This window comes from Dermochelys coriacea, chromosome 13 (genome assembly GCF_009764565.3).
Source record: "Dermochelys coriacea isolate rDerCor1 chromosome 13, rDerCor1.pri.v4, whole genome shotgun sequence".
NCBI classification, from domain to species: Eukaryota; Metazoa; Chordata; order Testudines; family Dermochelyidae; genus Dermochelys; species Dermochelys coriacea.
The window spans coordinates 3,099,244-3,170,448 of record NC_050080.1 but is presented as its reverse complement, the minus strand read 5'-3'; the positions used below and the strand labels follow the sequence as shown (position 1 = coordinate 3,170,448).

The 71,205-nt window shown below is 51.4% G+C and overlaps 1 protein-coding gene across 1 annotated transcript; it reads left to right on the top strand.

Moving 5' to 3' along the window:
• Positions 1-16,789: 16,789 nt before the first annotated feature.
• On the top strand, positions 16,790-60,289 carry ANGPT4 (angiopoietin 4). The gene is made up of 9 exons (XM_038370412.1): positions 16,790-17,485; positions 47,257-47,412; positions 48,285-48,406; positions 50,563-50,795; positions 53,031-53,146; positions 53,537-53,638; positions 54,479-54,645; positions 57,358-57,488; positions 59,792-60,289. The coding sequence occupies exons 1-9, from the start codon at positions 17,171-17,173 to the stop codon at positions 59,950-59,952; spliced, it is 1,503 nt and encodes a 500-aa protein (XP_038226340.1). The 5' UTR covers positions 16,790-17,170; the 3' UTR covers positions 59,953-60,289.
• Positions 60,290-71,205: the final 10,916 nt, after the last annotated feature.

Sequence of the window (71,205 nt, the reverse complement as noted above, 5' to 3'; positions counted from 1 at the left end):
CTGTCACAATTCTCCACCCAGCAAACAGGTAAGGTCCAGGGACACTCATCTTCCACTCTCCTCACCTTTCCACACTGCTAACTAGACAAAGCCATCAGCTTACAAGGCTGCCTAGGCTCCTCCAAACTTTCCTTACCTTGCCACTCCCAACAGATCCCTTGCCCTGCCTGTGTGTCCCCGCACTCAGCTGGGGTCTCAGCTCCCACTGTGCTCAGTGCTGCCCTTGCTGTCCCAGTGGGGGTAGACAGCGAGCTCGCTGCTTTCCTCACTGCATCAGAGCCAGCCTGAGCCCCCTCTCCGGTGTGCAAGAGGGCGGGGAGCATCTCTCTGTCCCACCCAGCCCCAGGGGTCTGGTTACAGGGCAGGTAGCCTGAGCCTAGCAGCTCCTCCCTGCTACCAGCCAGGTCATCTGCATTTTCACTCCACCCCCACGAACATGATACAGTTCTGTGGTGACCTAGAATCCTATTTTTGACGTCTCCGACTCAAGGAATATTTCCAACACACCTCTAACCAACGTATTAACCCACAGGGACCTTCCTACCAATACTACAAAAAGAAGGATTCTGGGTGGACTCCTCCTGAAGGTCGAAATAACAGACTGGACTTCTACATAGAGTGCTTCCGCCAACGTGCACGGGCTGAAATTGTGGAAAAGCAGCATCACTTGCCCCATAACCTCAGCCATGCAGAACACAATGCCATCCACTGCCTCAGAAACAACTCTGACATCATAATAAAAAAGGCTGACAAAGGAGGGGCTGTCATCATCATGAATAGGTCGGAATATGAACAAGAGGCTACTAGGCAGCTCTCCAACACCACTTTCTACAAGCCATTACCCTCTGATCCCACTGAGGGTTACCAAAAGAAACTACAGCATTTGCTCAAGAAACTCCTTGAAAAAGCACAAGAACAAATCCACACAGACCCACCCCTGGAGCCCCGACCTGGGGTTTTCTATCTGCTACCCAAGATCCATAAACCTGGAAATCCTGGACGCCCCATCATCTCAGGCATTGGCACCCTGACAGCAGGATTGACTGGCTATGTAGACTCCCTCCGCAGGCCCTACGCTACCAGCACTCCCAGCTATCTTTGAGACACCACTGATTTCCTGAGGAAACTACAATCCATCGGTGATCTTCCTAAAAACACCATCCTGGCCACTATGGATGTAGAAGCCTCTACACCAACATTCCACACAAAGATGGACTCCAAGCCGTCAGGAACAGTATCCCTGATACTGTCACGGCTAACCTGGTGGCTGAACTTTGTGACTTTGTCCTCACCCATAACTATTTCACATTTGGGGACAATATATAAGTTTAAATCAGCAGCACTGCGATGGGTACCCGCATGGCCCCACAGTAAGCCAACATTTTTATGGCTGACTTAGAACAACGCTTCCTCGGCTCTCGTCCCCTAATGCCCCTACTCTACTTGTGCTACATTGATGACATCTTCATCATGTGGACCCATGGAAAAGAAGCCCTTGAGGAATTCCACTCTGATTTCAACAATTTCCATCCCACCATCAACCTCAACCTGGACCAATCCGCACAAGAGATCCACTTCCTGGACACAATGGTGCTAATAAGCGATGGTCACATAAACACCATCCTATATCAGAAACCTACTGACTGCTATTCCTACCTACATGCCTCTAGCTTTCATCCAGATCACACCACACGATCCATTATCTACAGCCAAGCTCTACGATATAACCGCAGTTGCTCCAACCCCTCAGACAGAGACAAACACCTACAAGATCTCTATCATGCATTCTTCCAACTACAATACCCACCTGCTGAAGTGAAGAAACAGATTGACAGAGCCAGAAGAGTACCCAGAAGTCACCTACTACAGGACAGGCCCAACAAAGAAAATAACAGAACGCCACTAGCCATCACCTTCAGCCCCTAACTAAAACCTCTCCAACGCATCATCAAGGATCTACAACCTATCCTGAAGGACGACCCATCACTCTCACAGATCTTGGGAGACAGGCCAATCCTTGCTTACAGACAGACCCCCAACCTGAAGCAAATACTCACCAGCAACTACACAACAGAACCACTAACCCAGGAACCTATCCTTGCAACAAAGCCTATTGCCAACTCTGTCCACATATCTATTCAGGGGACACCATCATAGGGCCTAATCACATCAGCCACACTATCAGAGGCTCGTTCACCTGCGCATCTACCAATGTGATATATGCCATCATGTGCCAGCAATGCCCCTCTGCCATGTACATTGGTCAAACTGGACAGTCTCTACGTAAAAGAATAAATGGACACAAATCAGACGTCAAGAATTATAACATTCAAAAACCAGTCAGAGAACACTTCAATCTCTCCGGTCACACGATTACAGACCTGAGAGTGGCTATCCTTCAACAAAAAAGCTTCAAAAACAGACTCCAACGAGAGACTGCTGAATTGGAATTAATTTGCAAACTGGATACAATTAACTTAGGCTTGAATAGAGACTGGGAGTGGATGAGTCATTACATAAAGTAAAACTATTTCCCCATGTTATTTCTCCCCCCACTCCACCCCCCACTCTTCCTCAGACGTTCTTGTTAACTGCTGGAAATGACCCACCTTGATTATCACCACAAAAGGTTTTCCTCCTTCCCCCCCTCCTTCCTGCTGGTAATAGCTCATCTTAAGTGATCACTCTCCTTACAGTGTGTATGATAAATTGTTTCATATTTTCTGTGTGCATATATAAATCTCCCTACTGTATTTTCCACCGAATGCATCTGATGAAGTGAGCTATAGCTCACGAAAGCTTATGCTCAAATTTTAGTCTCTAAGGTGCCACAAGTACTCCTTTTCTTTTTTGCGAATACAGACTAACGCGGCTGCTACTCTGAAACCTGCATTTTCACTGACATTTCCCTCTCCGCCGATTGGTTCCCTGGATTCAAATTCAAACCCTTGGCCGTTACAGGAGCAGGGCCTGGATCCTGTCCCAAAGAGACACAGTCACTCCCCAACAGGGTCTCGCAGCTGAAATCCTGGAGAACCCCAACGACCAGCCAGCCCCACCCCTCCTGGGTCTGCACAGGGATCTGGGCCATAGGCAGGGCCAGGGGCTTCATCACTGGGACCCTCACCCAGCTCACCCAGCCCCTTAGCATCTGAGGCTGCACCACCAGGGGCCTGACAACAGTTCTCTCTGTCCCAGGATCTCACCACCCCAGGAATGTCTCCCCATTGACCCTCACCTTCTGCTCCCACTGGAGGTCCAAGGGGCTTGGCCCCAGGAAACTCCACACAGACATATAGGTTGGGACCAGGAGTGGGAACCTGTCCACCTCCCCACCCATCTGGCTGACGGAGTCTATGGCCTTGGGACCCAGCAAGGGAGCTAGACACTGTGGTTTTTCCGCAGGGTTCCCCTCGTTCAAATCACCAGCCTGCTCAAAGGCAGTGAGGGGGGCATCCACATCCCCCCCCCCTCCTTAACCGGGGCAGCAATTTAGTAACGAGGTTCCCTGCGGAACTGGCACCCCGGGGTCTATCCCCAATCACCCCTGGGAAGTCCCCTCTGCCTCTCTGCTCCACCATCGCCAGTTCATGCTACTGCTGCTTCTGCAGCTTTTTCTCGGGCTCTCGCTGTCTCTCACAGTCCTCTCGCACTCTCGGACTCAGCTCCAATCCCGTCCGTCTCCGATCCCCTGATGGGGAACCTGATCGTGAAGACCTTCGTCTGGTCGGGGACAGGAGTCTTGGGGATGCCTGGCTACTACTCCAGCTGCTCCCAGATCCTGCTATAGCCCCATTTGGGTCAGGAATCTGCTCCTTAGAGCGGTCGTCCTCCTCCAGCTGCACAATGAACTGTGCTTTGGTGAACTTTCCAATGCGCAACCCTCTCTTTCTGCACAGGGTTACAATGTCCTTCCTAAGGAGATGGTGACAGGCCCTCACTCCGCTGTTCCCAAGTTGTTGTGAACTCACAGGCCTGTGTGCTCTCAGCTCCCCACGGTTTCCAGGGAGAACCCCTAGTGTGCCAGCCCTTCTCGAGGTCACCACCTCTTTGCCAGGGTCGAGCTGCAGACTCCTCCGCCCCGGGACTGCTCACTGCAATCCCCAGGGGAACCCTGTTACTGCAAAAGTCCTTCTCTCTCCCATGGCCAAGCCGCAGGCTCCTCCGCCCCTGAGATTGCTCACCGCAGTCCCCAGGGGGACCCCATTACTGCACAGTCCTTCTCGCTGGTCACACACTCCCAGGGGTTAACTGCCCCCCAAAACCGCTCCTCTCTAAGCCTTCAGCATGCCTGGTCCTCGTCAATCCCCTTCGTTTTACTGCTCCCCAGTCACTTACTGCAGGAAGGGCCATCCGCAGAGTGCAGTACATCCCACTGCTCCCACCAGTTGTCACGGAGTCCCCGGGCGATGCTCTGGAACTGCTCCCTACGAAGCCAGGCAGGACTCTGGGGAAGTCTCCTCTCTGGGAGCAGACTGTCGGCAGGACACACAGCTCACCCGGCTACCCCCTTCCTGGGTCTGACCTCGGAGCATTCAGCATCCTCTGCCCCTCCGTGCGCTTCCCACAGCGAGTCTGCCCAGGCGGGGTCCTGGGGAAGCCAGAGGGTCCTGCACCCCAACTTCGCAGCCAGACGTGACTCTCAGCCAGCCAGTAAAATAGAAGGTTTATTAGACAACAGGAGCATGGTCTAAAACAGAGCTTGTAGGTGCAGAGAACAGTACCCCTCAGCTAGGTCCATTTTGGGGGCAGTGAGCCAGACAACCACATCTGCACTTCACTCCATGTCCCCAGCCAGCCCCAAATTGCCTCCCCCTCCAGCCCCTCCTCCTCTGGGCTTTGACCCTTTCCGGGGCCAGGAGGTCACCTGATTCCTTTGTTCTCCAACCCTTTAGCTCTCACCTTGCAGGGGGAAGGGCCCAGGCCATCAGTTGCCAGGAAACAGGGTGTCGGCCATTCTCTGTGTCCAGACCCCTGCACATATCTGCCCTCTAGGGCTCTGCAACAATCATACACCCTTATCCTACCACCTAGATACTTAAGAACTGCATACGGGAAACTGTGGCACCCCCACAATATTTAGAGGAAACATTAAGAACAGTCCCGCTTCGTCACATCAGTCCCGCAGTGTCCCATCTTGGCTGCCTCGCTGGGAGAGAGACATACCTATAATGGAATAGCTCCAGAGAAGGGCATGGAAAAGAGTAGTTTGGTGTATGAGACACACCAGACAAGAGTTGCAAAGGCCAGGGTTGCTAAGCCTGGCAAGAAGAAGAGGTAGAGGGCACTCAGGCTGATATATTTGAGCTGATGCTAGGTCTAGTGGAGTCTGCTCGGTCCTTCATTTCTACAATTCTCCAGAACACGGGAACAAGCGAGCCCTCGATGAAAGTAATGGACCAATAAAGAGAATCGTTTTTCATCCAGCGCACAGTTCACAGTTGCTGGAGGTCAGGGAAACCAATACTGTGTCTGGGTGGGTAATTTTATCAGCAATAACAACCTCTGTAGTTAAGGGGTGTGAAATCTCCTGCATCAAGGCACCAGCTGATCTCTGTGGTCCCATTGTGATCACGGATCACATTTGCCCTTCACTTAGCGACCTGAGCATGGCTAGTCACATCAGAGACCATCTTCCCTTCCTCTGCAGCATCAGGTGAAAATGGCCAGTTCTAGAGATGGAAACTGATCAGCCCTTGGCACTGAACAGCCCCTGAACGCTGGGGAAATTCAGCACCAGCCTCGCCTGACAAATTGCCGCAGCGGGTTGAAGCAACCCTCTGATCCAAACCCTTTCTCGGCCTCCCACCCCAAACTTTCCAGAAGTTCAGCTCTGGATCAGAAGAATGGTGTGGGCCGAACCTGTCTTTACTTTGGCTGGACATGACTTTTCCTCTCAAAATGTTCGTTAATTTTACACCCTCTTCCAGTCCTACTGTTCTACGATCTGCCAAAAATCATTCATAGCACCTCCTGCTGGAGGAAAGTTGTGTTAGTGGTGAGATTGCCATTCCCCTCCAGTTACGATTGTGGCTAAATCAAAAACTCTCACAGAGAGACTGCGATGCTGAGTTTACTAAGGACATTAAAGTATGATCCTTGGTTGGAAGGTGCCACACATTAACGGCCTTAATTGCTGGTATGTGTGGGAGTTGGACACCCTATTTAGCAGCCTGCGTTTGAAAACTGGGCTCTGAGGGCTAAATGTAGCTCTGGTGTTAGCGTGAGTAACTTCATCTCAGGCAATACATTGGGTGCTTTATCACCCCAGGGCTCTGATCCCGAGGGTCAGGTCCTGAGCTGGGGGGTGTTCAGCGTTGCTACATGGACTGCAGCCGTCTCACCTGCATCAGCCAATATCCTGGGCACCACAATGGGGACGGGTCTCAGGTGATCCAAGAAGGAAATAAACAGTGATAAAGGTAAGGTGCTTGTGTGAGGCTAAAGAAGACTAGCTGAAACTTCTCCAGTCAGGGGCCCTGGCTTTTGGATGGTGTCCCTGATTTAAGAATATTCTTTATGCCTAAATGTTCCTTTCTGGTCTTTCCTGCCTGAGAAGTTTCAGTGAGGGAACTGGAGACAATTCTCCCGCCTTGCTGCAAGGTGTTATCTGTTCTGCAGACTAACTTCAGCGCACAAGGAAGTACGGGGGAGGGTGCCCAGGTCTGACTAGCTACAGCCAGAGAAGTAGGAAGGTTTCACCGTCAGCATCCAAGATGAATGGTCCCCACAGAGCAGTGGGAAAGGATTATGTTTGTTTTGCTTTTATGCTTCACGGAGCCCTTCCATCTCTCCTGAGCCAGCCTGCTAATCCAGCCTCTGGGTATGAGAGCAGCGGCAGTGGTTAACCTAGAACAAGGATACACATAACTGCATTCAGTGGAACCGCTGGAAGGAATCCATGAGCTCTGGGAAAGGAGTCACCCTTCTGGGCTTTCAACTAGACCTGCTAAAAGGTGCAGGGAATTCACACCACGCGGGCCAACGTTTACACCAGCTAGGAAATTTCCAAGGCATCAAAAGGGAATGGACAACAGAAGGGTCGCTTGTGAGAGCAATCATAATGCTAATCCCCCTTGCCCTTTGTGCTTCACTCTCACCTTAGAATGGTTCAGACAGCCTTGCATTCTGGCCAGCAGGGCACTCGGCCTACACTCAGTCACACGCACGTGTGAGTGTAACCGAAACCACCATGCAGCCTGGTGTTGTTTGCTGGGATAGAGAATTCTAGACCTGTCGGGCTGTAAGGGACCTCAAAATGTCACCGAGTCCTTCCCCAAGATCAAGGCAGGACCAAGCATACCTAGACAACCCCCGACAGGAGATTGTCCAACCCCCAATGACAGGGATTCCACAGCCTCCCTTGGAGACCTATTCCAGAGCTTCACCACCCTTAGAGTAAGAGATTTTTTCCTAATATCTCCCCTACCGCTCCCGTGCTGCAGATGATGTCGATATACTGCATGCTTGTAGAGTAATATGCAAATGAGGCTTTCTCCATATTATGCCCCTTTGTTTTTTATCCCCGGTTCAGGTAGGAAAAGCCCGACAGCCAACAACCTCCGTGTGTGAGAGAGTGTTTGATGTGCAGCTTCTAAGCCAAACTGACAGTTCCTTGCGGGCCTGACCTCTGAGTGCAAATCTTTCCTCCAAATTCCCTTCTGCTACTATAACCCCGTAGATCCCTTCAGGCTGTTTTCCATGCACTTTCCTCGAGAATTTGCTGCAGAAAGCAAGAGAGTTTTCTCTTCCTACAGCTCCCAATGCAGAGCCGAGAGGAGCAGCGAACCCAAATATCCCCCGAGGCATGTGAATGAAGCTGGTGAGGATGCTCTGCTAGCCAGCTGGACTGTGCAAGGCTGACAGGATGGGGCAGGCAGTGTCTTGTGTTGACATATTTCTGGAAATATTCCTGGTAGCGTTCGAGCTTTGAACAGCCCCTGCTGCTAACAAAGGCCATGTAACAGGAAATCTTTGACTCCAGCATTTTTTTTCCCTTCTGTTGCAATCTCTGTTGACAGATTAGATGCCTAGGGCCAAGTCTGCTCCTTTTCCCACACGTCCTCGCTGGAGCCCCCAGGGGAGTTCAGGTGCAGTTGGGAGAAGAATTGAAGTCCGGGGGGGGTGATGATGCAGCATTTGGCTCAATGTGTCCAAACCGGAGCAACCGTTAAAAGCTTTTCCTGCCCTTGATCTTTCTAAGCATCACCTCCCTTTTGAAGGCAGAGAATTTCCCCGTGAGCTGAGGGAGCGACTCTGGAACAAGGACACCATTTTGAGACACATTTGCCCAGAATAACCCTGATCATTGCTGTGCTTCCTTCCACAAAATGCACCTGCCTTCACTTTTGTTGTCTCTGTCTCACCTTAGGAACAGTGGCAGCAGCCAGTGCAGGTCCCCATTCTGTTCTCCTCAAACTTGATGGGAGTTTCGCTGTTGACTGAAATGGGAGCTGGAGGCAGCCCATCAGGTGGTGTGTTTCGGGGTTCAGACCCTGTGACAGCCTGGATCTGCTGGGAGCTTTACATCTGGCATGTTTTGGATTACCACATCCATTGCTTGGCCCCCACATTGTTTAATTTGGGAATGGATGGTTTCATGCACATGTCAATTCTCTGCCTATTTTCAGCCAATAAAATCCATCGATGTCCACAGGTTTGCCAGAGCACCAGTTCTAATCACGCCAAAGGATACCATCGGTTCTGCTCTTGCCCTGCACGTGTCCCCAGCATTATGTCCATTTCCAGGACAGAACTGAGCCATCATTCCCCAGCAAATGGACCCTCACCTATTTCCTGTCCCGAGGCAGCATATATTTACTCTGCACAGCAGATGGCTTCGGTGGCATTTAAAGGATCGTCTCTCTTGCTTTGTAGCCTGGGAAGCACTAAATGGCCGCTGGGCCTGATTAATAACTGAAGTTAAACTCTGTTGTATAACTCAGGCATAGCTCATAAGCCCAGCAGGTTCCAGGATGAATAATCCAACGCATCAGATGTCACAATTACTGAGCAAGTCAACCCAGCAGAGAAGCCAAATGGAGCCAAATTGGATTTTACCTAAATGCAGCATCTTGAATTAGTAACATTTAGGGTGATCAGATGTCCCAGTTTTATAGGGACAGACCCGATAGTTGGGGCTTTGTTTTACAAAGGCACCTCTTACCACCCACCCTGTCCTGATTTTTCACACTTGCTGTCTGGTCACCCTATTAACACTGGCTATTTTGTTTCTCTGATTGAAACTAAGCTCTGAAAGACGTTTATTGACGATGTGGGAGCCTGGAGTCGCTTTGGATAATATGCTCCAGTGCTTCCCAGTGCAGATTGCAGAGACCTTCATGGTTAAGGTTAGAAGCCAAACAACAGCATCATGAGGCCATGAAAATTGGCTATCCACATGTGACAGATGGGGAAATAGGTGGGCATGGGAGAAGGGGCTAGTTTTCACATTGTCCCCAGTTTGGAAGCAGAGGCCCTGCTGCTGCCCGGTGCAGCCAGAGCTGCCAGTGGCGTGATATCCCTCAGACCTTGCGTGGCTGGGGCACCCAGAGCCTTCAATGAGCAGCCTTCCCCTCACACCTGTGTCTGCTGGGCTTGGGATGAATCCAGCAATTGTTTGCATTGCTGAACATTTCAGGGGCCTCCGGATGTTATTTACTGGTCCATTCTGGCCCTTGTGCAGCTTGCTCCAGGTTTGCTGGGGGCAGAGACAGCCCCCTGCTTACACCCCACTCTGGGAGGGACCCAGTCTCTGTTAGCTCTTCTTTTCAGCACATCATTCTGAAAACACAGGCAGGAATGAGGCAAAACCAGTCGGCTTTAAGGCAGGGTGGGCACTCTGCCCTCAGCTGCCCCCTGGAATGAGGTCGTTATAGTTTTATAAGAGGCACAGACTCTCCCAATAAATCTGTGACATGTATGCTCTGCAGCTGACTCTTGGCAGCTTGTGAAACAGTTATTAAAAGATCTGGAGCCAGATCCTGACCTCACTTACAGCAGGGTAAACAAGGCCTGACTCCCTGGAGGTGTAAAACGAGTGGATGTAAGGTCAGAACCAGACCTGCTGTCCAGCCCAACCCAAGTCGGTATGGGACTGGGGGAGAATTCCAGCCCTCCGCTGTTTTGAGGAACACCCATGAAATGGAGGACACTGTTATCCAGCGCCACCCCAAGCCGATTCCCTGGTAGGTACAAAAATGCATATGCCCCTCTGTGTCTCATTTGGGTGTGCAATTATCATGACGACCGCAGGCGCATCCTGGATTTTCATGGCCATTTACGTATCTAGTGCATTATTGCATGTGTTGCGTGCCCCTACTGCCATGCAATTGGGTGCATGAGCTTGTGAGACCTAGACACTTACTTTAGATGGGTCTTAAAGAGTGTCTGAACACAAGTAGTTCAGAGGGGCCCAAGAGGCCTACGTTTACAACAGACTCTAGGGAGAGAAAAAGGTGTTTAGGGAAGGGGTGCAGAAGTAGGCCAGGCATAAGGAGAAAGTCTGGGCTGACAAGAACCCAATCCTGCACTCCTTACTCTGGCAAAATTCCCATTTGAAGCCCCTGGTCCAAATTCATCCCATGGGAAACATCAGTGGGGATTCATCTGGCCCAATGACATCAGGGGGCGTTTTGCCTGACAAAAGGCAGATCAGGGTCTGGGTGAAATGACAGGAATCCACAGAAACAGCCAAGCACAGAGACATGAGGCTGGTTTTTAAATCGGACCTCTCCACCAGCATTGTTGACAGCATCCTGCAACCAAAGGGGAATGACAATTGGGTCGGGATACCGGGGGCCCGATGCAGGTTAGGTGCACAGCGCTGCATACACAAGCTGGGTCGCTGTGTGTGCAAATTACCCGCACTGCCCATTTACAGCGCCACGCCCTGAGATCTGTACGTAAGGGCAGAGACAGCACATGCAGACCGGGCGTGCAATCCCACAGGTTTCTGTGGGGTTAGCCTCCCCGCAAACCTGGCCTGGGGTGTCAGATGAAAAGACAGAAGGAGATTAATGCCCACCCCCCTCTCGACTGGGAGGTCTCAGTCATTTGGTCCCTGTTTAGAGCCCCGCTTGTCAGCTTGGCGCTGAAAGGGGCCTTTCTCCCCTTGGGGGATGTGGTTTAAAAATAACCTGGCGCTGACCGCAGCAGGTGTCATTAATCATACGCTGGACTCCACTGCCAGGCCTGGGGTGAGACAGGCACCAAGGCTTGGGCTATTTTAATTCCAGGGCCGATCTCAGGCGTGTTCGGGGAGCTGTGATGAGGTATTGGCTGGTAACAAAGGATGCAGAGGAGCAGGTGTGCCAAGCTAGCACCATGATTCAGTCTGCGGGCAGGCAGCCTGCTCTTAGTGTCCCTGGGGGGGTGACACCCACCCAGCTGGGCTGGCCAGCAGAGGCCGAGAGCAGAAATAAAGGGGAAGTTACAGCATAATGCACAGAGGAGGGCAGCAAACCCCACAAAACTGCAGTCTGCAAGAAGGAACCGCTGTGCTGAGCATCTTGGAGGGTGCAAGGGCCAGGGTAGAGGTGGTGCGAACCCGGGATTTCATCTCCCTCTCTTCAGGATCTGCTCGTCTGCTCAGCAGAGTAAGGCAGGGACAGGGAGGCAAGGGGTGGCTTCAGTGTGGCACCCTTTGCACAGGGATGGTGAGCTCCAAGCCCTTCGTGGGGGGCAGTGGGTAAGCCTCGGGGCTGAACCAAACCCTAGAGTTGGAAATCCTTCAGCTTGGGAGAAATTGCCACCAGGATGTGAACTTTGTGGCTAGAGTGAGCTGAACCGGACCCCTGCACCCCAGACACCCCTGAGTGAGACTTGGGGAGCTGTGATATGAACGCAGATCCACATGTCACAACTAGACCTCATCCCCACCCCTGGCTCTGCAATGAGCCAAACCAAAACCCTGGCTCTGAGCTTCCCAGGACTTTGGGGAAATTCATGTCTGGATCCAGATCCAAACTTTGCAGCTGGGGCCTGTCTCTGGGCAGCAGAGGGGAGGAAGAGATTGCTCCATATGGGTTAGTGGGTGGAAGGGGGGCAGAGGCTCTGCAGCAGAGGAGACACCCACCCCGCCCCCCACCCAGCAATGGCACTGGTGGAGGGTTACGTCCCAGTTGCAGAGCCAGTGAAGGAGGGAGGAGTCTAGCTGCTCCCAGCGCAGGGGAAGTCAAGTGTTTGCAATTCAAATATTTGTGTTTGCATTTTTGGTGGGCTTTTCTAGTGTCCCAGAGAGCTAGGGCTGGGGTCTGAGTAACGTGAAATCCCGCCCCCCCCCCACCCAGTACAGAGCAGCTGCCGGACAGTGCAATTGCTGCAAGGAGCCCAGATCTCGCCATGTGAATCCATCCGTGGCTCCCGGAGCCACAAAGGCAACAGGGAGCCGAAAACCGAGCCACGGAGGCCTAGCAGAGTCTGTAGGAGGCAGAGCCCCGTTCATAGGCTGGCGAGCGGGCTGCAACCACCTGGAATGATCCCTTGAACCTTTCAGTGCACTGGGCTTTCTGTGGCTGGAGAGCTCTGGGCAGGGATAGTGAGAGGCTGGGAACGGCGACAGGGGATGGATCACTTGATGATTCCCTGTTCTGTTCATTCCCTCTGGGGCACCTGGCACTGGCCACGGTCGGGAGACAGGACACTGGGCTAGATCGAGCTTTGGTCCGACCCAGTCTGGCCATCATGGGCGGTGCGTGAAGCACTGGCTGGGGGAGGCTAGCCTCCAGCCCCGCCACTTCCGCGCTCCCCGGAACCCAGAGTCACCCCACCGCAGCTGCCACCCTCCCCCACCCCCCGAGGCTGGCTAGTGCCCACAGCCACTGCAGTCCCGGGAAGGTGGGCAGGATGGCCCCAATCCCTGGAGCCCAGGAGCGCTGCCTGGGGGTGCAGGTGGAGTGTGGGTGGGGCCACACCTGCCTGTTTGGGGAGAGACACCCTCCCCCAGCCTCCCCTACCTGCCACCCACAATGGCCATTCTTATCTTATGATCTGAGCCGGGGGCTGGGGCGGGGGTGTGAGATTACTGCTCCCCAAGGCAGACTGGGGTCCCCACTATACAAACACCATCAGACGACAGCTCAGCTCATTCTCCTGCCGGACACAGAGAGCCTGGCCTGCTCGAAGTGCCAGTGTGAAGACATCTCCCATTAGCAGAGGTCTGGGTCAGATGGCAGCAGGGAGGGGCCAAAACCACCCTCATACGCTCAGCGAGAAAGGAGACGAGGGCTGGCCTGGTGAACAAAGGGCCTTTACGCCACTTGGGCTACTGTTTCTGCCCGCCGTGACCATCCCTGGGCAAGGGCGGCTGGGCATACGGGGCACTCTGCCAGTCACCTCAGGCCTGGGCCCTCTACGGCATGGCTCGTTAGTCTTCCACAGGGCATGGGCCAATCTCTCCCCTGGTATAAATGGGCACAAGTCCATTCACATCACTGCGCGGCTTCTTCTTACAGCCTGGCTGGCTCTGGCCCATGGTTTGTGATTGCTCTGACCCACTGCAATGTGACAGAGTTGCACCAGGGCGGGTGTATTTAATACCCAAGCAGAGCCTTGTGCCCTCCTGGCCTGAGGGCTCAGGAAATACGCCTGCTGTCGTTTGACAAGCAGGGTGGGGATGAACGCAACAGTGGTGCGGGGCAGGTGGGAGGGAGCAGCGAGCCAAGCAGCAGCATGTAACGAGGCACAGACCTGTCTCGGTGTAGCACAGAGGGGATTGTGGCAGACAGTGGCACAGACGGCTCTTGTCAGGGATCTGGGGTTGTGTCCCCCCTTCTCTGGCCTGGTGCTATAGCTAATTACTAGGGAGCATCAACGCCAGGGCCCCCCTCTCCTTCCCATCTGATAGTGCCCGTTAGGTGCCCTGGGTAATTTTCCCAGCAGTAATGCAAAAAGTGCGCTAACGAGAGGAATTTGGGCCCCCTGCCCTGCCACCCTGTTTATTTAAGGAGTGGTTTGAAAAGCCGTCGAGGGAGAAATGGACCTTGGAGAGGAGAGGAGGGGAGGGGGCGCGGGCGGGGGCGGGGGCGAGGGGAGGTATGATTGAAAGCTAGTGGGAAAGACACGTCAGGGAGCCAGGGAACTGGAGGGTGGCGTTCCTCATAGCAAGCTAGGAGGCTGCCCGTGTGGGTCTAGGTGCAAAGGAGAAGCCCTCATGACCTGGACCGAGGATGCCCTGCAGAGGGCACTACCAGCCCTGGACAGGGCGTCTCACTCTGGCTCTGTCTACACTGCAGGCAGGAGGTCTGAGCGTGGGCCGGGTAGACACAAGCTTTGATTGAGTGTGTACTCAGGGTCCCGGGCGAGTCTGGCCCCTGCCGCCACCCCTAGCGAGAGCAAAAGCCAGCTCTGAATTGCCTGAACTGCAATCACGCCTCCTGACTGCAACATAGATGGACCCTCTCTCTCTGGCAAGACCGGCTGCCCAAAAGAGCTTGCAATCTGCAAAGACATGACAAAGGAAGGGTTGCTATCCCCATTTCACAGACAGGGAATTGAGGCCCACAGAGCTTGCAGCAGGATTGCCAGGCATTTAGGAGAGTGAGCTGACGCATCCCCTGCAAATGCCCGGTATCACTACAAATGGATCTGACTATGGGCAGAACCCGCTTTAGGGGCGGGAGAACAGAGTCCTTGTTGTCAACTTCCAGGGGTGGCAAATCAAGACTGGGGAGGACGGTGCAGAAATTTCCAGACTGCCACTCGGAGGAGGGAGGGGGTGCGCCCTGGGCAGCAAACACCAGAATACTTAGGCCTAGTGCTGACAGTGGGCGTTTAGTACAAGACCAAGCACACAGGCTGGAGTGGTTGGGACAAGAATTCAGCAATATAAGAATGGCCATACTGGGTCAGACCAAAGGTCCACCTAGCCCAGTATCCTGCCTTCTGACAGTGGCCAATGCCAGGTGCCCCAGAGGGAATGAACAGAACAGGTAAATATCCAGTGATTCATCCCCTGTCGCTCATTTCCAGCTTCTGGCAACCAGAGGCTCAGGACACCATCCCTGTCCATCCTGGCTAATAGCTATTGATGGACCTAGCCTCCATGAACTTATCTAGTTCTTTTTTGAACCCTGTTATAGTCTTGGCCTTCACAACATCCTCTGGCAAGGAGTTTCACAGGTTGACTGTGTGTTATGTGAAAAAAATACTTCCTTTTGTTTGTTTTAAACCTGCTGCCAATTAATTTCATTTGGTGACCCCTAGTTCTTGTGTTATGAGAAGGAGTACATAACACTTCCTTATTTACTTTCTCCACACCAGTCATGATTTTATAGACCTCTATCATATCCCCCCATAGCCGTCTCTTTTCCAAGCTGAAAAGTCTCCGTCTTATTAATCGCTCCTCATATGGAAGCCGTTCCGTACCCCTAATCATTTTTGTTGCCTTGTTCTGAACCTTTTCCAATTCCAATACATCGTTTTTGAGATGGGGCGACCACATCTGCATGCAGTATTCAAGGTGTGGACGTACCATGGATTTATATAGCGGCAATATGATATTTTCTCTCTTATTATCAATCCCTTTCTTAATGATTCCCAACATTCTGTTCACTTTTTTGACTGCCGCTGCACATTGAGTGGATGTTTCAGAGAAACCTCCTTCCCCAGCCATCAAGCCGGCTCCTCGCTCCCAACTGAGATAAAGCAGGAATCCTTCTAAAAATCCTGGATTGCAAAGTGCCCTCAAAGTCCCCAAAGCAAAAGCAGACAAACAATACCAAACAGAGGGATCAAGCTGCAGCGTCAGTGTTGGGAAACCAGCTGGCAGAAGAACTGGGTCACTCTAGATATGGCCCTAGGAGAAGTCCTGGGCCCCCTGAATCCAAGGCCATGTGGGGGCAGGGCAAAGGCACAGTTTGCCTCGTCCCCCCCCATTTGAGAGGGCACCACACCGCGTGGTGTTGTGACCTGCTGCAGGGGGTTGCGGCACCACCCAGGTTTGGGCTGGCTGCCCCTCCATGATGGATCAAACCTGTGTGACCCTGTGCCCAAGGCCATGATACTCAGAGCAGGGACAGGACCCCCACTGCAGGTGAGTCCAGGGCGGGCTCGCTCTGTCCCCCGGGACATCCCCTCAGAGGTATTTTTTTTCTGAAAGGGGGCTCAGATCCAGGTTTTGCCCCAGGCTCCCAAAATATGCGGCCCTGCCTGAATCGCACGGCTGAACGTTCTGGGTTCTCTTGCTCATGCCAGAGGGACAAGCTGCTCCTTTCTCGCTGGTTCCTCCAGGACAGGAGTTTTGCTTCTAAAGAGGATTTGGCAGCCCCGGGGATGACCCGAACGACATCTCTAAGGGACCCTAAATCACTCCTAAAGTGCCCTCGCTGGAGTCCATGTTCCTCTAAGCTCTAGGACGAGCTTTGGCTGGGATGTATTCCCGGCGGATTTTCCTTGCAGCAGATTCAGTTAAATACAGGCCCCAGCCTCCTCAGATATTATAAATAGAAACGGGCAGGGAAATATATTTGCCTCCATGTCACTTCCCTGCACCCTGCAGGGTCACAGCTGGTGCTGATCAGGGAGGGACAGACTGGGAAATGTGGCTGTGCTGGGACCATGGGGGAGAATCCAAAGCAGGGGCAGGCAGGGGAGATTTGGGGCTGGAGCTGAGCAGAGACCTCATCCCTGCCTGCAGGATGGGAGAGTTTCTCTTCCCATTTCTTGCTGGGGTCACTCCATGGGTCCTTGGAGGAGCAGGCAGATAACCAGGGTCCAGGCAGAGGGGAAAGGGGGGGAGGCAGCCCAGGGGAGGGACAGAGGCAGGGTGTGGGTGGGTGTGTGTGTCTGTGTGTGTGTGTGAACTTTTATGATTACATGTGAAACTTGAGCTCCCTGCAGTGGGCTAGGAAAGAAAAAAGACAGAAATATTGTTTTTAAACACTTTTTTTCCCGCAAGAGGGCCAGGGCTGCTGCACAGCCAGGAGAACGATAAAAGGGCTGGGAGAGCTGGGGCTGCTTGGAGGGGCGAGGACTGAGGAAGTGCCAAAATTACATGATTTAGACTTCATTTAAAGAGCCCAATAACTTGTCCTGTGCAAACAGTGGCTTGAAAACTGCAGCCTGGAGTGCAATGTCCCCACCCCCTCTGCAGCTTTCAGCTAGGAACAGGGAGTGCGGGGTCTAGCTGGGGCGGCGTGTGGAACAGCTGGAGCAGAGGTCTCAGAGCACCATGCACGGTGTAAATCTCAAGCTGGTGGCCTTTGCCTGGGTGACGGTGGCTTTCTGGGCGGACGGCGGCCAGTGGAGGGTGACAGGCGGCGGGAGCAGGCGGCGATCCCACCGGGTCCAGCAGGGGCAGTGCAGTTATACCTTCGTCCTGCCCGAGGCCGATCCGCAGCCCTGCCCACCGACGAGGGCGACCCTCCGGGCCAACACGCTGCAGGGGGACTCGCCCGCCGCCACGCTGCAGACCCACAACTGGTCCGCACAGCGCGTGCAGCAGCTGGAGAGGGTCCTGGAGAACACCACCCAGTGGCTGCTGAAGGTAAGGGGGCGCACCTGGCTGCGGAGGTGGAGGGGCCACAGTGGGGAGAAGGTTCTCACCACCACTGCCATGCCCCTTGTCTCATTACCCTCAGGGCAGTCGCCCTGATGCTCCGGTGATGGGCATGGATTGGAACGATGAATGGAGGGATGATGGGCAGGGGGAGTTCGTACTGCACTGGACGACTCAGTGGGCACAGGTTTGGGTCCAACTTCCAAGACCTTTAATGATCTGGCTCCCAAGCACCTTCCTGAGCTTCTGCCCTTGTGAATTCTATCCCATCCCCTGAACCTCGGCAGGATAGGTCTGTCATGGCTGGGAAGGGACTTGCTCCTGTCATTGCCTGGGCACCGCCAGAGCTATGGGATGGCTCCTTGATTGACCCAGAGTTAGCTCATTTCAAGGCAGGTTGGAAACATTGGGCTGAATTCTGCACTGACTTATGCCCCCTGCCATCCTACTGGCCAGGTTCATTCTTATGCAACTTCACGGAGCGTAGTGGGCTCTCATGGGGGAGAACTCCCATCAGAATCGGGCCCCCTTGATTCCAGAAGGCTTGTTTAGTACTTTAGTACTTGTTTAATGTTTCATCTTGATGTTAACTGGTGCTGTATGTTCACATGATTTCAGTCACTTGTGACCCTGCCATGCATTCATCGTACCCTCGGCTCACCTATTGATTTCATGCAGGATCTGGCACTGACTCTCTCTGGTTTACTGTAAAACACCTGGGGAAATTCTGGCAGAACGAGGGATGGGGGCTGGGTCAGACCTCTAGAACGTCTCATTTTTTTTAAACGTAAGGTTTTGCAAAACTTTTTGGAGCTCCGTGAAGCTTTGCACATCGTTTGCTTTTTGTGGGAACAGCCATTGCAATAAATGTGTGTCTAGCCCAACAGATGCTTGTGCCAGGCAAAGAATAAAGGCTGCGATTGTCAAAGCCACCTAGTCAACGTGGACACCAAATTCCCACTAACATTCCTGGACATGAGGCAGCCATATCCCCAAAGAGGCATTGCAAATCACAGCCAAAGGGTTGTGCTTGACAGTCCCTCCTGTCCAGGAAATGACATCGACCTGTCCAGAACCCGTGTTTTGCCAGAGATGAGTGGAACTAGAACCTCCAGAGGCTGGCGCTCTTTCCAGACCTCTAGAACCCACAGGGTTTGGAGTGGGGTCAGAATCTGGTAGAACGAGATTTTTTTCCACACCCTCCAACTCTTAGCTCAGAGGAGTGATAAACCTGGTTCTGCAGTTACAGGGGATGAAGTGCTCCTGGTCTCAGGTTAGGGCTTCCCCTCCTCACACCGCTAACACTCAGCCCAGGGGAGCTCACCACTCCAATTAGTCCAGACAGCTACTGGGGGGTGAGCTGAAAGCCTGTCACAAAGTGGAAACTGGCTCGCATGGGAGCAGCGTGACCGAAGACAGGCAGGATGGGAAATGCTCCCACGCTGGCATGGACACTGCAAGCGCAGCTGTGTGTAGTGTGGGTGTATTGGGCTCTGGGGAAAGCACAAGAGAAGGCAACATGAGTAAGGATAAACTGGAGGCTTTGTCCTCTGCCTAGAGGGGCAGGATACCTCCTGTCCCCATAGCCTTGCTGCCATACTCACAAGCAGGCAGGGGAAAGAAGAGACTGAGTGCAGGTGTGTCCATGGAGACGCACGCCCGCCTCATGCTGACGGGACACTTCATGAACACTCCTCTCTGTGCCCTGGTTGCCAGCTGGGAGCACAAGCCGCACGGCAGCCACACAGCCATCCTTCTCGGCACTGTGTGTCTCTGCGTGCAGCACTCCACACCTGCTCTGTGCCGGATCAGCCCCTGGGTGTGTCACCGCACATAAGAGAAGAGGCACATGCCATGAGATCCCTCAAACCCTCCTGCATTCAGAGCAGTACAGGATCTCAAGGACGACGGACAGCAGCCTGGACACTTTAGAGGGGCCTGAACCAAAACTCCAGATCTCAGCTTCAATGGGGAGGATATTTGAAAACAGAACTGGATCCAAATGGCCCCAAAACTTTATACTGGGCCAAACCCAAACCTGAGGCCTAAAACAGCAAACTTCTGGATGTTTGAGATCTGGCTCCAGAGGAGAGCTCTGTGATGAGAGCCTCTATCGACCCGTTACTGCTTAACCCCCCAGGGTAAAGTGAAGGGGCTGAAGGCTGTACTTAGGGTATGATTCCCAAGCTCAGTGTGTGTGGCAAGATGGCTGGAATCCCAGAGCAAAAGCCAGGCCCGGAATAAGATCCTCCATGGTTAGCAAAGAAGAGCTCTGAGACACCCTCACACCAGAAAGCAGACTCTGGTTTCCCCCTCCTTCCATTCAAGTCAATCGCAAAGCTCGCGTTGATCTCCATGGGACCAGGATTAGCCCTGGCACGCAACAAAATCTGTCCCCAGGAAACCTGCTGCAGTTGCATGTTGACTCTGACCCTCAAGGTGGGAGAATCCACTCTCGGAATAGCATATGAGAATGCCGTGAAATCCACATACCTCGTCACGTGGGAATGCTGCCAGGGAAATGGGCAGAGGTTCAAGATGCTCACTTGTTTGATGCCCTTTCCCCAGCTGCCAGACAGTGACGGTTCTCTTGACTCTGTCAGGACTCGGTTTGTCTGATCAGAGCTATCAGTAGTCTCCAAAGCGGTGAACCCAGCTCTGAGTCACGGCAGCCCTTCCTTTGGCTCAGATAGGCCACAGCATAGCGCAAGGCACCAGAGCTGATCCTGGCAATTACAGAACCTAGCTCCAGCCCCAGACAAACTGTTTGAAACAATAGTAAAGAATAAAATTATCAGACTCAAAGATAAACATAGTATGTCGGGGCTGAGTTAACGTGGCTTTTGTAGAGAGAAATCACGCCTCACCAATCTATTAGAATTCTTTGGGAAGTCAACAAGCATGTGGACAAGGGCGATCCTGCAGATATAATATACGTGGACTTTCAGAAAGCCTTTGACAAGATCCATCACCAAAGGCTCTTAGTAAGCAGACATGGGATAAGAGGGAAGGTCCTCTCATGGATCAGTAACTGGTTACAAGATAGGAAACAAAGGGTAGGAATAAATATCATTTTTCACAATGGAGAGAGGTAAATAGCAGGGTCCCCCCAGCATCTGTAGTGAGACCTGTGCTGTTTAACATATTCATAAATTATCTGAAAAAAGGAGTGAACAGTAAGGTGGCAAAATTTACAGATACAAAATTACTTAAGATAGTTAAGTCCAAAGTTGACTGCAAAGAGTTACAAAGGGATCTCACTAAACTGGGGGAAAAAATGACAGATGAAATTCAGTGTTGATAAAAGTACTCCACATTGGAACACATAATCCCAATGATACATCCAAAACGATAGGGTTTAAATTAGCTGTTACCACTCAAGAAAGAGATCTTGGAGTCCTCATGGATAGTTCTCTGAAAATATCTTCTCAATGTGCAGTGGCAGTCAAAATGCTAACAGAATGTTAGGAACCATTAGGAAAGGGATAGACAAGAAAACAGAAAATATCACAATGCCATTATATAAATCCATGCTATGCTCACACCTTGAATATTGTGCATAGTTCTGGTCATCTTATCTCAAAAAAGATATATTAGAATTGGAAAAGGTGCAGAGAAGGGCAACTAAAATGATTAGGGGTATGGAACAGCTTCCATACAAGGAAAGATTAAAAACACTGGGACTGTTCCGAGAAGAGACAACTAAGGAGGGATATGACAGAAATCTATAAAATCATGACTGGTGTGAAGAAAGTGAATAGGCCAGTGATATTAATCCTTCCCATAACACAAGAGCCAGGGTCACCCGATGAAATTAATAGACAGCAAGTTTAAAACAAACCTAAGGAAGTGTTTCTTCACACAACGCACAGACAACCTGCGGACATTTTCCCAGGTGAAAGCGGGGGAATAGTCCCCCTATTGTGGGGAACTTCCTGACTTTTGCACTACCCCAGTGAAGTGGGCTAGTGAAAGATCTGAGTCCTCGCTCCCATTTCCTTTACCCAGTGGCCTCCCTGCCCTTTAGGACTCCCCTTCCCCTCTCCTGTCTGCCAGAGTCCTCGTAACCCCAACAAAGCTGGGCCCAGGATTCCTGTGGGGCTTGACCCCCAACCCTGCTGTGGTCATCTAGGACGGGGCTAGGGTGTCCCCACTCCGGGGTACTCTCACTGCACTGGGCACTTCTCTGATCCACTGACCATTACATACAAGTTAAAGCAAATGCAAGTTATTTAATCAAAAATTAATTTTAAAAAGAATAAGGAAACATGGGAAAGATTAAAGGAAACACATCACCCCGCTCTGTGCCAGGGAACATCACAAACAGTGTCTCTGGAACGTCAGGGCAGTTCACAGTCTGTTCCTTGTAGGTCCCAGGACTTCTTCTCCGGCCCTGGCTGTGCTGCAGGGATGCTGCAGGATGGACACTCGCTCTGGTGGTGGCCACACGCTCTCAGGCTCTAAGTGGTAGGACCCTTCTTCCCAGTATCGCCCCCGCCCTGTCGGGGTTACGATCCAAGCCTGGCCTGCAGAGCCTCTTGGCTGAGGCGTCTCCCTGTGCTGGGCCTGCTGCCCAGGGTCCCCCTCAGTCTCCCCAGCTGCTCACCACACCCAGCTCCGGACTGCTCCAGCCCCAGCTCCACCGCTCTGCCTCAGCACAGCTGCTGCTCTGCCTCCAGCTCCCTGGGCTGCTTTTCTGGCCCCGCTGGCTCTGGTTGCTGCAGCTCTGCTCCCAGGACACGATCTGCTCTCTCTGGATCTGGCCCAGCTCTGCTCCCCAGCTCAGCTTGAACCCTGCTTTCTCCTTAGCTCGGCCCCACTCTGTCTGACCCAGGCAATTCCAGCTCACACGGAGGACAGGACCACCCTGGCCTCCTGACTCCTTGATTAGCCTGCCCACCCTGTCATTCAGGCTGACCGGGAGCATTGGCCTCTCCCCATTGTTCCTGGGGACTATCAGTCTCAGGGTCCTGATTTCCCATAGACCCTTCCCCTTTTAGTACTGGTTTCAGAGTAGCAGCCGTGTCAGTCTGTATTCGCAAAAAGAAAAGGAGTACTTGTGGCACCTTAGAGACTAACAAATTTATTTGAGCATAAGCTTTCGTGAGCTACAGCTCACTTCATCGGATGCATTTGGTGGAAAAAAAAAAATTTCCACCAAATGCATCCGATGAAGTGAGCTGTAGCTCACGAAAGCTTATGCTCAAATAAATTTGTTAGTCTCTAAGGTGCCACAAGTACTCCTTTCCTTTTAGTACTGGGAGCTAGCCAACCAAAACACCCCCACTGAATGTTAATAAGGGGGCAACAGTCCCCTTACACAGGGGATCTAGTGAAGGCCGAAAGTATAACTGGGTTCAAAAAGAATGAGATACGTTCATGGAGGATAGATCCACCAGTGGTTATTGACAAGATGGACAGGGATGCAGCCCCATGCTCTGGGTATCCCTAAGCCTCCAACAGACAGAAGCTGGGACTGACTGACAGGGGCTGGATCACCCGATGATTGCCCTGTTGTGTTTATTCCCTCTGAAGCACCTGGCACTGGCCACTCTCAGAGACAGGCTATGGAGCTGGATGGACCATTGGTCTGACCCAGTGTGGCCATTCTGATGTCACTGATGAGATCTCAGCAGCAGGGATGAAGCCTCAGCCTCGCTAGCAGAGTGTCCCCTGCCCCCAGAGGTTCCCAGGCCCTAGGGCTATGTCTGCAGGCACTAAAACACCTGTGGCTGACCCCTGTCAGCTGACTTGAGCCTGAGAGTCATCCAGGGTCTGCCCCTAACTCCAGGCCCAGACTGGGCAGTTTCAGAAGGGACGGGTGACTACACTCCACCTGCAAAGCCCCACCCCAGCAAGGCATCAGAGCATACCCGGAAATGAGGCTTAAATGACTGTGAAAAGCAGGCCCTCTCGGAGCCCGGGTAGCAATCTGTGCCACCTCCCAAGAACAGGAGACGAGATTCCATGCAGCGCCCGGTGCAGACGAACCCGCCGTGCGCACACTCAGCTCCCACTTACCTCCTGGGCAGCATCCATGGGAACGAGGCCCACTGCAGCTGCTCTCACTCCCAAACAGTGGCAGCGTCCAGGGGAAAATCACAGACGGACGTCCTTGTCCACATGTGCTGACCTAACCCAAGCCCTCCAGAAGCAGGAAGGAATGAGCAGGAGGCAGAGGGAGAGGGCAAGGCTGATGTACCCCAGGAAACAGGCAGCTCTGCTACTCTAGATTCACATGGGTGTGTGGGAGATCGGGCCTATGGTCTCTTTTCAGTTCCCTGTCCTGTAGTGCTGCTTGCCTCTGTCATGTGGACGCAGTTTGGGTGTACTCGGCGCAGACGTGTGTGGATGGAGGGAAAGAATGAGAGGAGGAAGGTGAGATAGGAACTGCAACCCCAGAGATTAAATTACAGGCCCCCTCCCCACAGCTAGGGATGGGCCTGCACCAACCCCTCAAGATCTGGACACCCTCAGACTCTGGCTGGGGCATGAGAATCCAGCCTCGGACCCTTCCACATCTGAGTTTCAAGCCTGGTTCCTTATCATGGATCAAACCAAAATCTCTGCTCCAGGTGCCTGGGGAGGGGGTGAAATCTGTGCGTGAATCTGAATTTTGCAGCTTGGGCCCCAGAGAGACCTGAAAGTGGGTGACAGGAAAGAGCAGCCCAGCAAAGAAGAGACTTTTCCTTTCAGCGGTTTCTCCAAAGTTCCATCTGACCCCACATCTGTCAGCCGTGCAAACAGCTGCCTGCGTCAGACCCGAAAATAGCTCTGTCCCTTCTTGGCCTGGGGGCGAGGGACAGGGTCCCTAAACAGCTGTAAATATTGAGCTGCAGCAAGGGAACAGTGAACAAGGTGGGGGATCTTCTGGTGAGAAAAGGAAGAGGGGACCGAGGCCGTCTCCGCATCCCTGCTCGGAGGAGGGCTCCAGATCCTTTCTCCAGCCAAATCTGAAATGACTGGCCGGAGTGCTCCAGTCAGGTTCAATAGAAATACCTGCACATCCTCTGCACTTGCCTCTGCCAGACTGCACAGTCAGAGGGAAATTTCTGCTTACAGACAACATGCCCAGAGCTTTGATCTTCTAACACTTTAAGGCCGTTCACAAAATTCACTTGTTTTCCTCCCCGTGTCTTAAAACCAGAGTTCCCAACCTTCCCTCCCACCCCTATTCAAGTGAGCCAACTAAACAGCACACATGGCCCTTCATTCCAGAAAGTTGGAAAGTTATTAATAATTTTTCTGGGAAAAAAAAAGATTTTCCTCTGAAAGCATTGAGCCCCACGTGGTCTATGTCTTTATGTGAGTTGCTGAATTGGGGAGCATCCTTTCAAGATGTGGCACATTTATTTTCTTATTTTCCTAGAAGACATTCCCCAAGCAGTTAGCCAGCCCAGACAAAACTACCGGATGGATTCTAAGAACCCGGGGCAGAGAAAATACTCCAAAGTGTTAAACCGAAAAATAATATGTACTCTCAATGGAACAATTCCTTTGCTTCGCATTTGTTTGAGTTGCACAGTTTGGACCCGGGTCTGATGTTTCCCAGCACTAGTGGGCGCGTGGATGTAGGATTTTGATTCAGGCTTGGCACTATTAGCTGAGGGTGCATATGGTGCTACTCGCTAGGAATTTCTCCCTGGTGCAATTGATTTGGAATTCTGGAACCAGCTGATGAAGGGACTGGTGATCATTCAGCAGGGTGAGGTGCACTGCTCTCCCTGAAGCACTGTGCCTTGGACAGTTGGAGCCAGTCGGTCCAATATTAGGTGCATGTTAGGTGATCATCTCTTGGAAAAATGTAGGTGGATAACTAGGTATCAGTGCCTCAGCACTTCCAGTATTCCCTAGGTATTCTTTAGATTTAGAATCGATGTAAATGAGGGAGGCGTTAGCCCTGTTTACATGCTACTGTCATCTCGAAGGCACATGAAAAGCTCTGGAGAACCACCCTACAAGGGGAGCCATTAGGAATTCTACATTTGCTACTGTGCTGGGATCACAGTACTGGGGACCTTGTGTGCGTAGGGGACAATTTCCTGGTGCAAGTGCTAGGGGAGCCAACTAGGGGGAGCGCTTTTCTTGACCTGCTGCTCACAAACCGGGTAGAATTAGTGGGGGAAGCAAAAGTGGATGGGAATCTGGGAGGCAGTGACCATGAGTTGGTTGAGTTCAGGATCCTGACGCAGGGAAGAAAGGTAAGCAGCAGGATACGGACCCTGGACTTCAGGAAAGCAGACTTTGACTCCCTCAGGGAACAGATGGCCAGGATCCCCTGGGGGACTAACATGAAAGGGAAGGGAGTCCAGGAGAGCTGGCTGTATTTCAAGGAATCCCTGTTGAGGTTACAGGGACAAACCATCCCGATGAGTCGAAAGAATAGTAAATATGGCAGGCGACCAGCTTGGCTTAATGGTGAAATCCTAGCGGATCTTAAACATAAAAAAGAAGCTTACAAGAAGTGGAAGGTTGGACATATGACCAGGGAAGAGTATAAAAATATTGCTCGGGCATGTAGGAAAGATATCAGGAGGGCCAAATCGCACCTGGAGCTGCAGCTAGCAAGAGATGTCAAGAGTAACAAGAAGGGTTTCTTCAGGTATGTTGGCAACAAGAAGAAAGCCAAGGAAGGTGTGGGCCCCTTACTGAATGAGGGAGGCAAGCTAGTGACAGAGGATGTGGAAAAAGCTAATGTACTCAATGCTTTTTTTGCCTCTGTTTTCACTAACAAGGTCAGCTCCCAGACTGCTGTGCTGGGCAACACAAAATGGGGAAGAGATGGCCAGCCCTCTGTAGAGATAGAGGTGGTTAGGGACTATTTAGAAAAGCTGGACGTGCACAAGTCCATGGGGCCGGACGAATTGCATCCGAGAGTGCTGAAGGAATTGGCGGCTGTGATTGCAGAGCCCTTGGCCATTATCTTTGAAAACTCGTGGCGAACGGGGGAAGTCCCGGATGACTGGAAAAAGGCTAATGTAGTGCCCATCTTTAAAAAAGGGAAGAAGGAGGATCCTGGGAACTACAGGCCGGTCAGCCTCACCTCAGTCCCTGGAAAAATCATGGAGCAGGTCCTCAAAGAATCAATCCTGAAGCACTTAGAGGAGAGGAAAGTGATCAGGAACAGTCAGCAGGGATTCACCAAGGGAAGGTCATGCCTGACTAATCTAATCGCCTTTTATGATGAGATTACTGGTTCTGTGGATGAAGGGAAAGCAGTGGATGTATTGTTTCTTGACTTTAGCAAAGCTTTTGACACGGTCTCCCACAGCATTCTTGTCAGCAAGTTAAGGAAGTATGGGCTGGATGAATGCACTATAAGGTGGGTAGAAAGCTGGCTAGATTGTCGGGCTCAACGGGTAGTGATCAATGGCTCCATGTCTAGTTGGCAGCCGGTGTCAAGTGGAGTGCCCCAGGGGTCGGTCCTGGGGCCCGTTTTGTTCAATATCTTCATAAATGATCTGGAGGATGGTGTGGATTGCACTCTCAGCAAATTTGCGGATGATACTAAACTGGGAGGAGTGGTAGATACGCTGGAGGGGAGGGATAGGATACAGAAGGACCTAGACAAATTGGAGGATTGGGCCAAAAGAAATCTAATGAGGTTCAATAAGGATAAATGCAGGGTCCTGCACTTAGGATGGAAGAATCCAATGCACCGCTACAGACTAGGGACCGAATGGCTCGGCAGCAGTTCTGCGGAAAAGGACCTAGGGGTGACAGTGGACGAGAAGCTGGATATGAGTCAGCAGTGTGCCCTTGTTGCCAAGAAGGCCAATGGCATTTTGGGTTGTATAAGTAGGGGCATAGCGAGCAGATCGAGGGACGTGATCGTTCCCCTCTATTCGACACTGGTGAGGCCTCATCTGGAGTACTGTGTCCAGTTTTGGGCCCCACACTACAAGAAGGATGTGGATAAATTGGAAAGAGTACAACGAAGGGCAACAAAAATGATTAGGGGTCTAGAGCACATGACTTATGAGGAGAGGCTGAGGGAGCTGGGATTGTTTAGTCTGCAGAAGAGAAGAATGAGGGGGGATTTGATAGCTGCTTTCAACTACCTGAAAGGGGGTTTCAAAGAGGATGGCTCTAGACTGTTCTCAATGGTAGCAGATGACAGAACGAGGAGTAATGGTCTCAAGTTGCAATGGGGGAGGTTTAGATTGGATATTAGGAAAAACTTTTTCACTAAGAGGGTGGTGAAACACTGGAATGCGTTACCTAGGGAGGTGGTAGAATCTCCTTCCTTAGAGGTTTTTAAGGTCAGGCTTGACAAAGCCCTGGCTGGGATGATTTAACTGGGACTTGGTCCTGCTTTGAGCAGGGGGTTGGACTAGATGACCTTCTGGGGTCCCTTCCAACCCTGATATTCTATGATTCTATGATTCTGGTCTATGCCCAATGCAGGAAGAGACCTGGGGTGATGAGTGTTGAGATTTCAACACCTGCAGGTGCCAGGCAGAAGGGGCTTTTACTAAACCTCCTTCCAATCACCTGTGAAATTCCTTCAGGCTTCCAAAGGCAGGAGATTTTAGACAAATGAGATGTTAGAGTGGAAATATGTGGGACTATCGACATGCAGCCCCCACAGCCAGACACACCCTGTTGCAGGAGGCCTGGCCGTTGAAAAGAACTGGGGCAGTGTACACGCAAGACACAGAGTTTGGAGCTTTGAAAAATACTTGGATTCTCAGCGGGGCCGGTTCCTTGTACCATTGGGTGCAGCAGCAGGGCCGGTGAGGCTTTTCACAACAGTCAAAGCCTGCAGCTTTGCCAGCAATTCTTCCCCACGTGCTCTTGTGCAGCCCGCCGAGCTGTGGCGTTCCACCTGGCCCCAGAGGTGCCTGCATTTCAATGCCAAAAGGAATGTGAACACACACACACACACACACACACACATACACCATATGCATCCGGGTGCACATACACACTGAATGCATCCGATGAAGTGAGCTGTAGCTCACGAAATCTTATGCTCAAATAAGTTTGTTGGTCTCTAAGGTGCCACAAGTACTCCTTTTCTTTTTGTGAACACAGACTAACACAGCTGCTACTCTGAAACACACCATATGTGTATGCTTGGAAGCACTGGAGGGATCCCTGAGCAGAAAAGGCAGTAGCTGAATAGAGGTATCATCGGTTTGGCCTTTCTCCAGCTCTTTCCAGCCCTGCATTTGAAAGCCTTTTTCCTATCGCTTAACAAATCCTCCCAGCACCCCTACGCTGAAGAAGCCTGAGTCAGACAGAGGTTAAGCAACTTGCTCAGGACCATGGAGTGCAGCTGAAGTAGGGATGGAACCCAGGAGTCCTGGATCCCAGTCCCCAGCTCTGATTGCTGCACTCTAATTTGGGTGTCCTAACATGATGCCACAAGCAGGGAAATTAGGAAGCACTGTTTCTGAAAGTTGTGTTATTAAAAGGCTTTTTCAGACTTCCTTCCCCCCAGCAGGCCACCCTGCACATGGTCAGAGGCTCTTTGGGTACAGAACATCCTGGCACACTACTAGCTTGCAAGGGATCTTGGTAAGGAGCAGAGACTGGCCTCTTTCTTTCCCATTTACATCGGTGCCACATGGTGTTTACCCATGGCCAGTGAGGTGAGACAGCTGACGTTTGTTGGGAGCTGTTATTCCCACAGCCGCATCTTTGCTGCAGGCAAAGCACGTTCTAAAGTACTCCAGTGAGATCATGTCAGGTTCTTGTGGGACATGGTTCTTACCGAGATCCTGGTTTCCAGGTGCCACGTCTCCAGCTTTCTTTTGGCTAAACCTTCCCTCTCAGAGCAGGAAGTGATGCCGCGACCTATTGAGTGTGAAGTGGCACCACTGGACCTGCACAAGAAGCCCTATAGATGCCCCAGTATATTCCAGGCCGTGGCTTGTCTCTGAATTTCTGGCCTTGCCTGAAAGTTTCCCATTGATCAGAGGCAGAGGGGCCCTTAGCATGTGGGTAGCTCTGATCAAGCTGCGGCACTGAGGATGCTGACATGCCCTGCGATAGGTTATCACGCTGCTTCGATACTCAGGACACAGCTGCTTTGTGAGCATGGCCCAGCTTCTGGGCCGTCACACTGTACTTCTGTCATCACAAGCCAAGCGTCACCTCTGACCCCTGGCTCTAGGCTGGGCCAAACCAAACTCCCGGGCTTGGAGGCATCCCAGAGGTTGGGATGTGGGTCCCACAGCTGTAGTTTGAACCTGAGCTATTCTGAACTGAAGGGGTCTATGAACCGATTCTCCCCCTCCTCCACCCCGCACCTCCATCCTGCTGCAGACCTGTTCAGAGCCATCCTTGGAAGGGTACCCACTGTCCTAGCTGGGCATTGAAATCCCCTCTTCCTCTGGAGAGATGCAGGCAGGCACACGTCTCTCCCTTTGTTTCTAGTCCTACTCTTCGTGTATCCACCACAGCGGCAGCTGGCATGGCCACATCGAAAGCCTTACTGACACACACGGGTACAATGGATACATACCATTGTCCAATTATCCTTTAGGACATGTGCCACTGGATGTCCCAGCCACTCCCCTCCACCTCACGGGGGTTTCTGCATGCTGGGGTGTGTGAGATGCCTTGCAACTCCTGGTTCTCCAGTTGGAGTCACATTTCTGTGCCCGGCCTCGGGTTGCTGCTTGTTCTGCTCATGTGCCTGACCGCGCCTGAATGGATCAGTCAGGGCTCCTCCCAGCAGAGCTAAAACTAAAGAGCTAGAACCTCCTCTCCAGCCGAGGGGAGCTCAGGGCCGCTGGAGCATGGGGGCGGGGGGCAGTGCAGCTGGAATCTGGCCTGTGAGCAGGGCCAAAATATTAGCCTTGGTGAAGATTCCCGGCAGGGGGGCAGTGCGGCTGCACATCTGGGCAGCTCTTGGGCAGCAGGGAAGCACCTCATCTGGAACACCCGATGCAATAGGTGGTAGGATAAGCATGTGGGGTCTAGCCCTTGTATTTTAAGGGTGTGCTGGGGGGGGCAGCAACCCAACTTCCCCCCCTTCCTTGAGACGTTAGCTGCTGGATCAGAGGCTGCCCAGCCCCATGCAAGGAGAGAGCCGAGCTTGCAGTGAATGCGCTCTGTGCCCCAGTAGCCCATGGGCAGATAAGACGACTGTCTTTGTGAAGCCTTTGGGGCAGGGGTTCTCTCCCATTACGCGGCTGCGGGGCGTCTAGTACAGAGAGCCTCGATCTTAGCCGGGGTCTCAGGCTGCTTGTGTTATGCTAAGAACTGCTAATAATAGCGGGGGGAGGGGAGGTGCCTGCAGATCTCCTTGACCTCCCAAGTCGCTTTGCAGAAATGGCCCAGCAGCGGAGGGGAGGGTGGCAGGGCCTGAGAGAGAAGCTCCAAAGACCGGTGCCCGTATAACCTCATCCCACAGCACAGCAATTCCCGGAAAGGGATTGGATTGGGGTTGTTGTTTTTTTTCCCCTCTAATTTATCTGGAACCTGTTTTGATTGGATTCGAGGCCTGAATAAACAAACTGGGGGTAAAAGGCGGCACTGGGTTTATGAAAGAATTGAAAACAAAACACACACTGCATCTGCCAGTAAGCCAGAAAGTTCAAAGCATGCTTTGGCTCGTAGGCCCCTTCAGCTGTTGTCATGCAGGTTCAGGTCTGAGGAGGGGGGATCTGGCATTCTGTGCCTGCAGCGTGTGTGCAAAGGCACTAGTGACAGACACCCTTAGCATGGATGAGGGGGGTTCCCAAACTACGAGATTCAAGGCACATTCAGCTGTGCACAGCATGGGAAGAAGGACCACTTTCTTTATTTATTGTTTTTTACTGTGTGCAGGAATAGAGTTGTGTTCTTTTAAATAGTGTGTGAACCCTCTGGTGGTGCTCACTGTGTTCTGCGGGCCAAAGATCAACTAGAGCAGCAGAGTGTCTATGCAGTTGTGTGTTGTGTGTATTTAGTAAACACAATTATTTGGATCCCATGCGGTACCTTTGTGGTGTTATTGTGTAAAAAGCAAAAGACACAACATTTTCTAAAGGCAAAATGAGATTTCAGAGCTCTTTGTATTTTAAGTGCCGATTCTCAAAAGCTTTAGGCATGCAGGTGCACAATGCATAAACATGACCTAATCTGCACACGCACAGTTACTGTGACTGTATGCACCAACTGGGGAGCTGCACATGAAAATACGCCCAACTAAACGTGTGTGTGCAACTTCCCGATTGCGTCTACAAGTACAACAGTTGCACATAGGGGGACCAAGAGTGAGACTTTCAAAACTGATTAAGAGTTTCAGCCATACAGCTCCCATCGCCATTAAGGGTTTTTTGTGTGACTCTGGTCAGCCTTGCAGATCTCAGCCTAGGCATGCAAGTGTGCGCCTCACGTTTTGAGCAGGGTTTTCAAAAATAAATGTCCAGAGTTAGGCTCTTCCATCCATACTGAGGCCTGCGGTCCTACAGGGCGTGCTCAGCACCCTGGCAAATCAGGGCACCTGCCTAGATGCCTAAATAAGGACCCAGCAGCCAAATATTTTTGATAATGTTTCTTGGCCTTTTTACGGAGATGCCTAAGTGCCGCCATGTGACCACCTCTGGGGTGGAGATTGCCAGCCAGCACACAGCACCACAGCATAGAAAGAGGCCATTTTGGTGAAGGACACCGGGGCACACCTCAGCTCTTACAAAGAGTGCCCCAGGGGATCTTCAGGATCTCCATTTTCAAGAGAAAAAACAGCATCTGCCCTGGAAGGATAAAGGGCTGAGTCTTCCCTAGTTTAAACATAACCTTGACTTTGGTCCATCTATGCTGGAAGCACTAAGAGTCCTGGGGAACTAAGCAGACCTAGAAATGAGCTGGCTGATAAACAGGGCTCTAATTGGGGTGTCACCTGCCCTTTGACCCTTGACTGCATTGCAATTTACTGAGAACCTCATTCTGCTGGGTGCCCTTCGCAGAGTCCTGGAGTGCAGAGATACAGTTCCTGCCTGAATCGCCTGAAACCGGGCTGCACAATGCTCCCGATAAGCACGGGCGCTTCTTGCAACCTCTGAAAGGTGTCATGTCCCACGGCTGCTGCTAATGGAGGGAGAAAGGGATGGTGCAGGCGCCCACGATAAGGGGAAATAGGAAGAGACAAGAACAGGTGAGAGGAGGAGGTGCTGGGAATGAAAGGGTGGCTGAGAGAAAGCCCGTCCTCCTTCCTCTCTTCCACTGTTGGATTTACCTTCTCCCTTGTTCTCTCTTTTGAATTAAACCCCAGATCCCTATAGAGTCCCTAGAGGCAGACACTGTCTCCTCATTAGGGCCTCTGCCTCCTTCTTCTTAGGCATCTAGCTACAGCATCCTTCTCCTCCAAGGTTAACTTCACCGGGTCCCGGCCCAGCTCTGAGAGCCCCAGGAATGCTTGACATCACCAGGAATAACACAACGCTGCCCTCTCAATGGTGCTGGACGTGTTGGGTTTGTTATTCTTGCTTTATCTGCAGTTGGAGCAGCTGGACCTTCCTTCCCATCTGACTATTTTCAGCACGGGAGAAATTAATTTCAGTTCAAACAAAAACATGTAGTGGAGGGATTGGGGCTAGGAGCAGGGTGTGCACCCCAGCAGGAGGCTGAGTGATTAATGGCTATCAGGGCACTGCAGACAGAGGGAGAAAAGCCTGCAGCTTGCCCAGTTCCTGCACAGCGTCCATCAGCCAGAGGGAAGCAGGAAGGGGACTCGGCCAGAAGGAGCTCTCAGGTGCCTAAGTAGCTTTAATGGGAGAGTGCTGGGCTCTGGGGCCAGCAGCAGGGTGCTCAGAGCAGGCCTCGAGGCTGCTAGACCTGGGGCGTGACATTGACCTGAGGCCCAAAGTGACTCAGAACAACACTCCGAAGCAAAGCTCCCAGCCCAGAGCCATGTCTTGGCTGTTGGGTATCAGCTACTGGCCAGTGGAGGGCTGTCTCATCCCCTCAGCACAAGCTGTCGAGCGATGGACAGAGGCACAGGGCTGCTTCCCACACCACCGCTGAGCTGGCTAGGCCTGGAGGAGCCGCACTGGGCCTGGCTCAGCTGGGAGCCACACTTTGCTTATCTTCCCATTTCCTCCCCTTCTGGGAACAGCACATGGGAGCCGCTCCCATCCTTGTCACCACTTGCTGCATCTATCAGCTGGTGGCCAAACACAGGAGCAGATGTAACCAATTAGCGAGTCCCCCCCATTTGGTGGCTGGACTTGTGTGAGCATGCTGGGTCATACCACGGTGGGGATTCAAACCGGGATCCTCGACGCCTGGGGGCTAAAGGCTGGTGTGCTGCCCAGAGCGGGCAGGGCTCCCAGGCACGCTGCACGGAAGAAGCAGCAGAACTTGCACAGGTGCTGGGCTCAGGCCCATCTGGTGTGTCTTCACAGAAGGGACTTGGCACCAGGATCTATTTCCAGCTGCTTCGTAGAGGACCGAAAGAAACAGCCACCGTGTAAGGGTAATTTAAGTGGAAGAAAGATAGAAATTCCTACAGCTAGTCCTTGCCCTGCCCTGCCCTATGGGACACACGCCGATGGTCCTCTGGAGCTTTTTGCCTCTGTGCACCACTCCAGCTCAGCCCTGCCAGGGGTACTGAATGAGCCCCTCTGCCTCTTCCATTTCTCTGCTAGAAACAGGATCAATTTAGTGCACAAGGAATGGGGGGGCAGTCTATTTTAATAATCAAGAGGCCAAAGATTCCCAGCACCTCCTTCCCTCTTCCTACCCCAGCTCTGTTCATCAGTGCAGAAGAGTCCCTTCTCCCCCGCCCCGCCCCACACTTGTACTGTGGACAATCCCGGGTTCAGACTCAGGGTCCAAGCTACAGCACTGGATGCTCTTCCCTACACCCCCTGTCCCCACTAGCTCACAGTTAGGCCTTTGGTACTGGGCTCCCTTAGTGCCACTACAGCACGAATGTCATTCCTCCCTGGAGGAGGGGAAGCATCCTGCTCCTCCGGGGTCCAGTCATTTAGCTGTACATAATGACCAAGCACATTTCAGCAAAGGACATGGAAGCATTTGCAGAGGCACCAGCCACGACATCTCAGCCTAGTTTGTTGCTTCAAGGCAAGTGAAAGACAAACCACTCCTGGTTCTCCACTCGGGCAACAGGCTGGAGAATGGGACCCAAGAGCTGCCAAGCAAGGGAACTCACTCAGCACCATCCTGTCCCATCCCATCTTTGCAGCTTTTGTGCATTTCCAGTTCGGCCGTGTCCTGTCTCTGACCCTGCAGCTGTCTCATCCTTTTCAGCTCTGCTGAATCATGGTGGAGAACTTCGTTGTCCCACATTCCCTCTTGGCCTTCCCTGCTTATTGTCTGGTTTCTTGGCTGGCCAGCAGCAATTCTCTCTGAGGTTCTGAATCTTGGCAGAGCTTGTGCTTGGACTCCAAAGTCTGCCTTGACTGCAGCCCAATCCTCAAAGCCTAAGGACAGATTCTGGTGTCCTGTACGCTCAGGGACTTGGGAAGAAGTTACTCCTGATTTACACAAGAAGAGCTGGTGGAACCAATAGCTCAAGTTCAGCAACCGTGGCACCAATCCGAGCTCTAAAAAGAGTAAACAACAACTTCTAGGTACTGTTCCCCAGTGCACACGCAGCAACGTGCCAGCACGCAACTAACTCTGAGTCACACTTTCTCGTGGTGGGGATTGTTTCGTTCAGCGACATGTACCCAGCTCCTGTAACTCTTTGGGTTCTATAAGCACAACTTCTGAAGTATCCATCTACATTATAATCTGAAAAATTAAGCATCAAGCACATTCATAACAACATAAAACCATAAGAGCTGCCATACTGGGGCAGACCAATTGTCCACCTCACCCAGTAGACCAGGCATTGGAGGGAATGAACAGACCAGGACAATTTCAAGTGATCTATCCCCTGTTGTCCAGTCCCAGCTTCTGGCATTTGGAGGTTTAGGGACACCCAGAGCATGGGGTTGCATCCCTGACCATCTTGGCTAATAGCTATTGATGGACCTACCTTCCATGAACCTAACTCATAGCATTGATAAGTAATAATCATGATAATCAAAAGCCAGTTTTCTCTAACTTCCCCTTCCACTCTCCACCTGCCAAGCATCATCTTTTTCCCTTTCCAGTCCCCACCTGCAAGACCATTTCCTCTGTGAAGCCTTCCTGGGCAGGGTGACACCTCTCTCCTCCCCCCATTCCCTTCTCTCTGTGTTGTTTGCCTTGCACATAAACCCTGCAGTATCATAATGCTCAGACCTACTGTCTGATGGTCTTTGCACTTCGCTCCATCCTTTGGCTTTTCTAACTCATTGTGATCAGTATGTTTCATTGTTATATTGTGGCAGTTCCATGCTGATTTTTACCCTGGGTTGGGTAAAAACAGCCTGGATCTGGGCCCGTTGTATCATTCCCTTTGCCCACCACACTTGGTATTGTATCAGAGGCAGCTAAGCCATTAAGCTTGTCTGGGATGCTACTTCCCTTTCCAATCTAGACCGTTTGCTGCACAAGTTGTTTCCTTCCACCCAGGTCAGTTCCCTTACACCTTTTGCTCTACTCTTTCACCGGGTGAGTGATGTTCTAGAATCTGCTTCAGATCCTACATTCATAACCCTTGGTTTGTGACATCAAAATTATTCCGACTATAACCAGCTGTGATGACCTCAGTTGGGAAGGATCAATAGGAGCGGATGACCTAAGACACAAAGATCCTGTTGTCATGCACCTGAGACTCTTGGATTAATTCACTATTTTTCCTTTTTCTTATCTGTTCCTTTCTCCATCACTGCTGGTCCCTTGGTCACTAATCTTGCCTGTGACCCTTCTCACATGCAGAGGGAAAGCAGTTTGACATGACAACACATGAGCCACCTGTGGTGTATTACGGAAGGAAAGGAGCCCTTTGCAGGAAAGGGGAAATTTCTATAAAAGATTCTCTTACAGGGAATCTATAGAAAGCGAAGTAAATAGTCCCTCTGCACCAGGAACCATGTCTCATGGAGCACTGGGAACAGAAGAGCTGCCATTATTCATATGAGAGCAGCTTGCTGAAAACAGACAGAAGCTTCGCCATATGAGACTTCTCTGCACTCTTCAGCTGGTGCCCACCCACCTGAGCCAGCTTTGATTGGTAACGACACTGCGCATTAACTCACCGCAGCCTAAACAAAGTCAGACTGGAGCAAGAGAAGAAAAGAGAAGAGAAGAGAATGCTCTGATGCAATCAGAGGGTTAGACTACATGACTAGATGACCCTTGTGTAGTAGAACACAAACTCCATTGGGCTTGTTTTGGGGGGGTGTTTCAGATAGGCTTTCCAGTTGGTGGGATTTATGCACACTGGCTAAGTCCAACCATTTGGACAGAGATGCTTTATAATCTGCTCTTGCAATTTGACTGTTCCACTAGCAGTAAGGAGCTTAGAGATCACTGATTGCTTCTTATCCTAGAGTGGAGAGTCATACAAATGTAGGTTTCAGAGGAGCAGCTGTGTATATTTCCCCATGTTAAGTATCCTCACACCTTCTTGTCAACTGTCTAAATGGGCCATCTTGATTATCACTACAGAAGTTTTTTTCTCTTGCTGATAATAGCTCATCTTAACTAATTAGCCTTTCACAGTTTGTATGGCAACTTCCACCTTCTCTGTATGTGTATATATATCTATATATCTTCTTACTATATGTTCCATTCTATGCATCCAATGAAGTGGGCTGTAGCCCACGAGAGCTTATGCTCTAATAAATTCGTTAGTCTCTAAGGTGCCACAAGGCCTCCTGTTCTTTTTATAGAAATGTAGGCAACCAACCAGCCATGGGCAATACACACACTCATAGTCTGGCCTCTTCCAAGACCAACAGAACTGGTACAAGGCCAGATTTCGCTTCTCTTACACTGAATTGCACCTTCCCCCACCAGTAATTCCTTTGAAATGAATTCCTGTGTCACTGCCTTGCTTCTTAAGCAGTTACACAGGTGGCAGGCAGCATTATAGGAAGGGGTTCGTGTCTCTCCTATTTACCCCACAGTATCTTGGTGAGAATTTCTTGCTGCCCAGCTCAGCACAAACAGTGCCTGACATCCAGGCAAAGCATAGTAGATCTTTTTGGCTCGAGTGGACAAAGCCTCTAGGGAGGTTCTGATAACGCGGTCCTACACTTTTGCACTCTCCCTGGCTTCTCTCCAGCCAGCTGTAAATCAGTGAGAGGCTCTGAAATTCTGATGCAGCTGATCCTTTCTGGCTCTGGTGGCTTGGGAAATGCCCGGTGGTGCTCAAGGGCAGATGTTACGTCTCTCTCAGGCAGGAATTACACTGCCCAGGAGAGCCACCTGTATCAGGTTCCAGGTTCATGCTGAGAAAATCCTGAGAAGCCCCCAGCTTCGTCCCTCTGTTCCACATTCTTGCTCGTTTTTCTGCTTCTAAGAGTGACTGCTTTACAAAAATCCCACTGGTCATTTGGTTACTGGTGGCACCATGGTGAGGGTGGCACGATGTCTGTGCCGGGATTTGCCAGGATTGATTTAGCATTATTGACAGACTAGGCAGAGAGTTCTGACCTGCCACTGAGGTGCTTTCTTAACACCATCTCGCCGGCAGACCTCAGCCCTGAGCTAAAGGGCCCAGCTCCTCCCAGTGAGGGAGAGGAATTCCGTGTAAAATCCTGAGCTTTGGTGCATGGACCTGCCAGTTTGCCCCAGAGGCTTTCAAAGGCAGGGATCTTAGCCTGCGAGGGTAGGATGGAAATTCACTCTCCCGGCTCAGTTTCTCTACTGTCTTCTCACCTCTGGCATGTGCATGAAAGAGCCTTTTAATGCATCACAACATGGAATTCCTGAATATCCTGAATAACCACCCATACCCCCTGCAGCAGGCACACAGCAGCGAAGTGGGTGCCGTCAGGAACATTTTGCTTCTGTGGTTTTACTCGAGATTTCTTTGTACAGGAAAAACTGCAGCTGAGCCAGAGCTGAATGAAACTGAGTCAAGCCTCGTACTGTGTTAGCCAGTTACTGCTACAGCTGCCTGCTCGTTTCCATCCTCTGCGAAAGTATCTGAACTGGTTCTGCAATTTGACATGCAGACCTGGAGTGGTGGCATACACCCATTTCTGGTTCCCCAGCTCCTCCCTGGAGCGAAGCTTCAAACTGTGCCCAGGGTCAGAGTTTATCCCTGTGGGCTGTTGGCCCTTCGCTGAGTAGGTATTCCCCAGATTCCTGAAATAAACACCAGCCAGTATGTGTGCTGCCCTCTCCCCCAAAATCGCACCGGGGCAGAAGCCAAGTGTCTCCCCCAACTCCCCACTCTGAAATCGGCCATTGTTTCTGCCCCACTGGCTTTTTCCATGTGGACTTATTGTACTTCAGCTAAGAGAACTGTTTATTTAAAACCCCAAACCAAAAACTCCCTTGCTCTGTGAAGCAACAAGATTAATGATGTGGTTGAAGGGACTGTCTCCAGAAATCATTCAGCTTCATTAAATGTTTTCCAGACATGGCTCTCCGGCTTCTCTTTGCTCCCTGGCTACAGGAAGCTTCTTCCCCCTTAGCATGTATGCAGCCTGGGGAAGCCTGTCCAAAAGTAGCGGTCCGAAAGGGCATTCCAGTGGCCGGAGTTAACATCGCTCTGGGATTTCAATAGCCTCTCCAAAAACAAAACACCCCTTTGCTCTTGTCCCTAAGCTTCCCCCGCCCCGGGATTCCAACGCCCCCTGCAATGGATATTTGCAGAGGAATATTTCAGCCCAACAAAGCAGAGAGCTGGGGTGGCTGCCAGCAATATTTCTTCATGTAAAAACAAGTGCAGAGGGCTCAAAACAGAGGAATATTCCCCTCACTGCAGCTGCCCTGTCCTCTCCATTCCAGCAAGTGCCAGTGTAGCGCCTGCTACCAACTCCTTACTGGTCCCATCTATTCCTTTGGGGTAATCCTTCCCCAGTGGAGCTGAGTTCACTTAGCGTCCCTCCCTTTTCCCACTGGCTGGACAGAGACAGGAGATTGCCGGGTGACTTTGCCCAAGATCACATGAGTCAGTGGTATGGATAGGAGGGCTGGTTCTGGGAGAATAAGACCCCATTTTCTGTCACCCAGCTTTTGGCCATTTCTAGATCTGAACTAGAAACAACCCTCTATTAAAGTTCTGTGATTTCACTCCTGGGTTGCAGCCAGGGCTGGAGGGAGAAGTGTTGAAATACTGCGAACAAGGATACTCTCTCACTGGTTCTGAGTGACTCACCAGGGCCCATTTTCATGGTCATTCCCAAGCCAATTTGGAGGACTCAAGAAGTCCAGAGAGTTTATTTGAGCACCTGAACTCAGCCTACCAGCAGAGAAAGGACAGATCTCGGTTATGATGCACCATGTAATTCTTCCTAGCTATCTGGTTGGAAAACTAATTCACATAGCCTCTGCCTCCCAGAGTCACCAGGTAGGAGCGATTCTAAAATCTGGCCCAGACTCTACCAGGATGGAGGGGACTGCTGACTACGCTGCAGGCTTGTGATCCAAACATGTTGCACTTCACCCATCAAACTGCAATGACACAGGCAGGATCAGAGCCCTGGGAAAACTCCCATTCAACGAGTCCAGAGGAAATTTTCTAAAGCACAGATGGGAGTTTGGCACCTAACTCCCAGGATTACTATTCTTTATTGTTTGCATTGCCGTATTGCTCCGGGCCCCACGGCGCCAGGCACTGCACAAACACAGCCCCTGCCCCAAAGATGATCTAAATAAATCCCATCGACTTTCAATTGATCTCTGCCATTGCTCTGCCATGAGAAGCATGAACAGGACAAAGTAGGGCTGATCCACCAGCACCCAGCTTTCCCCGTGTCCAGCGGACATCCCTCATGGATGAGGAGGAGGAAGAGGAGCTGGATGAAGCTAAACCCAAGCATAGTGGAGGCTTATGCTAATAGGCAGAGGGGAATATTTAGAAGAGTTTGCTGCCACCATATCTCCTCCAGCCTAGGTCATCTGCCCCCAAGTTTTCAAAGAATTCTGCAGCATAGGGGTCCCTTTAGGCTCAGGGCTCCCCCATCGTATTGGCTGCCAAGTGCTTTCTGCCAGTCTTGTGGCTAGCTGGGAGATTGCATGCCGGCCTGTGGGATGATGACCAGGTCTCTGTCAGACACATGTTCATTACTGCCAGGCTTAGGTATTGCAATGCTGGGCAACTTAGCTTTAAAGCATCCACCTGGAAAGATCTGCATCTGCTGCAGAATGTGGCAGCTGGCGGCATCCTCAACAATATGACTGGGGCCCCGAACTTATCTCATCCTTGGAGGGGGTTCACACAGCTGGTTCCCTATTAAACTCCAAGTCAGGTTTCAGTTCTCAGGCCTGATTTTCAAAGCCATCCAGGGACTGGACTCAGGATACCTAAAGGGCCAGCCCATCTTCCAGAGCCTTGACTGCCCTCAACAGCTCTGCTCTGCAGAACCGATGGGAGATTCCTTCACAATACCCTTAGCCTGCTAGTCCCCCAGTCTATCCTGTCTGTGTGACTTTGCAAATCTGACTCTCTCCCAAGAGAATTCCCTTTGCCTTTTTCATAAGCTCTGATTCCTTCCACACCAGGGTAGAATTCCCAGCTCTGTGACCACAGCTGGGTCGAACACATTTCAGGTTTTTCCTTCCCTTTGGCCTCGTAACTTTGTGTATGATGTGTCATTTCTGATCACGTCCCTGCTCGAAATGTGCACCCTGGAATTCATTTGAATGGAAACCTCATGTGAAATCCTCCTAAGAATAGAAAGCATTCAGGAGAGGCATTTCCCCAACGGATTAGGAAAGAGGAAGTAACATCTGATTTTTATTTGTAGCACAAACTCCAACCTTCTTCTCAGCTTTAAAAAGATCACCACAAAGGAGTTGTGCAGGCATCAGAGATGTGGCTGCACCCTCGTTCCTGGCTGGATCGTGTACAGCTGTTCAGTGTAAATGAGCTTCTTTACAAGGGGATTAAGAGATCTGTGACAGTGCTGGCCAACAGACAGACAGCAGGTCAAATATTCAGCATATGAACTTTCCACACTCCCTTCCTCGGCCCACAGCCAGCTAGAGAGCTGGGAATGACTCTGAAACTCGCATGGAGATGAACATGTATGGAAACACGTCAAACACTCCTGGAGACATGTATATTTCATCCATTCACTGGATGACACACATACACATGTGTGCACTCAGCATAACGAGCACCAGCGGTTTATACATGACTGAACTCGAACCAAATGAACTGGAATGAGGTGCCTTAGCACTGTATAGCTTGGGTTTATTAGACACTGGTCTAGGGACACCAACCTAGTTAAAAGTCACACCAGCAAACACTCCAATTGCCCCAGGGCAGTGTCTCCCCATTAGGGGTTGGCCCAAATATAACAATGCTGCTAACACCAGTGCCAGTTTCCCTGGTCTAGACAACCCCTTGGCTCGTAGAATGGTCTTCCAAGGAAGGTGGTGGAAGTTGATTTGAAAGAACAAGAGGAGACGTTCTGTACGGAATGTCCTGCACTGTCCAGAGGTGATCGGGCTGTTTTGTCAGCTCTGAGTTCGTGTTTCCAAAATAGAGTCTGAGGTGGCTAGCTTCTTGATTTGCATATGCAGATAATAAATGAACTTGTCTTCCCAAAAGGGTGTGTAGTTATGTATTGAATGAGCTTCACCATACCCCCTTCTGCAGTAGGTAAACATTATTTCTCTGTCTTAGCAAAATGGCTAAGTGACCCTCCCGGGGCCGCATGGGAAATCCGTAGCAAAGCCAGGTCTACAGCTCAGGTGGCCCCACACTCAGTTCTGTGTCTCTCCGTCCAACTATCAATGCTTGGTGAGGATTCAGGTGCCCAGATTTAGTGTCAGCGTTTGTGACGTTGGCCCAATCAGAGCCTTTCCATTTCTGCCTTCCATGTTCCCAGCCCCCGGCCAGCCGTGAATCCTGCCACTGCTCCCACCTCACTGAGTCACAAAGCAAAATATCCCAGTTGAAACCCTGGCCCCATTGACTCAATGCGGGGATTGCCACTGACTTCAGTGGGGCCAGGATTTTCACTGCAAGTGTTTAGTATCTTCTGTCCAGTGAGGCCAAGGGGTCACTTTAGAGAACCGACATATTTATTTTACATTGGCAAAGACCATCCAATGCCTGCGGGGCTGGTGTCACCTGATCTTGAGTGGCTAAAATAAGACATTTCCCAGCTGTTCCCAGAGTGATTTCTGTTTGTTTTATTTTCCCCAAATAGATCAGTCATCAGTGAGATGCAAGCCAGTGGCTCCCCTCCTGGAGAGTTGCTGTTCTCCCCTGCACCAGAACCAGGGCTGCAGTGTGATGCCACAAAACAGAGCAACCCTCTGGGACTTAGCTCAGTCTAACTCTCTATGGCGTGTCACTGGATCCGAGTGCAATAGCGAGGGTCTGCCACTGTGCATCTGCTTAACGGATGGGGAGGCGGGGACAGGAGGGCACTTTGGCCTGCTTGGGGCACATACTCTGGGAGGAGTGAAGAGAAGAGTGGGGCTGGCTTGATTAAAGACAAGACGGTTGGGGAAATGTAACTGGCAGCTTCTCCCCGTTGAGCTGTAGCACAGATTACGCCTGGTCGTATCTAGATTGGTTTGTCTGGCTTTTCTCTTTAGACTTAACAGCGCCCAGCAAAATGGAGCCCTGATCCCTGACTTAGGACTCTCAGTGCTACCGTAATACAGATCACAAATAATTACTAATAGTGATGGCGCTTGTTGCATAGCAGCCAGTTCTGACAGTGCATTATCTATTGACATCCCAATCTGCTGTATCTACTTCAGTGAGATTTTTAAAGGAACCCAAGGGAATTGGGTCCCCAAATCTCATTGAATTTCAATGGAACGTGGGTACCTAATCCCCTTAGACTACTTTTAAACCCCCAGCGACAGGCATTTCAAATGCACCCCTGGGTGTAGTACTCCACCGAGTACTCTCACAAAGTGGCTTTACTAGTATGTCCTCTCTGGTGATCCAGGCAAGGGGCAGTGTTGCAGCAGTTAGAAGGGGCTTCCCCCCTGCTCCTTGGCTCAGCCTTTTATCCCAGCTGGTGAGCTGATTACCTTGTTAACTCCTTACACTCCCTGCAAGTGATCCCCACTGTCCTTCCAGACGAATCAGACTGCCCAGCTCCCTTCCACTCTAGCCACACCCGGTGCTCTGCCATGTTATAAGGTACCAGGCTGCAGGATCCCAAAAGGGGTCTATTTAGAGCTGCAACACCACCCTGTCACAGGTGTCTAAGAGCCAAGAATCACTAAACAGTAGACAGGGAGAGATTGTACCATCCCCTGCCTGTCAGTTCAGCTCCCAGTACTTCGATTTCATAGGTGTCCTTTTCTTATTTCCACTTCTTCTCCTATCTTCTTCTTCATCGCCCAGGGCAGAGTGATCAGGGAAGATTTCTACCAAGAGGTCGCTGGTACATTGCGCTATGAAGATGGGAAAGCCGAGGGTCAATCCCATTTCTTACAGTCTTCCAAAATGTAAATAAGTGTACGGTGGCCTGGCTGGGTGGCTCCCTCTCACCTCCAAACGCCTACAGAGAATCTCCTTGAAAAAAAGTTCCAAAATCTCCTTGGCAATTTAAGGCAAAATCCAGCACTTCCAATCAAACTGGAAATGAAAGGGTGAAAGGCAGAGAGAACAGTCTGAACTACATCTCCGAGCTCCAGCTGTACAATTGTCTTCTCTTGTTCTCAGATCACCAGTGGAGGAGAACAAGCAACATAAACAAAACATTCCACATGCCGCTGGCAGGAAGACAAAAATAAAATATACCAACCTCCTCGCCCTAAATAATGTACAAATAAATAAAGAGTGTGTCTAGCCCTGGCTGGTTTTCTGGTCTTTTAAACCGTGGTGATCCAGGGAGCAGAGCCCTGAGTGGGTGCAAAAGCCAAGGTCTTATTAAGCACTTCTCTTCCACATGTCTACCGTGAGCCATGTTTCAGCAAAGGTCATCGAGGCCCTTGGGTTCAACGTTAGCCACAGTGAGCCTTTCGGCTGGCTTCTCACTGATGCCCCCCCGCGCATTATTATTGCTGTTAGCATTTGTATTGCGGGAGTGCCCAGCAGCCCCAACCAAGATCTGGGCCCCACTGTGCTAGGTGCTATAGGGCTTAAATTCAGCCCGACTGTCCAGAGCAGAGCTCCGGTAAATATTTTCAAACCCATGGAGCCCCAGCATGCCCTGTGGGGCAGAAGCCCAGAGCCTCGGCACCTCCCGCGGGGCTGAAACTCCAAATCCTGGCGCCTCCCGCGGGCTGAAGGCCTGAACCCTGGCGCCTCCCGCGGGCTGAAGCCCCGACTCTCCGGGAAATACTCGGTGAAAATTTACGCCCTGGTGTTGTACATACACAGAGTAAGAGACAAGTCCTTGCCGGCAAAGAGCTCAGACTCTACATACACGAGGCGGATGAAGTTTGGGTGGTGCAGCAGAGACCCATTCAGTACATCTACACAGCAAGTCTCAGAGCCTGGGTCGATAGACTTGGGCTCCCACACTACCCCCAGCTGTGTAATGTTACGGCTCTGAAGCCCGGGGAGAGAGGGGGGCTCAAGACTCCAAGCTACAACATCCACACCACTGTCTTTAGTGCAGTAGCCCGAGCCTGTCGACCCAGGCTCTAAGACTCCTTACTGCTGGCTGTATAAACGGACCTACAGAGGGAAGAGACTTGTCCGAGGTCAGCCAGGATAGAACCCAGATCTGAGTCCCACGCCAGTGCCCGAGCCACTAGCCCACACTGCTTCTCTGTCCACACATGCGAACACCAATGGGAGCATCTCCACAGAACTAAGCCAGCAGAGTTGTTCCTGTTGGAGTTAGGCACAGTCAGCAAAAGACAAAAACAAAAGGGTGGGAGGTGAAATTCCAGAGCTTCTGCTCATCTGTGCCCAGGGAAGCTGCCTTTTATTTTAATGTTGTGCGACCCCCTGTTCTCCCAGCTCTCTTCAGGAACACTCTCTACCTGCAGACATTTGGTTTAACACACACACGCAGAGGCATGCCAGGAGGCCAGTCCACGCTATTCTCAAGTGATCGGTGCAGTCCTGCTGTGAGTCAGACCCATTCCCGTGCAGCAGGAAGCAGTGCTTTCAAATTGGATCTCTCTCTTTTCTCTCTCTCACACACACACAGGCTGAATTGTTTTTAAAAACTTGATGGAGGGAGAGGAAGGGGAATCACTGAGATATCGTTAGACAACCTGGAAATAAACCCTTCTCCCAGGGACTGTATTGAAAAGATAAAATAATGAAACCAACAAGACGTGTAGGGTAAGGCCATAAATTCATGGTGTTGAAAAATCCAGGTGTGGAGACTGCTGATGGAGCAGCGTGAGAGCTTTGAGGGCTGAAATCCCTGCCCAGCCCTCAAGAGACAGTGGCCCTTCCTCGGTAGAGTTGATGAAGTGGTAGCTCCATATTGCCGACCCCAAATGTTCAAATATCATGAGTCAGTCCCCCGCCCCCAAATCATGAGAGTTAAAACATCGTCCATTTGGTGACCTTTGTCTGTCTTCTGGCCTTTGCAGTGCTAGGGTTCCTGTTTCCCAGAGCAGCTCTGCAAGCTTAGCTATCTCTCAGCCTGGCCAAGCAAGTCTATCATTTACATGGGGGCCAAAAATGAACTGCTTCGGAGAACCCAGAATCACCGCAGGTGGCTACCCAGGCTTTGGTCTAAAGATCTTGTGAACGCAGATCCAGCTCTCTTTCCAAGAACCCCTGGGGATGCATTTGCATAAGTGGACTTTTGTTTTCAACTCATATTTCCGTATTGCCCAACTCGAGATGGGGAGCCTCTGGCACCAGCTGCCCCGAGAAGCAGGGATGATGTGCCATGAGTCTGCAGTAGTGGCAAGACTCTGCACCAGCATCACGTGATGCCAGGATGGGGCAAGGGAGAGCACAGGGAATCTGACATCTCCTGGAGAAAGCCATTGCTGGTGTGCTTCCAGTTTTCCATAGGCTTGTCTACACTGGGCCAGGTCCCCAGCTAGTGCAAATCAGCATAAACTCAGCTGTGTGGATTTCAGTGGAGCTGGGCTGAGGAGGGTCTGCCCCACATGAGTTTCACATGCATGACATTGGTTTGTGGGGGCCTGAGCTACAGATGTGCCGAGTGCCCACAGTGCCAGATGAAGCCAAGGACGGCCCCAGGCCCTCAGCATGTCTGATCCTGCATCCATGGAACCCCGTTACCAATGTTCCAAAGGCATGGAAGAGCAGAGCCTTCCAGTGTGTCACCCGCCTATTGCAGAGTGTGAGCAAGGGCAGGAGGGGGATAGATCTGTGATCACAAGTGCACATTCCCTCATTAGTGCACAGAAGGGGCCCTTCTTCATCACTCAGATTAGTGAGGGGAGCGGGGGAGAGAGAGGTTTTAAGGACACAGCAAGTCTCCAACAATTCCTGAGCCAGAGAATCTTGGTGAGATTAATTTCTCCAAGGGGACCTCCTCATGCCAGTAGGCCAGGCTGAGGCCAGGACACACTGTCCTCCTGATAAACATCAAAGGGCAAAGTGAGTTTATGCCAGGGTGAAACGCTTGCAACAGCCCCATGTTCTCTCCTCCCCAAGCCACCATTCTGACAAGTAACACCAGGGCTGGCTTAACACCAGCTGGATGGCAGGGAGTCGAAGATGTTTCACCGGAGACTGGGCTGGGAGTGATTTCACCAGAGGGAGGGAAACGTTGCTGCCACAGAATGAAGAGAGGGAGTGTCTGTGTCAGGCTGGGCTGGGGATAAGGAGAGCTCTGATACCATGTAATAATAACAGACTGCTTCCCCTCCCTCCCCTGATCTAGCTGGAGAGCTATGTGCAGATGAATGTGAAGTCCGAGATGGTCCGGATCCAGCAGAATGTCGCTCAGAACCAAACAGCCACCATGCTGGAGATCGGTACCAACCTCTTGAACCAAACAGCGGAGCAAAGCAGGAAATTGACAGTTGTGGAAGCGCAGGTACAGCAGGAGCATTCTGGGAAACAGCTCATAACAGATACACACATGGCTGCCCTGAGGGAAACACAGGGCCTGGGTTCTAATCCAGCTCTCCCACTGACTCGCTGCATGATCGTCCTTGGGCAGATCACATCACCTCTTGCCTCAGTTTCCCTACCTGTAAAAGGGGGATGATACTTCCCCAGTCTTCCAAAGGAGTTGTAAGGCTTAGTTCAGTCACATTTGTAAAGATCTTTGAGCTGCTTAGATAATGGGTGGAGGTGAAGTGAAAGCCATTACGTGTGGTTCCCATGACTTTTGCGTGGCTCCCATCTGCAGTGTGCAGAATTCGGATGGCCAGTGGGGCAGATCAGTCACAAAGAACTCATGGCTCATGTGCCTTATGGGTGAGCTGAGATTTCTAAAGGGATTTGGCTGCTCAATCCCCATGAAAATTAATGAGAAGGGAACACCCAAAGTCTGCCACAAGGCTCTGACAGTCCCACTCATGGAGCTGATGTGGTTCATGTAAAAGAAGCAGAGACCATGGGGTTTGAGTGCAAAGTTTTTAGGCTAGCGTGACCAACAGGGATCACATAATTCGTCCAATCAGCCTCTGCTCCCTATTACTCCTATGGCCCACTGTGTTGGAAAGACCAGGACACGCTCTCCTCCAATGCGGCCAATATGCATGGTATGACATTCTATTGGCTTGAATGGATGCTCTATCTAAACTGGTTTCCCTTGGAGCTGGTGTAGTGCATCAGTGGTGAAATATCATACCCCGGCTGGTAACGCTGCTGAAAAATCAGGGGAGGTTAAAGTGGGAGGGAGCATTTGGGAGATAGAAGAGGGATCCCACTAATTATTCTTCCCAACTGCTCCTCGGAAAGGTTCTGAACCAAACCGCACGAATCGAGATCCAGATGCTGGAGAATTCCCTGTCCACCAACAAGCTGGAGAAGCAGCTGCTGCTGCAGACGAATGAAATTCACAAGCTGCAGAACATGAACAAGTATGGTTCTCAGCCTCAGTGCCACTGAGGTTTCACTTTGGTTCCCTTGACCGACTCTTGTCTCTTTAAGATGTTTAAAAGGACGGGTGAGGAAGGAGGGTCTTTTAATCAGCAGCAGCTCTCAGGGGTAAACGCTGACATTTTATGGTGACCTCTGTCAGGGTACAATTATTTTCAGGACCATATGGGAACCTGCCCCAGACGGCTATCGTGTCCCAGTACCTCATGCAGTTCCTGTTGGTTTGCATCCCTCTTCCCCTGCTCAGGGTCCTGCCCCACCATGGCACCTTGTGTGCTCCACATGCCCCCACGTTCTGACTCCCGTGTGACGTCAGCGCTTCTTTGCTCCCCCCGGGCTGGAAAATGCAATGTTACACATGTTATGTGCCTTGCTCCCTGCTCTCGGCTTTGGGTTTGTGGAATGTTTTCTCTCGGCTCGCTCCCGGACAGTCTCAGGGAGTAGGCTCGGAGCCAGGGCCGCTGCTAAAGGGGGGCCTCTCAGCATTTGCCGTCATGGGTGGAGCTGTCTCATCTTCATCGGCTGCTGCCGCTGAGTCCCTGCCAGAACCACTGAGCTCCAGAGCTGGTGGAGCTGGGGGTCACTGTTGTCTCCTTTCCATATGAAAAAGGCCCAGCTGTTGTCAGGACTTTATCCCTGTCCTGGAGCTGGGGATAGGTGGGTCTATCGTCCCCCCAGCCCGAATCACCAATGAACACGGATGAGAAGTGAGGGGCTGGTGGCAATAACAAGAACACTAGAGGGGAGATTTGCAAGATAACTGAGCATTAGGCACCCATTTCCCAGGGACTTCCAATGGGAGTCAGGCCCCACTGCCCTTTGGGCCTTTGAAAAACTGCCCTGAGTAGAATAGCTATCCCAGAGCGGGCAGGGCGAGGCCAGGCAGAAGGACGAAGCTTCTTACGGATTCCCAGAGGCAGCCTGAGTGGGTTCTAGCCGTATTCCCGGCTTTAAGGATAGCAAATATCACAGGAATGGGGAATAGCTTTAAAACCAGAATGAACTTTTAAAATGCACCCACTGCACATATTATTAAACAAGCCACATGCTGGCCAGCTCCCTGGGCTGCACCGCTGTTCCATTCTGAACCCTGCGGAAAACGACCTGCCGGGCCAGGGTTTTGTACTTTGTGCATCGCCTCTGGCAGGTTGATCTGAATAGTTTGAACCCTGACGTAAATGAAATGAGTCACCAAGACGGATTAATACACGTGAGCTAGTCTGTCCACTACTCCTCGGTGGTACCTTTCTATTGTCAAAGCAGCAGGCAGAGATTTCTGGGCAGGAGCCCTGTGAATCAGACCGTGATCTGGGGCTACAACAGCAACTCACCTGTCAGATATTAGCCCTTTCACTCTGGTGGCATTTTAAAGACTGCTCACTTCCTGCAGCCACTTTGTCAGTCAGGTAACATGATGTGAGATAGGATATGTGATCGTTCTCTGCACAAGCTAATGAGCAAGGATTAGAGACACATTTTTTGACATGACCAGCAAAAACCGCACACGCAAGTGGACCTTTAGCCATGCCTATTAGCTAGCTGGACACTCATCTACCAGATTTTGAGGGTGCAAATCTCTATTTGCATGGACAACATAGCTCTGGGAAGTCAGAGCACTAACTCCGGGATGCACTATTTTACAAATGCGACATTGGAGTTTTTGCCTGGGCTAGAGAAAGTTCAGTGGCTATTTCCATGTCCACCCAACCCATGGAGCTCGGGAGCTCTCTTTAGTAGCACAAGCTTAGTTCAGTGCTCTCTCTCAGCTGCTTTAACGTGGAAAGATTTGCATCTAGGAAGAGGGAGGCACTTGACTGAGTTAAGTGGGAGATCAGGAATGGTTTCGTGGGATGAAGAACTATCTCCAGCTCCCAGGATAAAGCAGCCCCCCCGGGTCATGCTCATGAAACACCATCATAGCCTCTGGGGGGCCCCGCAAATCACACAGAGAACCTCTTGAGAAAGCTTGAGCCAAAATCCTTTGAAGTCAGTGAAAAGCCTCCTATGAACGTCAGTGGGCTCTAGCAGTTGTCTGACTGTTAACCTTGGCGTCGTGTGGCTCGTGCGGTCTCCCAGGGGGAGAAGATTCCCCCAGGCAAGCACCTCACCCGTCCTCTCTTGGCCTGTCCCTTTGCAGTATCCTAGAGACACGGGTGCTGGAGATGGAGACCAAGCACCAGACAGAGCTGGAAGAGATCCGCACAGAGAAGGAGAAGCTGCAGCGCCTAGTCAGCCACCAGAGCCACACGATCGAGGACCTGGAGAAGTCCCTCCATGCTGCCAACAGCAACACCAGCTTGCTCCACCGACAGCAGCTGCAGCTCCTCGAGTCAGTCCAGAGCCTGGTCCAGCTGGTCTCGCAGGGCAAAGGTGAGCTCATCCCACAGGAGAGCCCTGGGCTTGCCAGAGCTGCATAGACCTCCTGGCCTTCAGCCAGGGTGTCACTGACTAGAGAAGAGAGCACGTCCCGGATTCTGTGGGCGACTAACGCTCCTTGGAACTCCCTGCTGATAACGGCCCCATTCCCTGTCAGTAGGAGCTATAACAGAGTGCAAACTTCCCCACACTAGCGTCCTGTGTTAGCTGGGACCCCCACCCTGTGATGTTCCTCTGACCAGCGCCCTGTTCATGAAGCAGCAGTGTGAGCTTCCTCACAGCAGTGCCCAGAGTGCCAGTAGAAATGACGGATAGAGCTCTCGATTCACATTGCTTAGTGACAGCAGGTGTTCAGAGAAGCTGGGTTAGAAAACTGGAAAATGTCCTCTCTCTGCTACCACTGCTCCTGCCTTGCTCGACATTCCGTCTGTCCAGCACCACCTTCTGCCTGGTCTCAGAACAATGCACCCCAAGCAGCGGCTGATGGGAAAGTCAGGGACCAAGGTTTTGGCCCATCCCATGACAGCAGGGCAAGCAAGCTGAGATGCTCAGATTTAAACCTGAATCTAGATCCCAACTTTGCCAGAGTTAGGGGCCAGACAGACAAGAAACAGCTCTGAACCATCAGGGTTTGCTTTAAATATGTCCGTAAGTGCCACAGAGCAATCCAGTGCCCAAGATTCCAAGGGTGAAAAGTTTTTTTCACTAATCCACGTTGTTCTGTATAATCCCTTTCTCACCCATGTTAAATCCTCAAGGCTTAGTCTGGGGATCTGTGACCCCGAGGTGACACAGACATTGTGCTCACACAGACGTACAAAGAGACCACGAAAGAAAGAAAGATAATCAATTAGACCCACAAACATCTAACCCAAGAAGAAAAGAGCCACAAAGATGCAGGGCCCAACCAGAGCAAATCCACAGTGCTCAGAGCTACAGAGGGCCAATTCTCACTTACACCAGGGCTCCTTTCCCTAACTCTGGCATCACGTAAGCATGCTCACTTTAAGGCCATGAACATTTGTTCTAACACACTTGCTTTAACGCTTCTTTTATCTGGTCTCCAAGAGCCTGCTCCTCCACGAAGCTCAGCACCCCGGGGAGATCCTGCATACACTCAGCACCTGCTGCCCATGGCAGGAGCTGAGGGCCCTCTGCATCTTGCAGGATCGAACCCCAAGACGCTTGTAGCTCCTGCTCCCTTTGAAGTGAGTCAGTAAAACTTGCACCGATGGGCTTCAGTGATTTGACGGAGTCGCAGCCAAGAAGCTAATGCCATCATTGTAAATAAGATGGTTTTACAGGGAAAGGACTGTTAAGATTTCATCCTATTTATTTTTGAAGCACACTGACTTTTCCTGAGATGGAGCCAGGCAATCAAACTACACTTTCTATTTTCCAGTCATTACAAGAGAAATAGCTCCATGTTATCTTGGCTCCCACGGGAGGGACTGTTGCCTAAGGCTCAAAGTGAACAGAGTCTGACTCCAGCCCTTGTCTTGGCTGGGGAGTTGGCACAGCAGAGGAACGCAGCTTGGAGTCTGCCTGCTGCAAGCACGGAGACGGACGCTAGGAAGGCAGCATCTGCTTGTAGCTCTGATGCCTCCCAGCCAGACCCCACTGATGCATGGTAGGGCAGCAGAAGATAGCACTTTAGCTGCAATGGGACGCAGGGCAGAGGTTCATTCTCTTGACCTTCGACATCCCTGCGTTTAGACAGCACCTTTGAATTGTTCTTCCTGAAGCTGGTTTTCAGTTGCACCTGGCTGAGGCCTGATTCCCCCTTGTACTGTGAAATGTCGCCAGTCAGATTTGGAAGCATCTTTCCCTTAGTGCAAATGGCTACACAGGGCGCAAGGCTATAGGGGATGAAGCCATCGGCTCCGTATGTATTCTAACCCCTGCCCTTCCCCTGTGTCGGATCTTGCCCCTTGCTTCTTTTTAAAGGTGTTTTTACTCTTGTAGCAGCTGTATGGTGACGAAGAAGGTTTGGGTTGTAACCGTGAGGGGCCCGGGAGGCTTTGAACAGGCGATTAAGAGAGAATATTGATGACAAATCATTAACATACAAATAAAAGAACCATCTGGGGTGTCCCTAGCTCTGGGCTTGAGCTCAGGCCATGAAATAGACAGAGAATCCCCCTCGCTCTGTTCCTTACTCTAAGACCTGGAGATCAGAATCTATCACGGATGCTTGCGGCTCACTGCTGCTTTTGTTTGCCTTGCCAGCTTCCCTCACGAAGGAAGAGCAGGTGTCCCAGGACTGTGCTCAGACCCGCAGAGCTGGGTTTAACGCCAGCGGGGTTTACACCCTCCACATCGCCAACATGACGGAACCCAGGAAGGTTAGTGACAGGCTCAGGACAGGGCACAGGCCTTGCACTGAATGGAGTTTAGCGCTCAAGAATGAGTAAGATGGGCCCTATCAAAGGCAAGTCTGCCAATCTTCCCTACCTGCTGCCATGCCAATGCACCTCAGGCCTCTCCCATGCCAGCCCTCGTGTGTCAGCAGTGGGACTCTCCCAGAGCAATGCCACTTCTTGGTCCTCACAAAGTCTGCTCAATGTATCTCAGTCCTGACTTGCAAAACACCCTGTCAACGGGAGCTGGCTCCCACCACGCCGTAGCCACAAGACCTGTGTTGACCTGACTTCCTCCCTGCACAGTACAACCTGTCTGTGCCGCTCCACCCCGGGATCCCTCCCCGCAGCACTGGCTGTTTGCGTCCTCTGCAGGTGTTCTGCGATATGGAGACAGACAGAGGTGGGTGGACGGTGATACAGCGCCGAGCCAATGGCAGCATGAATTTCCAGAGGAAGTGGAAAGAATACAAACAGGTCTGACCTCACTCCTGCCCGCCCCCCAGACTTGTTCAATAGCTGACCCACTGACAACCCTGGGGGCGGAGGGTGGGTCATGCAGAGATGGGACACTTGTACGTCAGGCATGCACTGGGTGGAACTAAAGAGCTCCCTTCCGCTTAGACAAGAAAAGACCCAGGGGGAAGAAAACCTAACAGTGTAACCAATTAGACAATGCAATAAACTCCCGAGAAAGCAGCCTCACCACTGAGCACATGCACAAAGAGAGGACCCAAGACAGTAGCTGAGACTGATGTTGCAGGGCATAGTTCTGCAGATGGCAGGGGGACAGGCTCCATGACCCATGTCAGGTCTCACGGATCTGCCATCTAGAGTCCACAGAGCTATAGCAGGAAAGGACCACAGACCTCGGGGGGTTGGGAGGTGGTGTTGGAGATAGAAGTCCCAGGGCCAGACAGAGAAGAGCTGGTGGGCAGAGGTGAATGAAAAGAGCTGGCTGCCAGGGTAACAGGAGAGAGAAGACTCCACTAGATAGGATGACAGAGAGGAATTTTGCAAACATGTCAACGTTTTCCCATTTCCCCCCGAATTCAGAAATTTCATCAAAAAGTTGAAATTTGAAACATTTCTCCCAGCTCCATCCTGGATTAGCAGGGGTAGATAAACAGGCCAGTTACCCCCATGCAGCCCTGTGACTTCACTGGGGATGCAGGACTGTAACCAAGGGCAGAATTTGCTCTGGTATTTCTAAAGCTGATGGAGTTTTGCCACCTCCCTTTGCTGACCACAACGGACATTGCATAGCCCAGGGACACAGTCTAAATCCTCCCCACCGTTGGCTCTCCTCTTCCACAGGGCTTTGGAGACCCTGCCGGGGAGTACTGGCTGGGGAACGAAGCTGTGCATCTCCTGACAAGCCAGGCTTCCTACTCGCTGAGAGTGGAGCTCCTGGACTGGGAAGGAAACCAAGCCTACGCCCATTATGAGACATTCCAGCTGGGCAGCGAGCGGCATCTTTACAGGTGGGCTATAGACCCTGACCAGTATAACGCTCCCTTGGGTTTTTCTTCAAACCCCACTTAGACAAGGAAACTCCCCCAATGCCATGCAGGGATCGATGTGAATCCTACTGAAGCCAAAATCATAGCACCAGCTGGTGGGCCCCCAACATTTGTGGAAGAGGCTGGGCTAGACAGCGCAGCTGGGGAAGGAACCAATAAATTGGGAGTGATGTTTCTAGGGTTTTGTATTTCACCCTCTTTACCAAGCTCTTCATCTCAGCAGCCTCTGAATCAAAGCGGCCTGCAGAATGAAATTTTGTGCGTTCCCAGTATTTTGTCAATTTGTGGCAATTTTGCAGTGATTTTTCTGTGTGAACTTTGTGATCAGAAATGTTGCTTCATTTTCCTTTTTTCTCCTCTTGGAAGCCAAAATAAATTTTCTTGAAGGAAAAAAAATGCATAAAATTGCATTAGGAAAAAGGATTTCTTTTTCTTGATTTTTTGCAAAAAGCGACATTTGCATACATAGAGGCCTGAGCTGACTGTGCACTTAGTTGCACATGTACTTTTCCAGGTGTAATTGTGGTCACAACTTGTACAGCTGGGTTTTAGAGTTCAATCCTGCAAGGTGCTGAGCACTCATGTGAGGTGTTGAGTACCTAAAACTCCCATGGGCTTCAATGGAGGTCAAAGTGCTCTGAGCCTCTCACAGGATCAAGCAATAAGCTACTGTTTGCATAAGCAGCAGTTCAGATTTGTGCACGCAACTGTTGTAACTGCGCTTGGAAAAAAGAACAAATGATTGTGCAAAAATAAGAGGCCTCACTGCAAAAAAATCTAACGAAAGCAAGAAATCAAGCTCCACTACTTGCTCGGAAATACAACTGACGTATCCAGCTGCTGTACCCAGAACCATTATCAAGTCATGAAACAATGGCAACCTTTAAAGCTCAGCTTATAAATCAATACAGTGCCGAGGCTTTGTGGGTTTTCAATGAAGCGTTGGGGGAAAAGCAAAGTGAGAAAGAGAGCAGGTGCCCTTTGAAGGTCCTGGTGGGGAGGTGACCAACTCTGGGAGACTCATTCTTCCCTCCCAGTCTAGGGGAAACTGAAGACAAGCCCCTGGCTGCCTCTCTCCAAACCCCCTATTATGAAAATGGCCCCAGCAGAATAGTAAAGTTTCTGTAAGTGAGAAGATGAGACACAAATCTCGCTAGACCAGACCCTGCTGAAGAGGGGCCTCCTGGTCTATGGTTTGGTTCTGGGGATCCCTGCTTCAGAGCTGAGCCCTGACTGGATCCTAACCTCCCTCAAAATTTGACCGTACCTAGTGTAACTGCAGCTCATACTCCTAGTCAGGTAGCTAAGCTGTTAATTGTCCCAATAATATCCAGCTGCAATGAGGGATGGGTTGGCCCCAGGCTATGCAGCTCTAGCCATGGGTGGTTCCATCGGGGTACATGGATCACAGCACAGAAACTTTCCAAACACAATCGACTAAAGACACAGAACGGGGGCGGGGGGGTAGTTTAGGGGGATTGTATGTGCCCATCAGCTCTCTTCCTTTGTGACGGACACTGTCTCCACTTCTGCAAACATCAGCAGCCGAGGATAATCGCCTGAGCTTGCCCGTTAGAACTGCAAGCTTTGCTTTGCGATGCTAGAACGTCGGTCACCAGAGGGGTCAAAGACCGGGAGCAGGGCAGCTGAGCGATGCAGAATGCAGAGGGATTGCTTTGCCCACCGTCAAACCCCACCCCAGAAACCCTGCGCTGCAGGTGCAGACCGGGAGCGAAGACGACTATGCCTAAATTCCAAGGCCAGAAGGGGGCGCTGTGATCATCTCCTCTGCCCTCCCGCATAACACAGGCCAGGCACCATCCTCACAATCGCTCCCAGAGCAGAGCTTGCAGAAACACATCCCAACTGCCAGGGACAGAGAGTCCACCACTGCCCTTGGTCAAGTGCTCCAACGGTTCATGAACATCACAGGTAAAAACTAGCCAGCTGAAGCTGCAGGAGCAGGGAGTCACAAGGCAGAGCACAATAATCTCGGCTGAAAGTCGGCCAGGAGACCAGTATTAAAAGCACCATTAAAAGTATCACAGTATCTTCAGGCCTCAGTCCTGCCAGGAGCTCTGCTCTCTGGCCCTACCCCAGCAAGACACTAAAATACACGCTTCACTTTAAAAAGCGTGTGGTCCCCTTGGAGCCGCTCCTGCGCTTCAGTGTTTGGCTGGACTGGGGCCAGAGCACGTAATACCTTGCGGGACTGAGCCCTGAAGAACTCATGGGACTCTGTATAGGACAGAAGGACCACAAGTGGGGAGGCCCTCTCTGTGCCAGCCCCTCCAGAGGCATAATGCCCGCTAAGGTGAGTACTGGGTACCAAGTCGTCAGCTCTGCTGCAGACAGCACCCTGGCCTTCCAGCCAGCTTAGCTCATGAGCTCTGGCAGCACCACCCGATCTGGCGGCCGGTTGGAGCCTGTGGGGATTTAGAACATTTGGATCGCTCGGCACTGCTGATAAACTCTGGGATGGGATTGCTCCCTTATCTGCCTCTGCTCGTTTTTATTTGCAAGGACACAGGGGAACGTTTTCTTAAATAAACCCCAGGAAACGTTGACAAGAGTTTGAAAAGTAATTCTCGTGCTCTGCCTCATTTTCTCCTCTTCCTCCTCCTCTCCCATTTCTGCCTCCTGTCTCGCCCTCTCTCTGCTTTGGTCCTCCAGGATCTCCCTGAAGGGCTACAGTGGCACCGCTGGGCAGCAGAGTGGGATGGTCCTCCAGGGAACCAACTTCAGCACCCGCGACTCGGATAACGACAACTGCCTCTGCAAGTGCGCCCAGATGCTCTCGGGAGGTGGGTGCAGCGGGCCCTTGGTGCAGGGGGGCCTAGGACCAGCCTTCCCCACGTGCCCTGTTTGCTGTGGTGGACAGATGGGGGCAGAGTATGGAGCAACTGAGGTTGAGTTCTTGGGAATGCTCCATTCTTATTGAATGTCATTGTTTAGTGTTCTCAGAAATACACCATAGTGATGAGGAAGGGAGGGAGACAGACAGACAGACGGACGTCTGAACGAGAGCTCTCCCTTGTCACTCTTCACCCAATTTTCTTAGACATGCACAGAGCCCAAGAGTCTGATCGCCTGCTGCACCCAAGGGTCAGATTGTTGTCACACTCTGTCCTAGTCAGGTTCTTATGCTGGGCCCATCTCCATAGTATCTGAGAACCTTCCAGAGGTGGCTTAAGAGACGTGACTAGTGTCTGCCTCGTGCCAATCTCTCTCCCCTCCCAGCAGGGGACCCCTAGCTTTGGGCTTGTGCTTTCTGCAGGCAGTCAAAGGCTGTAGTTGTTAGCATTCCCCACCTGGCTTTATACAGGGCTGCCAAGTCACCGCATTTGGAGAGGGACACCCACAAGCTCCCTGTCACCCAACTAACCTCCAAAATGCTGCCATCCACCCCAGGTGCCAGGGCAGCCCTGTCCCAAGATGGCTTTCAGGAGCAGAAATGGCGAGGGGAGAGAAATAAGGGGGGAAAGATCAGAACAGGGAGAGACCAGGACAGAAGGGTGACGAGCAAGGAGGGCATGCCAAGACAGGGAGAGAGGAAGAGCATCCTTCTGTCCCATCAGGTCCCCCCCCCAAACAACCAGATCTCCCCCACGTTGCAGTGGCAAATCCCTGTGGCCTTGGGCCAGCAAATCTATCAGACATATGCCCAGGCCTTACTGCAACAGTGGGACTAGGAATAGCGAGAGAGAGAGAGAGGCTCGATGCTTCTGGCAAATTGGCAACTCTTCAAGCAAATGAGTGCTGGACTCAAGGCAGCCATCTGTGCCGGGATGGGGAGGGGATCCCGGATCAGGGGATTATCTCGGATCGTTTCAGCCAGGGGTTCGAGTACCCGGATCCAGGTTAGTTTGTCTGGGGTTATTACTAAGGCCATGAGCAGAGCTGGGGCTCTTAAAATGAGCCCAAGGAATTGGTTTGGATGGATATGTACGTGCCTGTCCAATGGTGGAGCTTGGGATCCTCACCAGGTGGAGCGCGGAAAATCCACACATTTCAGAATGTTCTCCATAGCCCAGATCCTGAGCTGGTGTAAATCAGCAGAGCCCCATTGGCTGCATTAGACTTACAACAGCGGAGGATCTGGCCCTTTGTCTCCTATTCGTCTCTCGGGCGGGCACTGAATTCTCTGTTGACGATGGAGATGGGCCAGAACCTGGACCTCCTGCTCCAACCAGACTTGCCCTGGCACAGCGATAGCACAATAAGAGCCCATGTCTGAACAATTTCAAAGCAAGAATAATCCCACCAGGATCATAATGTCCTGGTGCCAGGCGGTTCTCTGAAGGTCATTCCTCTTATGATGCAAGAACACGCATAATCACAGCCATGAGGCATAATCTTCCCGGGCCAGGAAAAATGTACTGATTACTACACCCTTGAACTGCTGGAACATGGTCCGGGATCCCCCAAGGGTTGGCATCCACAGGGCAAGGTTATTCACACTTTGCTAGTGGTAGGATACTGTCAGGGACAACCCTGTCCTTTCAGTGCTAAGACTTTCTATTTGTATAGTAGCTCCTGATACCTGGGGTTCTCGCATTTGCATTGCTTCTGTCCCTGCGTGTGTACAGCACCTAAGTCCAGGGTGTTGTGATCTCAGCTGCAGCCTCTCAGCACAGCTGTAATTCACACAGGGCTTCACCCTGCTCCACTGAAGCCAGCGGGAGCAGGGTCAAGTTGCTAGTCACCCGGTTCGAGGAATGGCAAAGCTGGCTTTAGTGCAGGCAGGAGAACTCAGGGCTGGGTTTCTTTTTTTCCACTTTCTTATGGTTTGGTTTTTGAAAAACTCTCTTTCCAATGTCAAGAAACATTTTTTTCCTAAAATCACCTGGTTCTTTTTGACGAATTTAATTGGAAAAGTCCCCATGGTTGTGTATTCTCACCAGGCGGAAGCCTGTGCCTTTTGTTTTACACTATTCATGCCTCGTGTCTAGGCCTACCGGGGAAATGACGGCCAGGCACGCTCCCAAGAACAAGCCTTTGGCTAGAACTAAACTGAACTCAGAGCCCAGAAGTTTCACACTCTGTCTGAAGTCCAAACTCGATCTGGCAAGTTCTCTAAACTTTCTCCTCTATGTCCCCCACTCAGGTTGGTGGTTTGACGCCTGTGGTCTGTCAAACCTGAATGGCATCTATTATCCTGCCAAGCACAATGTCCGGAAGCTCAATGGGATCAGATGGCATTATTTCCAGGGTCCCAGCTACTCTCTAAAAGGCACACGCATGATGATAAGACCTTCAGACTTCTAGCGCCCCAGAGCGGGGTGGGGCAGAGGGCAAGCCAGGCTCCAGGCCTCCGAACTGGCAGACAACAATCCATCATGGAACTGGTAGGACCATTAGACCAGCAACTGATGGCAAAGGAACAGGGACACATCCTAGCAGGAGCAGGGTCTTGTAACCCAATGCCTGGGGCTCCAGCGCAAGGGAAAGGAGGAAGACCTGGAGCTAAGCGGAGAGATGACTCTGGGCTTGGACTCTTGGGCCTCCAAGAAGGAGGAGAAGAAAGAAAAAAATCAGAAAAAAATATCTAAAAACTAAACCGTCCCATTGGTGTGAATTACGAGTATTGGGCTTCTGTTTCGGACCAGTGTGATTCTTTTCTATGTTGTATCATTTTCAGGGAAATCATCCAGACCACAAAGGGAGCCTGATGCACCCAGGGCCAGTGGCTGAGAAAGACCTTCCGAGCGGCAGCTAGGAATAGTGTGGTGCATGCAGAGTTTTTGCGGTGGGGTCTGGTTTTAATTGGTTTTAGCATGTTTCTAGGAAACACTCCACTCTTTTCCTTCCTTGTTTTCCCCTGCTTCTGAACTGCCACATGACCACCTGGCTCCTGAAGGCACACTTAGAATCATAGAATATCAGGGTTGGAAGGGACCCCAGAAGGTCATCTAGTCCAACCCCCTGCTCAAAGCAGCACTTCTGTCTGCAGAAGCTGGCTGATGAAGAGAAAGCAGGCTGGTGAGACAGCACTGTGAGCATCTGGATATTAGGTTTCAGAGTAGAAGCCGTGTTAGTCTGTATTCGCAAAAAAGAAAAGGAGTACTTGTGGCACTTTAGAGACTAACAAATTTATTTGAGCATAAATTTGAACAAATATATTTGATACATCTGATGAAGTGAGCTGTAGCTCACGAAAGCTTATGCTCAAATAAATGTTAGTCTCTAAGGTGCCACAAGTACTCCTTTTCTTTTTTTCTGGATATCAGGAAACACTATTTCACTAAGAGGGTGGTGAAGCACTGGAATGGATTCTCTAGGGAGGTGGTGGAATCTCCATCCTTAGAGGTTTTTAAGGTCCGGCTTGACAAAGCCCTGGCTGGGATGATTTAGTTGGGGTTGGTCCTTGAGCTTTGAGCAGGGGGTGGACTAGATGACCTCCTGAGGTCTCTTCCAATCCTAATACTCTATGATATGGATCAGGCCAGCCGGAGAGGCAAGATGGACTTGCCTTTGGGCTCGCTCTTGTGTTTTTCCCCTAAGGGGACCTGCCAAGCCAGCTCCCAACTCAAATGCAAAGCCCATCTGCGCAAGAAGAGCATGAGCCAAGCCCTGCGCAGGGAATATGGTGCACGGAGGAGGACTCCCACGTGGATGGAATGAACGTTGGCTTATGAGCTCAGTAATGTACGATGAGAGGGCACGGTCTAGAAAGACCAGCCTCCACATTCAACACACGCGCGTGCACACACAAACCCCACTCCTTTGTGTGCTGGGCTACTGCCTGAGAGCGAGTGGAGGCTAAGCCTGGGGTGGCTAAGGGTTAGTGCTGGGAGTTTCTGACATCTGAAGCCCCCAGTGCACCAGCTCCCTAACTTGCATGTGCAGAAGGTATGGGGGGCATGGGGGGGCAGAGAATGGGCCTGGCTGGGGAGACGTGGTGTCACGGAGTCCCCGGGCGATGCTCTGGAACTGCTCCCTACGAAGCCAGGCAGGACTCTGGGGAAGTCTCCTCTCTGGGAGCAGCCTGTCTGCAGGACACACAGCTCACCCGGCTCCCCCCTTCCTGGGTCTGACCTCGGAGCATTCAGCATCCTCTGCCCCTCCGTGCGCTTCCCACAGCGAGTTCACCCAGGCGGGGTCCTGGGGAAGCCAGAGAGTCCTGCACCCCAACTTTGCAGTCAGACATGACTCTCAGCCAGCCAGTGAAACAGAAGGTTTATTAGACGACAGGAGCATTGTCGAAACCAGAGCTTGTAGGCGCAGAGATCAGGACCCCTCAGCTAGGTCCATTTTGGGGGCAGTGAGCCAGACAACCACGTCTGCACTTCACTCCATGTCCCCAGCCAGCCCCGAACTGAAACTCTCTCTAGCCCCTTCTCCTCTGGGCTTTGTCCCTTTCCTGGGCCAGGAGATCATCGGATTCCTTTGTTCTCCAACCCTTTAGCTCTCACCTTGCAGGAGGGAAGGACTCAGGCCATCAGTTGCCAGGAAACAGGGTGTCGGCCATTCTTTGTGTCCAGACCTCTACACACACCTGCCCTCTAGGGCTCTGCAACGATCATACACCCTTATCCCACCCCCTAGATACTTAAGAACTGCACACGGAAAACTGAGGCACCCCCACACTATTCAGAGGAAACATTAAGAACAGTCCCGCTTCGTCACACGTGGTAAATGCAGTCGTCCCATGCTAACAAAACACATTGCTCCCTGCTCGCCTCTTAGGGTATGTCCACACTGCGACTGTTTCCCAGCTTGGCTAGACAGACACACGCTAGCTTTGCGTGCGCTAGTGCACTAACAATGGCAGCGTAGCTGGGGTGGGCATCCAGGCACATACCCTGGGAGTCCAGCAGGTTTGTACCCAGGCAGCTAGCCTGAGCTGCCGCCCATGCTGCCCCCGGCTACACTGCCACCTCGAGTGAAGGGAGCACCTGTGTGTCCACCTGAGCTGGGCAGCACATTCCTAGCTGCAGTGCAGAGGGACACTTCGCCCCAGCTCCAGCTAAAGGCAGGAATAACTCGGCAGCTTGCAGCAGCACCCAATGAATGCAGGACCCACGGCTTTGCCTCTTCTGCTCAGCACTTCTGAACCTGTGCTAATCCGGGCCGTGCTGTGCACAACCCATCGCGTATCCTGTGCCAGGATGACACACGCCGCTTGCTGTAGTATGTCATTACTGTGACCTCACGGCGCATCACTGCAGGCTCAGCCTGGCGCCTTCACACTCCGTCATGCATGCAGATGCATCCATACCGCTGGCTTTTGTGATCATTAATATAGCCCTCGCGGCCACCAGGCAGACCCATAGCACGCCGCACCGCTCGGCACAATGGCAGCCCCGCTGCATGGAGAGATGCTGTGGGGTGCACAGCTATCCACGGTCTGCCAGGCTAGAAGATCGGAGACGGTCATCACCTGGGACCAGCTGGGACAGTCCCGGGTGGCTGTTGCAGAGCAGCACTGCAATTGCTTCCTTAGAAGACCCTGTTGCCATGTGCTGATAAACCCTTCCCCTTAGCCCAGCCAGCTTTATGGCAGCACATCCATTGTCTCACCATCCTAGGGTGTCAGAGTAGCAGCCGTGTTAGTCTGTATTCGCAAAAAGAAAAGGAGTACTTGTGGCACCTTAGAGACTAACAAATTTATTAGAGCATAAGCTTTCGTGAGCTACAGCTCGTTTCAGATCTGTCCCTTCCTCCAGGCCTGTTGCATTCTTGTTACAACACACAGCGAGTGACAGCCCACTCAGGCCTCTACAGGGGGATTCACCGAGAGACTCCACCTTTTATAAACGGCTTTCCGAATGCTGCAAAACATGCACTCCTTTGAAATGTTCTGGTTTTTCATCAAAACAAAGTTGGTTGCAATTCAGTTTGAGTGGAGTGTGTTATTATGAATCTTGTTTGCCTAGGACCCTCTTGTGCCAGGTGCTGTGTAGACACAACAAATTCCAGCCCCTACCCCAAGGAGCTTACTCTTGAAGGATAAGACAAGAGACAACAGATGGATACAGATGATTGGGGATGGCCAAAGAAACAATGGGGCAGTGTTGGTCAGCGTGACAGGCGGTGGGGTCAACACCCTAGCAGCCCAGCCGCTGTCCAGTTTTTACAAGCCCCATGGCAGAAGCGGCTTTTAGGGAGCGATTTGAAGGTGGACAATGAGGTAGCTTTGTTGGTAGTTATGAGAGCTCCTCGGCCAGGGGGCAGCATCGGAGAAAGCACCCGGGGGTTTGTTTGAAGATGTACCACTGGAGGGTGGTGGCGTGGGCTGTTCAGTGGAGCTGCCATCTCAGTGGTGTGTGAGAGAGGCCAGGTGGGTAAGGCTGGACTGAGAAAGGCCTTGAAAGTGAAGCCAAGTAGTTTGTGTCCAATGTGCTAGAGAAGGGGAGCCAACGGAGGGGTTCAGGGAGAGGGATGGCATGGGAGAAAGGAAGGGCTAGGAAAGCAACCCTTGCCGAAGCGTTCAGACTGGTGTGAGCAGTTAAGGTGGGATCTGTCCAGATCAGAGAGGGGGACGTTGCAGTGAGTGACGGGTGAGATGCCGAGAACCTGGGTGAGGGTTTAAGCTGTGTGGATGGCTAGGCAAGGCCATACCCTGGAGATGCTCTGCAGAAAGAATCAGGAAGCCCCCTGTGAGGATCTAGAGAGAGCCCAGAGTCAGCGACGATGACACCCCGGTTATGGGCCTGAGTGATGGGGAGAACGGAGGGGTGATCCAAGTGGCTGAGGAAAGAGGGAGCGGGTGGGGCTGGCGGGAAGATCCAGAGTTCTGTTCCAAACTGAAACAAAACATTTTCCGTTTTCCTTTTAATCGTTGTCCCCTTTCTCTCTCCTTTCTGAAAAGAAACCAGAAAAACAACAGCACATTGTTTTGATGAAAAATAACACCAAAACTTCCATGATACATTTTTAAATGAAGCAAAAATCGTTTTGTTTCCTTCAAAAGTTTTTGTGGAAAATAATTGCTGTTTTCTCACTAGCTCTGGTGCGTAAAACAGGTGAGCTTTTCCTAGGGGCTTTCTTTTGTTTCGGTGTTTCATGCTGGGAAAGGATGTTAGAGGTCAAACATGGAGCATGCTCACTGGGAGGGCTGGAATATGATGGGACAGAGTGGGTCACCCAGTGTAAGGAAAACAGACAGAAATGCAGGAGTTCCCCCAAATCAGAGACAGCCCGTTCCCTGCACTAGCCGGCATGGAGCTCTGGACCCACGGCTCTCCAGCCGTTTCACGCTCAGTGTCCACGACCAACAGCACCTCTGGGGGATTTGTCCACAGAGCCTGTCGTGTTGTTTAGAACCAAGTATTGCTGCAGCATTATTTCACACCAGCAGCCTGGCCTCAAAGGGACACTGCCCACCCCTTCTTGCTTCCCTCCTCCCATGCTGAGGAACAGAGGGTGCTGGGCCAGGGAAGGTGTCACCGGTGGCCTGGCAAGCTGTCCTAAACCCGGTTTGTCTTGTGCACGGTTATTGGCTCACCCCGGAGGAGGGGGCATTAACCCCGACTCTTTAACAAGCATCTTTCACCCCTGGGTCGAATGGAAACACTGTATTTTTCTATTCACAAATGTGTCATTAGGAAGCCCCACTGTGTGAGAGTCTGTCAGGCTGAGACAGCCACCCAGGGCTTGACACCACCAGGACAGACAGCTTCCCTGGCGCTCCTTCCCCACGGCTCCTTCCCCATCCCCTCCGCCCCGCCCCAAACCATCACAAAATCCCCCTCCAGCCACATCCCACTCCCTCCCGCATGACCGCACACTCCTGGACTGATTAGCAGCAGCACGGACCAGGGTCGGTCTCTGCATCTGCTTGCAGTAGCTCAGCTCCCCCAGTGCTGCTGCGGTGCTAGCAGGGAGCCAGGGAGGGAGGCTGTCCCTAGATTACCTGTCCAGCAAGGACAGGAGACCTGTGACCTGGCCTGCCCCTTTCTGGTACAGAGGGGCCGTGGAAGATTTCAGGCACAGATGGGTTTGCACAACCAGGGCCAGGGTCGAATCTGAACATCGGCGTTCAGGGCTGTTCAGAGCTAGGGTTTTGTTCCTCTCTCTGTTTTCAGGGAAACCGTTTCCATTCAAAAGCCAGAAGCCGTTTCCCTGTTAGACTCAGTGGACCCCCACTCCTCCTAGCCCCAGATCTCTCCCTCCCTTTGCACGCATCTTGGTGTTCAACAAGCACCAAAAGCTTCCTGGCTTTCTTCACACAGCACGTTAAACCCAGAAAGCTGCACTGCTCTTGAGCATTATGCCAGCATAGACACCTGTCCACTACATGGATGATGAATCCACCCCAGGCCCTCTCACTCTAGGCAAGCAGAATTCCTTGAGTTCACATGCAGATGTTCTCAGATCAGTTTCTCATATTAATAGCACTCGAGCCCTGTCCCCTATCTCAGTCTGACCGCTGACTCACCCCGGGTACAAGTGGCTCTGACATTTCAGCCAGCACGTTGCAGTGCACGCTTTGTACATGTATCCAATGCTGGGTTACACGGGGTCTGGGCTTTCTCTATCCAGGTTTTGATTATGCAATAAGCAGTTTAACAAGTAATTTAAAAAAAGGGGTTGGGAGAAGTCCAGAGCATAGTGTAACATTCCGATTTATGCAAAGGGCCGAGGGTGTAGTAGCAGGTGGTGTTTAAAGAGCTGCCATGCAAGTGGAGAGGTGGTTTGCCTCTGGATTCTAACAAATATAGTATGTTTGACCTCCACATAAAGGATTTTACAGTAACCATCAATAACCCTCTTGCTCTTCTTTGGGTGAATTACCCACTGTCACGGTTGTCCCATTTTACTATTAACAGCATTGCTTCCAGCAGCAGTACAAGCCATACTCTCCCTTACCCCTTACTCTCCATCCCTCTGTAGGAGGCTCCATGTCTCCGACAGGTCTCTGGAAAAGTGGGTGATAACTGCATGGTCACTGAGCCCCCCTCTCAGACTAATCTGGGTCCAAGCTCAAAGTTACAGTCTGAGCAGGGATGCAGCATGAAGATACCTCATATTGAATGAGTAGATCCCATCTTACTCCACGGAAGGTGGATCCCATCCCAAGGATGAAGTGGGGATAAGGAAAACATGGAAACACCTGGAGGTCTCTTGCTAAACTGGTGACTGACCCGCCAATTCTGTTAGACTGGGTGTTTTCCAAAGTTGCTAAGAGAACTGAATGCCTAATTCCCATTAGAGCAAATGGGAAACTGGTATTGTAATCTCAGAGGTGTCTTTGACAATCTCCCGTTTGAATCCCCATTGCAATAGTCCCAATGGCAAGTGAAGCTCCCAGCGGACACCAGGGACGCTGCTACATCAGCTGTTTTGAGGAGAGTGGCCAGGAATTGGACTCCCACCCCAGCTCAACGTCCCAATTCTGGGGGTTGTTTTGGTGGATGTTGTTTCATTTCCCCCCCTTTTAGCCAGATCGATTTCAGAGCCAGACATTTAAACTGCCTTTGTAAAAAGTATGCAAAACCCACTCTTGGGCTGAGATGTTCAAACCCAGAGACTAAGATGCCCCCCTAAAATATGCTCCTGCACCCATCTGTGCTTGCCAGCCTCACAGGTTTGCATGCAACATGAGACATTCCACATGAACCATTGGGACTTTTTCACAGTTACCTGATTTGCCTGAGCAAATTCCCAATTGCACAAACGGATGCAAGGCATGTGCTCACAACAGCTGCATGTACATTTTCTGCAGACCCAGCTCGGGCGATTGCAGTGGAAAATTTGGCCCTTGACTTCTCAGATTATTCCTTCTATCAGAAAAGGACGAAACTTGAGAGTGAGAAAGGGCAAGAAATGGGCTATTCAAGCCACTGTAGCAGGGTCCTTCCAGGAGAAAAACCTCAGCACCGGCATCAAAATCTGGCCCCAAACAAGCACAGTCAGAAGAGAGCCACGGGATGAAGGCAGCAAGCTTGTTCGTCCCCTCGACCTCAGTCCTATTTCAGCGATCAAGGCATTTCCCTTCCACTTCACCCTCCCCCCCCACACTCCCCTTTGTTAATTGAGTTTTAAAGGTTACAACTATTATATTACCAGGGCTATTTATTTTGTTTCGGCCTCCAGGTCTTTTCGGGGAGTGTCATTTCTAATCAAGCAGCTGTAAGGACTCAGATCAACCCTATTCCCACCTCTGCTCCATCCCTCCCGAGCCCATGGCAGGGCGGGGAGAGGATGGTACAGGAAAAGGCACTAGGGTTTCTTTTCATCTGCACTCCTTTGAGTCCGTGGGTCAGGCAAGTTCCAGCTCGTTTGGAAGCCTGGGACCAGCAGAGCGTATGTGGGAGGGCAAGTGCTTCCAAGCAATAACGTTCTGAAACCAAAGGGCAGCTTTGCTGTGACAAAAAGATGGGAGGGGAGATGGGCCCACACTCCCTGGACCCTCTGTATCCCCTTTGCCTGCATCATGAGATGGAGGCACAGCCAGAGGGAGGAGGAGGGGGGCAGGTTTATCGGAGGTTAGTGGAAAGCTTAGAGCTCAACAAGGCCTTGTTGGCTTGGCCACTTCCCTCGGTCTTTTGAAGGGTCTCTAGGGCGTGTCCATTCTGGGCCACGTTTTCTGCCCAGGCTCACTCCCACCTGTTTGCATACAGAAGTCTTGTAAAACTAGGCACCCAAACTCAGCAGCAGGCATGGGGGCCACTGGCCGTTCAGCCCTGGGTAGCCCCCTGCAGTCCTCGCATTTTCTCTGGCTGTGGCTTAAACTAGGGTTTCTCGATGGGAAGGGCTCATGGGACGTTACAGACACACAGCGTCCCCCATGGGCCTGCACGTGCGGCCCCATAGACTCAACAGAGTTACACCTGGCTCTTGCCAGTGCAAGAGGAGAATCAGAATCCATCTGCTCATGGTGCTCATGTCACATTCTGTGGTGCCTGACTTGTCCCACTTCGCTCCCACCCTCCCCAGCAGCGTGAGCACCGCGGATCCCTTCTCCATTGCGCCCGTCGCTGCCCCCAGTGAGGCTGGAGTTCCCAGCTGCTCAGGCCCGGCAGTTTCAGAGCAGCAGAGATGGGCTGTGGATATGGACGCAACGTTTCTAGCCCATATACTTCAGCAGCTCCAGCCTAAACCCAAGTAACACTCTGGTGTTTGGGGAGACGCTGCTGCATCCCATGCTGTTTTGGGAGGCTAAGGCTCTGGGCTAAGGACCGTCGGCCCTTGCACTGAGCCAGCCCTGACTTCCAGCAGAGATGGAGGAGATGAACAGCACCGACACTTGTTCCACCAGCTCAGCCCATTCCATCCATCCACTACAGTCTTTGCAGCGCTGGTAGCTAAAACCACATCTTGCTCCGCCTTCAGAGTCCCCTTTGCAGACCGGGACCAGCAAGTGTCGTACGGAGCTGCTCTCTCAGTTCTCTGCACTCTCTGATCCTTTAACTGAACTAAAAGAAAAGGAGTACTTGTGGCACCTTAGAGACTAACAAATTTATTAGAGCATAAGCTTTCGTGAGCTACAGCTCACTTCATCGGACGAAAGCTTATGCTCTAATAAATTTGTTAGTCTCTAAGGTGCCACAAGTACTCCTTTTCTTTTTGCGAATACAGACTAACACGGCTGCTACTCTGAAACCTTTAACTGAACTATTTCTGACATCTCCCCTTCCCCTTTTGGTTGATCCGGTGGAGTCAGAGCAGTTCTGATTCTGCCCATTTCCAGTGCAGAGCAGACTTCACCCCAACAGCAACGTTGCAGTGTTATACACAGTGCTTTGCGAAGTCTCCCTTGCCCTAGAGATGCCTTCGTCCAATAAAATGCCCAGTGGCCCTCAGCTTGGATGGTTATTCCATCACATTTGATGTCTCTTCGGTGGATGATTCATCTTCCACGCCATTTTAATGCGCTTCCCCATCGCCACCCTCCCTTGTGTTTGCTCAGACCCCTCACATGGTAGATATTAACCACCAAAGGGAAGCAAGCTCTTCCCTGACAGAACTGTAGCCTGCCTGGGAATACAGGATGTCAGAGATTTATTACATGGCCGTGTTACCCCGTGTTTCATGTTCCTGATTCTGTTTAAGGTTGGCCGGACCCAGGATCCAAGCAGCCACAGCCGCCCTGGCACCCAAGACGGTGCAGGGCATGTCCCTGTAGGGGACTCCAACAGTGCAGCAGCATTTCAGGGACAGCACCTGCACTTCCCTGAATAGCCCGACAGCCACCGCAAAGGACTGAGAGGCACTTTCACTGTAATTGATGGCACAGATTTAACTTTGTGTCAGAACAAGCTCCTGGAAAAGCTGAGAGCAATGGAAATGCTGCCAGGAAATGTGTGTTTGGCAATTTCAGGGAAACAGGTTTTTTAAACCATTGTCTCCCCAGCAGCGCAGCTCAGACATTGCAGCCCCCTGCTAGTGCAGGAGAGCCCAGAGTGAAACTGACCAGAAACTGACTATAAACAAAAGTGAAACCCACTAGACTGCTCCCATTGCCCCAGAGAGGGGCAAAAAGTAAACAGCACGCACAACATGACAAATCTGACCTTTAGAATTCATATTTCATAAGGTAACATTGCTATTAAAACATGGGCAAGGAATTTCTGAAGACGATACAGGTCCAGATTTTACTTTTATGACATGAACCTCCCTTTAAGGAACACATGTGGAGCAAAGGAACAGCTAAGGAGGGTTATCAAAAATTTTAAAGGCTAGAGGCTAAAAAGAGTTTGCTGCAGACAACACAGCATTGGAGGAATGGTGTATGCACCATTTGTTAGACTGGAGGAATGATGTGTGCGCCATTTGTGACACGCACACCCTGTGTTAGGATTGGTATATCTCATGTAAATACACAAGATAAATTAAGAAAATACCCAGACTCCACAGGACTGATCTCTTCTCCAACAGGGAGCTGCCTTCCAAGGTCATACAATCTATCACCAATCAGCAAGAGGGTGTCAACATCAACCTAGGCACTTCAATAGTCCTGTCACTGTAATGTCTGAGCACCTTAAAAGTTAATGACTTGATCCTGAAAGCACCCCGGTGATGCAGGGAAGTATTATCGGCCCTGCTGTTCAGACGGGGAACTGAGGACACAAAGAGATTGAGAGATTTGCCCAAGGTCATACAATAAATCTGTGGCACAGCCAGGAATTGAACCCAAATCTCAATCCAGTGGCTTCACTTGCAGCGCATCCTTCCTCTAGGATTTGCATTGAGAACTGCAGCTACTCTGCACCTCAAGGGCTCGTTATACAGGGGATTGATGAACGGAGCTACAAAGCCAGAAACAGGAAGACTAGGCCTTCCTTCCCTCCAGGACCAATCAGCCACTCACAAATGAGTCCATTTGCCCAGAGCCCTGCTGCTGAGAGTTGGGGGGTGGGGGGAAATCACTGACTTGTGTTTGATAGAGCGTGCACCCTTCATTATGTACAACAGCCCAGATGAGACCCGGAGCTCTAACTAGGAGTTTGAAAAATAAACCATTCAAACTGTGGTTCTAGGTACTTTGATGGAGGGCGGGTGGGGGAGGTGGAGGGAAGTTTTGCCAGAGATGGACAGTCATTGAAAATACGCTGAAGCCGGTTGTTTTGTTAA

Bases quoted from the DNA above. Each gene is read 5' to 3' on its own strand.
- ANGPT4 (XM_038370412.1), top strand. From the start codon at position 17,171: ATGCACGGTGTAAATCTCAAGCTGGTGGCCTTTGCCTGGGTGACGGTG. The intron at 17,486-47,256 runs GTAAGGGGGCGC...CCCCTGATCTAG, and splicing joins CCACCCAGTGGCTGCTGAAG to CTGGAGAGCTATGTGCAGAT. The intron at 48,407-50,562 runs GTATGGTTCTCA...GTCCCTTTGCAG, and splicing joins AAGCTGCAGAACATGAACAA to TATCCTAGAGACACGGGTGC.